We start from the raw sequence: 72,089 nt of genomic DNA on the forward strand, positions 1-72,089 counted from the left end.
TACTTTCGCCCGATACTGTTTACTGATACATGAGCATTCAGTGCACTCTCTGGGGAAATGTCATATCTTTTCCAAGCAGGAGGGATTGCGTGGCCCCTGTATCACAAACATGGCTTTGCGTTTCCTTGCCGCATTCGAGGGGTATGGGGTCACGTGTCCATGGACACAAAATCCTGGTATCTCTCAGGGATTTTATTAAATTGTCCCGCACTCTCAGTGGTGGGCATACTGTGTCTTACTGATACAGTTAAGGCTACAGCCTGGTCTTCTGTTCTTCCAATCAGGACCCCCTTTCCTGCACTGGTCTGGTGTACATTCAATAATCCTACAGCTTTTCATTGTAACTTCCAGTAGTCAGTTCAAAGGTGACCTGACTTATTGCAACGGAAAGACGCGTGATTTTGGGCGTTACTTCCGTTCTCAGAACCGTCTGTTCTGGCTTGAGGGGTGCCCCTTGTGTTTCCATTTATCTCTTTCTGCCCGTGGCTATTCATCCTCCTATCACTCTCCCACCTTCCAGCCTTTTCCAGGTTTTTGGAGGTGACGAGTGAAGGGTTTCCCTGGGGCAAGGGCTTGTGTACTAGCGTACATTCATCAGCGAGGATTGCTGCCTCCCAAGCTTTTAGAAACATTTGTTCCTCCACGTGGGTTTTAAATAAAAGGGAAAGCGAGATTTTGATTTCACCGAGAAGGATCACATCTCTGAGGGTTTCATATGTGGGCTGATATTGAGCGTCCATATCCATTAGCTAGAACCGAGTTGCTTAACCCGTTCAAACCCGAGGTACGTTTGTTCAGGCTGCTATCAGAGAGTTAAGAACTGTTTGCGGTGCACCACCAGCTCGTATGCATTCAGGGTATCATTTTAATCATCTCATAATCTGACGAACTCTCATCAGACAACCGTGAAAATACCTCGTGGTCTTTTCTTGTTAGTTTGCTTTGCAATAGCAAGGTCCAGATCTCTACTGGCCACTTTGGCTGTTTTGGAAGTTTTTCAAAAGAGATGAAAAATGCTTCAACATTCCCCGATTGAATTTTGGTATTAACTTGGAGTACTTTAAGAGATGAGCACTCTGTCCTGAGCTCGGGCTAGTTCCCTCACTGGCAGTATCTTTATTGGTTGCATTGGGTACTCCCCTGGTTAGTTCGAGCTGCCTAAACTCCCTTTTCTACTTCTGCTGGAAAGTTCTTTTTTTTCCCCTTTCTGATGTGCTCTCTATTTCTCCTTCAGGAAAGCTCTGTCTTTTACGCTTTTCTGAAACTCTCTCTGCTCTTTCTCCTTGCGAATTCTAATTCTAGTCTCCTCTGTTCTAGTTGTTCCTCAGCTAATGTTACTTTGTCTGTTTCCGACTTGTTTTTTAGTCTTCAGGTTCAAGTGTAAAATGGTTAGCACATGTTTTTGGATTTCGGGTTTCCAAGCTTTTGGACGGATAGTAATCAATAACTGTCCAGCTGCATTTCTCAACTCTTCAACAGATGGAGCATTTGACCTGTCCCACGTTTTCTTGAGTTTAACAACAAAAAGGTTAGTTTATTGTAGTGAAAATCAGATCCCAATTCAAGTAAAATGATAAATTACGCACCAACATTCACACTCACACAGACACAGGAATCGCACACACACAATAATAGGTGACATAGTGATGAAGAGTAGTTTGGGTTGGATTAGTGTCCAGAACAACTAAAACTAATATACCGTCTGTGAAGTCTGGTAATTCAGGTGACTTCTGTCTGAATTCATAGTTCTAAATTCTCTGGCTAGTAGAAGTGCACGTGCAGCCGGTCTGCCTCGTTTCTTTGAGAAATTAATGGTGTGTGGCTTTCTCCCGGGTCTCTGTCTGTAGCAATGGTGGACTTGGATGCTCCACAATCACAGACAGGTTCCAAAACTTGCAATGTTGCCTGGAGAGAGAGAGCGAGGGAGACAGCCACAAGAGGGTCTTGCCCGGATTAGCTAACAAAACTTGCCTGCTGCGTGCAACAACAAAATAAAACGAACTCCAAGTTTAGACAGACTGGGAGGGGAGAGGGGAGGGGAGGGGAGGGGGACTGTCACATCATTCTCTCAGGACCTTTATTTCTCTAATGGGGTCCAAATTCTAAGAATCCCAACTTTCTCTCAAATTGTATTGTGTCAATATTTACCCCTGCAGGTTCGTCTCAACCAGTGAAAGCTCCAATGTGGCTTCAAGTTTCCTGCTAATGAGGGTGATCACAGATAATCTACTCAACTTTCCAAGTCATTGTCCTAGGTGGGAGCTTTGAAGACAAGCATCTTCACTGTAATGTCTTGGAATGTGAGGCATTTCAATGCGCGTTGTGGTGGCCATCTTGGCTGACAGCTATTTTAAAAGTTAAAAGTAAGATTCCAGCTTTCATTTTTCGAAGTTTAATGTAGGTTTCCAACCGATGAATTAAAAATCCTCATTCAGCAAAGCATGTTCTCTCAACAGGAGGTAGTATAAAGGCTGGCTGTACTTAAAAATGTGAAAGCAAAAAGCATCCGAGTTGCTGAGGGAAATAAGGGTTGACATTGTAAAGGAATTGGACCATAATTTTCATTACAGGCAGATGGTGCCAAAGGACTGGCGAATTGCAAATGCTACAGCATTGTCCAAACAAGGGTGTAAGGACAAGCCTAACCAAGAAACCTCGGTGCTGGGAAAACTTTTAAAAGAATAATCCGGGACAAAATTCACTCACTGCGACAAATGTGGACGAATTAAGGAAATCCAACACGGATTTGTCAAAGTCAAACTGTGTTTAACTAACTTGAGTATATTCCGTGAAGTAACAGAACGTGTTGATGAGGGTCTTGTAGTTGATTAGTTGTACATCGACTTTCAAGCAGCATTTTATTAAATGTTAGTTAACAGGTTTGTCAGCAAAGTTGGAGCCCATGGAATAAAAGGGAAAAAGTTGTCTGCATGACAGGAAGCAGAGGCAGGAAGCAGTGAACGGTTGTTGTTTTTTTAGGTGGAGCAAATTTCACCAGGGATCATTACTAGGATTGCTACTTTTTGTGATTATATATATGCGACTTGGACTTGAGTGTAAATGGAACAATTCCAAAATTTGCATGAACACAAAACTTGGAAGTGTATTGCGCAGTGAGGATGATAGTGATAGGCTTCATGTATAGACAGGTTGGTGGAACGGGCAGAATAACTTCAACAGAGAGAAGCGCAAATTGGTGCATTGTTGCAGGATGGAGCGGAGAGGCAATGGCAATTAAAGCGTGTAATTTTAATGGGTGTGCATCAACAGTGGATAAATGTGCATATTTCCACGGCAGGACATGTTAGGATTGTTAAAAGTAACATGCTATGTGACTGTTACAAAGGCAAACTATTCCTCCTTGTCCTTCACAAACTTACTGCTGCCTGAGACAATGTTGGTGACACCATCTTCCTCCAACACCTCTCCACTGTTATCCAGCTGGAATATATTACTATTACCTATTTTATTATTTCATGAGATGTGGTCGCTGATTGCAAAGCCACCATTTATTGCCCATTCCTAATTGCCTTTGAGCTGCCTTCTTAAACCACTGCAGACATCTGGAGCACCCACAGTGCTGTTAGGAAGAGAGTTCCAGGTTTTTGACCAAGAGACAGTGAAGGAACAGTGATACATTTCCAAGTCCGGCTGGTATGCTACTTGGAGAGGAACTTGCATGTGGTGGTGTTTCCATACATCTGCTGCTTTTGTACTTCTAGGTGATAGAGGTTGCAGGTTTGGAAGCTGCTGTCTAATGAGCGTTGTTGAGTTGCTGCAGTGCATCTTGTAGATGGTATACTCTGCTGCCACTGTGGGTTGGTGGTGGAGGGAGTGAATTTGTATGGATGGGGTACCAGTCAAGCGGGTTGCTTTGTGCTGGATGGTGTAGAGCTTCCTGAGTTTTGTTGGGGCCGCACTCATCCAATCAAGTGGCGAGTATTCCATCACATCCTGACTTGTGTATTGTCGATGGTGGAACACGATGGGGAGTAAGGAACTCAGTTACTCACTGCAGAATTCACAACCGCTGATCTCACCTTGTAGCAATGGTATTATGTGGCTACTGCAGTTCAGTTTCTGGTCAATGGTAAACTCCTGGATCTTGATAGTGGGGGATTCAGCGATGGCAATGCCATTAAATGTCAAGGGGAGATGGTTAGATTTTCTTTTTTTTTTGTAGATGGTCATTGCCTGGCACTTTTGTGTCACGAATGTTACTTGCCACTTATCAACCCAAGCCGGCATGTTGTCCAGATCTTGCTGCATATGCCAGTCTTCAATGTCTGAGGAGTTGCGAAAGGTGCTGAGGATCATATAATCAGGAGCGAACCTCCCCACTCTGACTTAATAATGGAGGGATAGTTATTGATGAAGCAGCTGAAGATGGTTGAGCCTAGGACAATACCCTCAGGAACTCCTGCAGTTGCCCTGGAGCTCAGATGATTGACATCCAACAACCACAACCATCTTCCTTTGCGCTAGGTATGACTCCAGTCAACTGAAGGTTTTACCCATTGACTTCTATTTGGCCAGTTTCGATTCATGTCTAAAATTACAACAGAACGTGCTGTAAATACTCAGCTTGTCGGGTGGTATCTGTGGAGAGAGAAGCAGAGTTAACGTTTCATGTTGATGACCTTTCATCAGAACCGGCCATGGTTCGAAATGTAATACGTTTTGAGCAAGTGAAAGGGCGGGGGTGGGGAGAACAACAAAAGTGAGGCCTGTGATTGGGCCGAAGGCGGAGAGATTAAGTTACAAAGAACAAGGCAAAGCGAGTGGTAACGTTTGCTGCAAGAGACAATGCATTTGTCCAGAGAGAGTGTTAATGGCTGAATAATGAACAGCTCTGTCCGAAAGCAAAAGCATGAAAAACAAGTTTAAGTCCAGTTGACGGTGTGAAATTGTTGAATTCAGTGTTGATCCAAAGGCTCTAAAGTGCCTAAGTGAAAGATGAGGCGCTGTGCCGCAAGCTTGCATTGAGCTTTACTGGAACACACAGCAGGTCGAGGTCAGAAACGTCGGAGTGGGAGCAGCTCAGTGAATTAAAATGGCAAGTGACCAGCTGCTCAGTGTTATGCTTGTGGACTGAGTGGACAGGTTCCTCAAAGTGGTCACCCAATCTGTATAGTGTCGCCCCAGTGATTTTTTTTTATTCGTTCATGGGACGTGGGTGTCACTGGCTAGGACAGCATTTACTGCCCATCCCTAATGTAAAGGAGACTGCATTGTGAGCAGTGAATACAGTATACCACATTGAAAGAAGTGCAAATAAATCGCTGCTTCACCTGAAAGGAGTGTTCGGGGCTTTGGATACTGAGGAGAGAGGAGGTAAAATGACAGATTTACACCTCCTGTGATTGCATTGAAGGGTGCCGTGGGAAGGGAACAATGTGTCAGGGGAGATAGAGAAGTGAACAAGCGCGTCGTGGAGGGACTGATTCCTTCAGAATGCTGACAGGGGAGGGGAAGATGCGTTTGGTGGTGGAATCACACGGGACATGGCGCAAAAAGCGGAGGATGATCCTTTGGATGTGGAGGCTTTTGGGATGGGAAGTGAGGACAAGGGGAACCCTGTCACGGTTTTTGGAGGGAGGAGAAGGGGTTTAGTTTAGAGATACAGCACTGAAACAGGCCCTTCGGCCCACAGAGTCTGTGCCGACCATCAACCACCCATTTTATACTAATTCGACAACATTTCCATATTCCTACCACATCCCCACCTGTCCCTACCACCTACCTATACTAGGGAAAATTTATAAAGGCCAATTTACCTATCAACCTGCAAGTCTTTGGCATGTGGGAGGAAACCGGAGCACCCGGAGGAAACCCACGCAGACACAGGGAGAACTTGCAAACTCCACACAGGCAGGACCCTGAATTGAACCCGGGTCGCTGGAGCTGTGAGGCTGCGGTGCTAACCACTGCGTGTGAGGGCGGAAGTTCTGGAAATGGACCAGACACAGTTGAGGACCCTGTCAACCCACTGTTGGGAGTGTGTGTGGGGGGTGGTTGGGGGGGTGGAGGGGAGGGGGGAGTCTTATGTTGGGGAAGAAAGAAATGCATATCAGAAGCTCTATTGTGGAAGGGTGCATCATCAGAGAAGATGCATATAGAAACCGAGAATGGAATGGAGTCCTTAGAGGAAGCAGACTGTGAGGAAATGTAGTCAAGATAGCCGTGGGAGTCGGTGGGCTTATAATACATAGTATTGTATAGCCTTTCCCCAGAGATGGAGACACGAGAAGTTGAGGAAAGGAAGTGTCCGAGATAGACAACGTAAAGGACAGCAATGGGTGGAAATTGGAAGTAAAGGTGATGAGGTTTTCCAGTTCAGGGCGACAGAAGGAAGCGGAACCAATACAGTTATCAATGTACAGGAAAAAGAAAAGAGCTTGCGGCGGGGGCCTGAGTAGGATTGGAACGAGGAATGTTTGTCATTTGCGATAATATGACAGGCACAATTAGGACCCATGTGAGTACGCATATCAATACCTTTTACTTGAAGGGAGTGAGTGGTGTTGAAGGGGAAGTTGTTCAATGTGAGAACAAGTTCAGTGAGGCGGAGCAGGGTGGTGGTGGATGGGGACTGGTTGAGTGTCTGTTCAAGGAAGATGCAAAGAGCCCGCAGACCGTCATGGCGGTTGATGGAGGTGTCGAGATTGGACGCCCATGGTGAAGAAAGGTGGTTGGTACCAGAAAACTGAAAATTGTCGAAATGGTGTATGGCAACATTAGTTTTTTAAAAAATATTTATTCATCGTATGTGGGCATCGCAGGCCAGACCAGCATTTAGTGCCCATACCAAATTGCCCTTAAGAAGGTGCTGGTGACCTGCCTTTTGAACCGCTGCAGTCCATGTGGGGTAGGTATACCCACAGTGTTGTTAAGAAGGGAGTTCCAGGAATCTGACCCAGCAACAGTGAAGGAATGGCGATATAGTTCCAAGTCAGGATAATGTGTGACTTGGAGGGGAACTTGCAGTTGGTGGTGCTCCCATGCATTTGCTGCCTTTGTCCTTCTAGTTGTTACAGGTCGCGGATTTGGAAGGTGCTGACTAAGGAGCCTTAGTGCATTGCTGAAGTGCATCTTGCAGATGGTACACACTGTGCCACTGTGCGTCAGTGGTGGAGGGACAGAATGTTTGCAGATGGGGTGACAATTAAGCGAGCTGCTACGTCGTGGATGGCGTCGAGCTTCTTGAGTGTTGTTTGAACTGCAACCACCCAAGTAAGTCGAGAGTATTCCATCACACTCCTGACTTGTGCCTTTTGGACCGTGGACAGTCTTTGGGGAGTCAAGAGGTGAGTTATTCGCCGCAGAATTCCTGGCCTCTGACCTGCTCTTGTAGCCACGGTATTTATATGGCGACTCCAGTTCAGTTTCTGGTCAATGGTAGCCCCGAGGATGTTGATAGTGCGGGATTCAGCGATGATAATGCCATTGAATGTGGAGGGGAGATGGTTAGATTCTCTCTTGTTGGAGATGGTCATTGCCTGGCACTTGTGTGGTGCGAATGTTACTTGCCACTTATCAGCCCAAACCTGCATATTGTTCAAATCTTGCTGCATTTCTACACGGTCTGCTTCAGTATCTGAGGAGTTGCGAATGGTGCTGAACGTTCTGCAATCATCAGCAAACAAAACCACTTCGGACCTTATGAGAGTCGCTTCTCGATATCACGTGGAGTGAATCGAATTGGCAGATGTCTGACATCTGTGATGCTGGGAAGTTCAGGAGGAGGCCGAGATCGATCATCAACCTGGCACTTCTGGTTGAAGATTGATGAAAATGCTTCAGCATTATCTTTCACACCGATGTGCTGGGATCCCCCATCATTGAGGGTGGGGATATTTGTGGAGCCACCTCTTCCGGTTAGTTATTTAATTGTGCACCACCATTCACAGCTGGATGTGGCAGCACTGCACAACTTAGATCTGATCCTTTGGGTTATGGGATCGCTTAGCTCTGTCTATCGCATGCTGCTGAGGAGGTTTGTCACGCAAATAGTCCTGGGTTGTACCCTCGCCAGGTTTGAACCTCGTTGAGGTATGCCTGGTGCTGCTTCTGGCATGCCGTCTTGCACTCTTCATTGAACCAGGGTTGGTCTCCTGGCTTGATGATAATGGTAGAGTGGGGGATATGCCAGGCCATGAGTTTACAGATTGCAGTTGAGTATAATTCTGCTGATGATGATGGCCCACAGCGCCTCATGGATGCCAAATTTTGCATTGCTAGATCTGTTTGAAATCTATCCCATTTAGCACGGTGGTAGTGCCACACAACACGATGGATGGTATCCTCAATGCGAAGGCGGGGCTTCGTCTCCACAAGGACTGTGCGATGGTCACTCCTACCAATATACTGTTTTGGGCTGAGGCATCTGCGGCAGGCAGATTGGTGAGGATGAGTTCAAGTAAGTTGTTACCTCTTGTTGGTTCCCTGAGCACCTGCCGCATATCCAGCTTAGCAGCTATGTCCTTTAGCACTCGGCCAGCTCCGTCAGTAGTGGTGCTACCGAGAGTAGTGATGCTGCACCGACGTAGGTGGGGAGAGACGTGACATGGGGAGAAAAGATGGGGTCAAGATAGGAAGAAATAAGTTTAGTGGGAGAGGCACAGGCTGAAACAATGGGCCTACCAGGACAGTCCTGCTTGTGTATTTTAGGAAGGAGGTAGAAGCGGGCTGTTTGCGGTTGTGGGACTATAAGGTTGGACGCCATAGATGGATGATCTCCAGAGGAGATGAGGACAATAACCGTCTGTGGACAATAGCTTGATGTTCGGTGGTGGGGCCACGGTTCAGTGGGGATGTGGGAAGAAGTGTATGAGAATTGGCACTGAACCTTTGCAAGGTAGAGTTCGGTATGCCAGACAACAACAGCACCCGCCCCCCGCCACTCCTTGTCAGCAGGTTTGATCATTATGTCGGGGTTACACCTGAGAACGGAGTGCAGTAAATTCAGAGGGAGAGAGATTAGCCAGAGTGAGGGAAGTAGAGAAATGTAGTCGCTGACTGTTCTCAATGAAAAGATCAAGAGTGGGTAAGAGGCCAGAGGGAGGGATCCAAGTGGAGGGAGAATACTGGAGGTGGCTGAATGGGTCTGCTGGTCGGGGAGGACTTCTGGTCCAAGACGTGAGCGAGAGGTGATGGCGATGGAAGAAAAGCTCAACGTCATGCCGAGCGTGAAATTCATTGAGGTGAGGGCGTAAGGGGATAAAACTGAATCCTTTGCTGAATACAGAACGTTCAGTGTCAGAGAGGCAGAGGTGCTATTAAATTTAAATTGGTATTATTGATGCATTCAGAACAACACTGTGTGCTGCTCCCCAGACTAAAACACAATGGCTCACAACTTCTCTCTTTTTTCTGTGCCTTAGCCAATTGAATGTTCACACAACCACTGTCACTCTGATTTAGTGGTTTCAGTTTTCGTAGAAGTCTATTCAATGACACTTGATAAAACGCCTTTTGAAAGTTTATATACATCACCAACTGTGCCACCCTCATCAATCGCCTCTATTACTTAATCAAATAAATCCTTCAAGTTTGTAAGCTACAAGTTTTCTTTAGCAAGTAAATGATAATTGATAGTTATAAATCCTTGTTTTTCAAAGCAACAGGTACCTTTGTCTTGGTTGATGGTTGAAATGCTTCCATTATCGATGTTAGTCTGACTCGTCTACAATAACAGTATTTATCCATCTCTCCTTTGTTGAACAGGGTGTAACATTTGCAAACCTCCAGTCCTGTGTCATCGCTCCCATATACAAGGAGGATTGGAAGATTATGGACAGTGCCTCTGCTATTTCCACCATTCTTTCTCTGAGTAACCCTCATATAACCCATCCAGATTGGCTAAATGTTCTACCTTATTGTGGTACAAAAGGTGTTGGATTGAAAGGGGTTAACTGAACCTGTTTGTTCATTGACTGTAATTAATGTCAGTCTCCTTGGACACTAATTGTGTCACTGAAGGATTTCCCTCTTCTGTTAATACAGGACTGCTTTCAATGTGTTATCACATCGTGTCAGTCGAAGCATCACCCCCGGTTCTAACAGGGATCAGCAGCTCCAGAGAGAAGGAGAGGATAGGTCAAGATTTGCAAACAATAGATTGGAATGCTACAGCAATGGATTGGAATCTGAGAACAATAGATTTGAATGTTACAACAACGGGCAGAAGTTTATCGTACTGGTTTGACCGTCTTACTGCAGATTATTATAAGAAAACTTTAGCGAATCGAATTTATTATGCACTGAAGATGATGCAACACATTTATTATCCCATCCTCGCGATTGTTGGTGTCCCTGGTAAGTGTCTCTAGCCATCTATTAATTGTGTAAACCGTGATTAACTGTTTTACTGTTCTTACCAACTACAACCTCCGGAATATCGTCCTCCATGTGAACCTATTTGCTAAATAAACCCTGATCTCTGCCTTTGCTAAATCCAGACTGGAATATTCCAATGCTGTCCTGGTCACCCTCCATATCACAAACCGGCATAAATCACAGTCGATCTAAAACTTTGCTCTCCATATTCCAGCTCACACTGAATCTCGTTCACCCAACATCCCTGTGCTCAGTGGCCTGCATTGGCTTCTGTAGGGAAGAGTAGACAGGAAGACGTAAATGGGGTGTGTAAGAATGGTACCACAATAATTATGGGTGACTTTGATCCGCATGTAGATTGGGCAAATCAGATTGGCAAAGGTAGCCTGGAGAATTAGTTCATTGAGTGTATTCTTGATAATTCCTTAGAGCAGTGCATTCTAGAGCCAACCAGGGAACAGGCTATTCTGGAACTAGAAATGTGCAATGAGACAGCATTTATCAAGAACCTCCATAGTAAAGGAAACTCTGGAAGACAATGATTATAGCATGATAGCATTTCACTGTTCTGATTGAAGGGAAAACTGCGGGTCTAAAACTAGTTATTGTTAAACCTAATTAAAGGTATTTATAAGACTATAAAGACAGAGCTAGCTAAGGTTAACTGGGGATCTAGGTTGAAAATTAGGAGAGTAGAGGTAAAATGGCTGACTTTTAAGGAGATATTTAACAACTCTTAGCAAAGATTTATCTCAGTGAGAAAGAAAGTCTTGGAGAATGTTAAATCATACGTGGCTAAATAAGGAAGTTAAGGATAATATTAAATTGAAAGAAACACTGTTTAAATTTGCAAAGATTAGTGGTAGGTCTGAAAATTGGACAGATGTTAAGAACTAGCAACGGATGACGAAACAAAATAAAGACAGAAACGTAGAGTGTGGGAGAAAACCAATTCGTAAAATAAAAACAGAGTAATAGTTTCACGGGTATTTAAATTGGAAAAGAGGAACTAAAGTAAGTGTTAGTCCTCCAGAGAGTGAGTTTCGGGAATTAGTGAGAAACAAGGACATGGCAGAGGCATTGAACAGGTATTTTGTGTCTGTTTTCACCGTAGAAGACTAAGAAAATCTTCCAAAGATACCCAAATCAGGAGTCAAAAGGGAGAGAGGAACATAAAACAATCACTATTGCCAGAGTAAAAGTACTGGGAAAATTATTACACCTAAAGTCTGACAGGACCCACCATCCGTAGTTAACTAAAACAGTTAAAGATAATATTAAGCTTAAAGGAAAAGCATATAATGGTGCAATATTGGGTGGAAGGTCAGAGGATTGAATAGAATATGAAAAAGCATCAAAGAACAACTAAAAGATTAATAAGGATGGAAAAAATATAGTATGAGAGAAAGCTGGTGGCAAATATAAAGACTGATAGTAAAAGTTTCTATGAATATTTAAAGAAGAAAAAAATCTCTGGGCCTTTGATCTTGCTACGTTCTGATTTAAAATTGATGGGTTTAATTAGCTTTGGGTTTGGGACCTGATCATTGGGTTCTTCAGTGGGAGATGCACACTGGCCTTACTTTTAGCTTTCTGGTGGGGTCCACGAGTGTTGTTTACTTTAGGCTGTTTCCCTTCCCTTTTTCCCTTTACTATGGGCAGGATCTTTTTTCTAATCGACCCTATGTCCTTTGGGACATTTCTGCTCGCAGGTGGCTGTCTAGCTTTCACTGCACTCCCATGAGGCACTTCGACTACGTGAGGCATTCTCACCTTGGCGGTCTGTGACTCGTGGAATATCGCAGGGATCAGTGCTTGGGCCCCAGCTGTTACAATATATATCAATGATTAGGATGTGGGGAACAAAGTAATATTTCCAAGTTTGCAGACGACACAAAACTAGGTGGCAATGTGTGTTGTGAGGAAGATGCAAAGCGGCTTCAAGTGGATTTGGGCTGACTTATTGAGTGGGCAAGAACATGGCATATGGAATATAATGTGAAAAAATGTGAGGCTATCCACTCTGGTATGAGAAACAGATGTACAGAGTATTTCTTAAACGGTGAGAGATTTGAAAGTGTAGATGTAGAAAGGGACCTGGTCTCCTCTACATTGGGGAGACCAAACGCAGATTTGGTGACCGCATTGCGGAACACCTCCACTCAGTCCGCAAGCAGGACCCTGAGCTTCCGGTTGCTTGCCATTTCAACACTCCCCCCTGCTCTCATGCTCACATCTCTGTCCTGGGATTGCTGCAGTGTTCCAGTGAACACCAACGCAAGCAAGTGGGACAGCATCTCATTTATCGATTAGGCACACTATAGCCTGCTGGACTGAACATTGAGTTCAATCATTTCAGAGCATGACGAACCCCCATTTTACTTTTATTTTTAGTTATTTTTTCTTTTTTACATTTTTTACAACTTTTTTCATGTTTATTTCATTTCATCTTAGTTTGTTCAGATTGCTTACGCACTGTTTTTTTCATGTTTGGGCTTGCTGCTGTTCAACTTTCAGTCCATTCACACCCTATTTGTACTAATGCTTTGTCTTTCAACACACCATTAACATATTGTTTGCCTTTGCTCCATGACCTTTTGGTCAGCTATGTGGCCTTGTCCAATCTACACCTTCTCCTTTGTTATCTCTTGCCCCACCCCCGCCTCACTTGCATGTAACTTTTGACATTTCTAATACTTGATAGTTCCGAAGAAGGGTCACTGACCCGAAACGTTAACTCGGCTTCTCTTTACACAGATGCGGCCAGACCTGCTGAGTGGTTCCAGCATTTCTTGTTTTTATTACAAAGGGATCTGGATGTTCTTCTCAATAAGTCTTTGAGAGGTACCATGCAGGTGGAGCAAGCAATTAGGAAAGCTAATGGAATGTAAGCCTTTATCGCATGAGATTTTGAGTACAGGAGTAGTGAAGTCTGGCTTCAATTGTATAGAACCTTTGTTAGACCACACCTGGCGTACTGTGTGCATATTTGGTCCCCTTACCTTAGGAAGGATATTATTGCCATGGAGGGAGTGCAACAAAAGTTCATCAGACTTGTTCCCGAGATGGCGGGACTGTCCTATGAAGAGCGATTGGGGAAACTTGGTCTGTATTTTCTAGAGTTTCAAAGAATGTGTCGGAATCTCATTGAAACCTACCAAATATTTGAAGGGATATACATTGTCGATGCAGCTAAGATGTTTGCCGTGGTTCGGGAGTCTAGAACCAGTAAACACAATGTCATAGTTAGAGAAGAGCCATTTAGGACAGAGATGAGGAGAACTTTGTTCACGCTGAGGGTTTTGAATCTTTGGAATTCTCTACTCCAGAGGGCTGTGAAAGCTCAGTCATTGAGAATGTTTAAAGTAGAGATAGACAGATTTCTAAATACCAATGACATCAGGGGATCTAAGGATAGTGTGGAACAGACTCGATGGGCTGAATGGTCTACTCCTGCTCCTATGTTCCTAAGCTGCATAACTCTTCCAAATACGTGGTAATTTTGTTCAGGCTGCTTTTGGAGGGTTCAGCATTTTTGATGGTACGCCTCCAGTACTATCTCAGATGCGTCCAGGATAGCACTTTTAGTCACCTCATTATCTGGTGAACTTTCATCTGGCAACAGTGAATAAACCTGATGGGTTTTTCCTGTTACTTTGCTTCATAAAAACCGCGTCCAGCTCTCTGCCGGCCATTTTAGCTGCTTTGCAAACTTTTCAAAAGTGACGGAAAATTCTGCAGCATTCTCCTCATTGAACTTTGGAATGAATTGGGAGAAGTTTAAGAGCTCAGCATACGGTCCTGAGTTAGGGGTAGTTCCCTCACTAGCTGTGCCTTCACTGGATGTACTGGCTCTTCCTCTAGTTGTTTGAGCCGCCTTAACTCTCTTTCCTACTTCTCCTTCTGGAACACTCTTACTTTTTTTCCTTTCTTAACACTCACTGCTCTTTCTCACTCTCTCTGGAATTCTAATTCTAGTCTCTTCTGTTCTAGTTTTACCTTAGCTAACATTACTCTATCTGTTAGTGATTATAATCCTGTTTGAGTCTTCAGCTTCAAGTGAAAAATTGTTGGCCACACGTTTTAGGATTTCGGGTTTTCTAACTTCTGGACAGAGAGTAATCCCTAACAGTCCAGCTACATTACTCAACTTTTCAACAGACAGGGATTTTAACCTGTTCCAAGTTTCTTCACTCTGTATGTTACTCCTTTACTGCCAATGTAACTCCTTCATTCAAAAAGGGAGGAAAGAGAGAAATTACAGGCCAGTTAGCTTCACATCTGCCTTATGGAAAATGTTAGAAACTATTCTTCAGGTCGTTATAGAAAAATTCAAGGTAATCAGGCAGAGTCAACATGGCTCTATGAAAGGTAAATCATGATAAACAACTTACTGGAGTTCTTTGAAGGAGTAACATGTGCTGTGGATAAAGGGGAACCAGTGGTTGTGCTGTATTTAGATTTCCAGAATGCATTCGATAAGGTGCCACATCAAAGGTTATTGTAGAAAATAAAAGCTCATTGTGTAGGGCGTAACATATTGGCATGGATAGAAGATTGGTTAGCTATCAGGAAACAGAGTGTAGGCATAGATGGATCATTTTCTGTTTGGCAAGATGAAACGAGTAGTGTGCCACAGGGATCTGTATTGGGGCCTCAACCTTTTACAATTTATATGAATGACTTGGATGAAGGGACCTAAAGTATGGTTGCTACAGTTGCTAATGACACAATGATCGGTAGGAAAATAAGTTGTGAAGAGGACTTCAGGAGGTTACTAAAGGATATAGATATCTTATGCGAATGGGGAAATATCTGGCAAATGGAATACAACGTGGAAAAATATGGAATGGCCCATTTTAGCAGGAAGAATTAAAAATAAGCATATTATCTAAATGATGAGGTATTTCAGAGCTCTGAGATGCAGTGGGATCTGAGTGTCCTCATGCATGAAACGCAAAATGTTCGTGTGTAGGTGCAGCATGTCCTTAGGAAAGCTAATGGAATATTATCATTTATTGCGAGGGGAATTGTTTACAAAACAAGGGAGATGATGCTTCAGCTTTACAGGGCATTGGTGAGGCCACATAAGTGTACAGTATTGGACACTTTATTTAAGGAAGAATGTAAATGCGTTGGAAGCAGTTCAGAAAGGTTTCACTAGAAGAATACCTGGAATGAGCGGGTTGAATTATGTGGAAAGATTGAACAGGCTAGGTTTGTATCCTATTAATAATAAAAGCAAAATACTGCGGATGCTGGAAATCTGAAATAAAAACAAGAAATGCTGGAACCACTCAGCAGGTCTGGCAGCATCTGTGAAAAGAGAAGCAGAGTTAACGTTTCGGGTCAGTGAATTTTCTTCGGAACTGACAAATATTAGAAAAGTTACAGGTTATAAGCAAGTGAGGTGGGGGTGGGGCAAGAGATAACAAAGGAGGTCCAGATTGGACCAGGCCACATAGCTGACCAAAAGGTCATGGAGCAAAGGCAAACAATATGTTAATGGTGTGTTGAAAGACAAAGACTAATACACTGAATATTGAACAGCAGCAAGTGCAAGCCTGAAAAAAAAACAGTGGGTAAACAAACTGAACAAACTGAGATGAAATGAAATAAATGCAAAAAAAAATGTAAAAAAAGGTAGAAAAAATAACTAAAAATGAAAGTAAAATGGGGGGCTGTCATGCTCTGAAATTATTGAACTCAATGTTCAGGCTGTAGTGTGCCTAATCGATAGATGAGATGCTGTTCCTCGACCTTGCGTTGATGTTCACTGGAACACTGCAGCAATCCCTGGACTGAGATGTGAGCATGAGAGCAGGGGGGAGTGTTGAAATGGCAAGCAACCGGAAGCTCAGGTTTGTATCCTCTTGAGTTTAGAAGAGTAAGAGGTGACTTGATTGAAACGTATAAGGTTCTGAAGGGTCTTGACAGGGTGGATGTGGAAAGGATGTATCCCCTTGTGGGAAAATCTAGAACTAGGGGTCACTATTTAAAACTAAGGGGTCGCCCATTTAAAACAGCGATGAGGGGAATGTTTTTCTCTCAGATCGTCGTGAATTTTTGGAAATCTCTTCCTCAAAAGGCAATGCTAGCAGAGTCTTTAAATATTTTTAAGGCAGAAGTGGATATATTCTTGATAAGGAAGTGGGTGAAAGTTTATCGGGGGTAGAAGGGAATGTGGAGTAGTGGTTACATCAGATTAGCCATGATAGTATTGAATGGCAGAGCAGGCTGTCGGGGACGAGTGGCCTACTCATGCTCCTAATTGTACGTTCATATTTCTTAGTGTGCCCTGGCAGTGAAAACCACAATAAAACCTTCAATGAAATGTTTATAGTTTTTTCTAAGGATCAATTGTTTTTAACACTTCTTTGGCCACAGGAGAGGTACTAGAGGACTGGAGGACAGCGACTGTCGTATCATTATTCAAGAAGGGTACTAGGGATGAACCAGGTAATTACAGACCAGTGAGTCTAACCTCAGTGGCAGGGAAAATATTGGAAAAATTCTGAGGGGCAGGATTAATCTCCATTTGGAGAGGCAGGGATTAATCAAGGATCGTGAACATGGCTTTGTCGGGGGAGACCATGTCTAACAAACTTGATTTTAATTTTTCGAGGAGGTGATTAGATGTGTAGATGAGGTTAAAGCAGTTGATGTAGTCTCCATGGACCTAAGTAAGGCTTTTGATAAGGTCCCGTATGGGAAATTAGTCAAGAAGGTAAAAGCCCAATTTGGCAAATTGGATTCAAAATTGGCTTAGTGGCAGGAGGCAGAGCGTGATGGACAAGGGTTGTTTTTACAAGTGGAAGCCTGTGACCCGTGGTGTACCGTAGGTATCAGTGCTGGGACTCTTGCTGTTTGTAGTGTACTTTAATGGTTTAGACGTGAATATAGGAGGCATGATCAGTAAGTTCGCAGATGACACAAAGATTGGTAGTGTCGTAAATAGTGAGAAGGAATGCCTTAGATTCCAGGACGATAAAGATGGGCTAATAAGATGGACAGTGCAGTGGCAAATGGAATTTAATCCTTGCAATTCTGAGGTTATGCATTTTGGGAGGAGTGACAGGGCAAGGGAATATACAATGGATAGTGGGACCCTAGGATGTACAGAGGGTCAGAGGGGCATTGATGTACTAGTCTATAGATCACTGAATGCAACAGCACAGGTAGGTAAGCTGGTTCGGAAGTCATATGGGATACTTGCCTTTATTAGCCGAGGCAAAGAATATAAGAGCAGGGAGATTATGTTGGAGCTGTATAAAATGCTAGTTCGGCCACAGCTGGAGCACTGTGTACAGTTCTGGTCGTCGCACTATCGGAAGGATGTGGTTGAGCTGCAGACGGAGCACAGGAGATTCACCTGGATGTTTCCTGGGCTGGAGCATTTCAGTCATGAAGAGTGATTGGATAGGTTCGGATTTTTTTTCTTAGAGCAGAGAAGGTTGAGTCCGGACCTGACTGAGGGATACAAAATTATGAGGGGCATTGATAGGGTGTATAGGAATACACTTTTCCCTCAGTGGAGGTATCCAGTAACCAGGGGCATAGATTGAAACTAAGGGGCAGGAGGTTAATATGGGTGTTGAGGAAAGGAAATCACCCAGCGGGTGGCTGGAATCGGGAACATGCTGCCTGTCGAGGCAGGAACCCTCACAACATTTAAGAAGTATTTAGATAAGCAATTGAAAAGCCATAGCATACAAGGCTACGGGCCAACTGCTGAAAAATGGGATCAGAATAAATAGGCTTGATGGCCGGCATGGACACAGTGGGCTGAAGGGCCTATTTCTGTGCTGTATGACTCTATGACACTTCCAATTTCTCGTTTCTGGCCGGGTTACGATCACCAGAACCTCCGGATTTCTGTCACAGCCAAGTAAGGAGGGGTCCCAGGTTCCCCTCTTGTCCTATCTTTTATTTGATCACAACGTTTTTTTTTTACTTTTTAGCAGTGGACGTGCTGACCACCTCAATAAGTATTTTACACATTTACCTTTGTTGTGATTGTGAAAGGACCAATAGGACAGGCTTTCTTGAGTTTCAGCAAGAAGTGAGTTTATTATACGTAACAATCTAAACTGGATCTAAATAAAACAATAAAAATGTACGTTACAAATTCAAGCACACTCACACGAAAATCACATATGAATAAATTACATTTGTGGTTGGATTAGAATCCAAAATAAATTAAAAATAAACAGGGTCAGTAAGGATGGATAATTCTATGGTTTGCGCCTTTGGCACCCGTATGTATGAGTTTCTGTCATCTGCAAGATTTGAAAGTATTATTTTCTTACATATAATTTTATGTCATTTATCTATCTATCATATGTCAGAAAGAGCACTGACTCTAATACCGACCCCTGAGAAACAGTACTGTAAACCCACCAGACTTAATAATGACATATTAAACACTTCTCTCTGTTTTCTGTCCCTCAGTCACTGTCATACCCACGCTATCAATGTCACATTAATCTATGTGTTCCATTTTTCGTAACAAGTCTATGAAATGTCATTTGATCACAAGCCTTCTGAAAGTCCATGAAATAACATGAAACATGCTAGCCTTACCAACACTCACAGTTATGTCGTCAATAAACTTGATCAAGATTATCAGACATGATTTTGTTTCACCTATCTGTGCTGTTTGTTATTTATTATCCCATGTTTTTCCAAGAGAGAGATGCATTTTTACGGCCTCCAGAAATTTCCAACCACCGACATTAGACTGGTCAGTAGTTGCAGGGTTGATCTAATGTCTTCTTTTGTAAACAGGGTGTAACATTTTCAGTATTCCAGTCATCTGATAGCACTCTCATATCCAAGGAGGATTCAAAGCTTCTGGCCAGTGCCTCTGCTATTTCCACAACTCCTTCTCTCAACAAACCTCATATATCCCATCTGGACAGGATACATCTTCTACTTTATTGTGGAACAAAAAGTGTTGGATTGAAAGGAGTTAGCTGAACTTGTTTGTTCAGTGACTGTAATTAATGTCAGTCACCATAGATCCTAATTGTGCCACTGGAGGAATTCCCTGTTCGATTTAAAAGGGACTCATTTCAATGTGTTATCACATTGTGTCAGTGGGATTGTCACCCCAGCAATAACAGAGATCCAGGGTTGCAGAGAGACGGAGAGGATGCAATGAATAGATTGGAATGTTACAATGGGCAGAAGGAGTTTATCCTATTGGTTAGGCTCAGTTACTGCAAATTATTTTTGGAGGACATTAGTTTATCAGAACTATTTTGCACTGAATATGATTAAAAAAAATTACTATCCCATCCTCGCTATTATTGGTGTCCTTTATAAGTCGCTATTAGATCTATAAACCATATTTCACTGATTTAATGTCCTTGTCATCTACATCTTGGGAAGACATAAGCCTTTGTCTTCATTCTCTGTCACAAACTCTATTCCCTATCCACTATCTGCATTCCCCTCCCTGCCCAATTTGCAGTTGAAACAGAGTGTTTGCAACCTTCGTGTTCTATTCATACCTGAGCTGAGTTCATCTCCATATGCTCTCCATCTCCAAACCTGCCTACTACCACCTCTGTCATAGCACTTGTCTCCAGCTCTGCCTCAGCCCATTTGCTGAATAAACACTCATCTGTGCCTTTCTTAAATCCACATTTGACTATTCCAATTCTGTCCTGGCCATCCGCCCAGTTATAAACCTCCATAAACCACAGCCCATCCAGAACTCTGCTGCCGGTATTCTAGCTCACACCGAATCCCGATCACCCATCACCCCTGTGTTCACTGATCTACATTGACTCCCAGTCTAGCAGCTCCTCAATTTTAATATTCTCATTCTTGTGTTTGAATCTCTCCATGGCCTCACCCCTCCAATTAGTTCCATTCCCCTGTCGATTTCACATAATCATATGCCTTAAAGTATTTTTCCACTTCCATTTTCAAAGTGAGTTTCTTTCACACTATAACTTCCCCTGCTATAATTTTCACGCTCTGCTGCCACTGGTGCCAACATTATGGATACCTGCATCCATAAAATGATGTGAACTGCACAGCCAGCCACTTCTAGTGTGGCCATCACAGTGCCTTATGCTGGACAGGGACCATGTCTGGGTATAACATTAGTGTGAGGAGGGTTTTGAATTGGCGTCAGTTTACCATTCCAGCAGCTTTGATGTACTTCTTTGAAACTTGGTCTGCGTATGTCCACTGACAGTCTGTGTTAGTCACTCTCAGCTGATCCCACATTCAACAGCACGGTAAACACCCTCTAGTGTTATTTAAAAGGACCAGGCATCCAAATTACAGGTGAGTGGCATTTGACTTACTCCTGTTAATGCAAAGTTAGTGGAGGTGCTGTGGATGGTTTTCTGGAGGTTGTGTTGTGAGCTGCTGCAGACATTTAGGCAGAACAGAGGATTTGGTGACACAACTCTGGACGATGTATAAGGACTGCAGTTACAGTGTCTCTGGGTCTGGAACATGACCAACAAATGGAGCAGAGGCTGCAGAGAGGGGGAGCTCTGTAAAGAGGGAGGATGAGGTGGCTTTGCCCTACCCACCCCGACTTTTCCAAGAGAACTTTTCCTACCGACACTCAACCCTGGAGCAGTGTGTGAAGCGACTCTGATTCAATAGGGAGGTGGTTACAAAGCTGTGTCACCTCCTGCAACACGACCTGGAGCCTCACACCATGGCGTGGACGAATCTGTTGGTAGCCGTTAATGTCACAGTTTCATTGAACTTCTATGTATCTGGAACTTTCCAGGCAGGAGTGGGTGATGCATCCTTTATCTCTCTCTATGCTGTCCATTGCTGTATCTGTTGAGTGATGGAAGCCATCTATGTCAAGTGAGGTGAATATATCATTTTCTGAATTAGCTGGGAGAAGCTGGAAGAGAGGTCCCGTGTCTTTGTCAGGATATCGGGACTCCTGATGGTGCAGGAGTTTCTGCGGGGCCCCCATGTCAACGGTGGAACTGAAAGTACTCTCATTCCATTAATGTACAGTTGATGTGTGAGCATGCGCAAGTACCTCATGTTGGTGAATGTCCACTGTCCTGGCAGCAGCCCCGAAAACTTCATTCTGAAGCAGTCAGCCGGTCCCAACACTTTGGGTCTCCATGCAGATCCAGAATGTGGCTCATGTCCTCTCATCTCTAGACAATCCCCTCCCCCACACAACACCACCAGATGAAGCAATGCTTCCGATGTCTGAACCGCTCGGGGGGAGCCCTCCAGTACACACTGGAGCAGATGTCCAAGTTCATGGTGTTCTGCTGCACCCTTCATATCATCACCGTCATGACGACACAGGCATTGGCACCAGGAATCCGGAGGCGACCGCAGGAGGAGGAGGAAGAGGAGGCAGGGAGGATATTCCCTGGATGGCTTTGACCCAGAAACGCTGTCAGAGAGTTCCTGCTAAGATTCTGTTTCCCATCGGACAACATCCCTTTCCCAACATGCATGCCCCATTCTCCACCATTACACCCATCTGAAACGGCCCATCACAGTGCCCCCTTGGTCAACATCCTGCAATAAACATCACCAACAAAAACCTTTTCATTCACATCTGAAGGGCCTGTTTCAGTGCTGCATCTCTCTTTGACTCTATTTTGATCCAACAACACATCCAATTATACAAAGAAAACTGAACTGTTCACCGCCATTTATTCCCATAGTCCTTGTCTTGTGGGTCCCTTCGAAATGCCTAGTGCTCCGACAGTGTTTCCCCAGTGGCTGCAGCATGGCTTGTGGAAGGCTGCTGACTTTCAATGGGGGAGACTGCAGGTGGCCTTGTTGGACGTCCTTGAGCAGCTCTGGGCCTTGAGGACTCGGATTCTGACTGCACCACCTCGACATGGGCAGCAGCTCCAGCAATGGTGACATCTGAGTCCTATGTATTATAACTCGTTTGTGACCCAGCCCTCCGGTGAGCTGACACATGAACTATCCTTTCCCCCTGGCCAGGCTGCAGCTCACTCCTGCTCGGTGACTCACCGCGTGCAGATTCCGTCTCTATACCAGCCTCTAAGGTTATCGCAGTGTAAGTATTTGATCTGGTGAGTATCAGACCAAGTGATGGGGCTTCACCATCAGTGCTGTGCTGCTGCTCTCTCTCGGTCACCTGGAGCTGCTGTGACTGGGCTGTTGGCAGTTTTGCGTTGCCATTGGAAAGTATAAAATCAGAAAGGGAGGTTTGGGGTGAGGGATTGTGGGTGGGATGGAAACCAGTACGTCCATGGTCCCTGGATCTGCAGCTTGTACATCATCCCAGACAGTAGGATGAGGAGGAGGTGGGAGTTAAGAAGGAACATACGGCATGAATACAGTATCATCCTGAATGCCGTCGGTAATGCCGGATGCTACGGGCTCTGCCACAGCCAGTCCCATGATGTGGAGAACCATATCCTCACTCTGGCTCAGCAGATGAAGGTAGCCCTGGCCCCTGCTTCTTCACTGGTGCTCCCTATGATTATGGGCCGCCTTGTCCCGTAGGAGTGGGCAGAATATCAGTGATTGTGTTGCACTGTGTTTAAGTGATGTGCCTGCCATAGCTGAATAGCTGGAGGTACGTGGAGGCAGTGAGAGTTGTGTATGAGGGTGATATCAGGGGAATATGTATGAGGCTGAGATGGAGTAGGTGAATGTTACGTTTGTGTAATGAGTCTTAGGGACTGTTGATAGGTGACTGGTGGGGTTTGGTACATTGAGCAGTGTGAGAGGTTTGTGGTGTTGGGGGTAGGAGATGCTGCCATGTGGAGATAAATTCACTGACATCGACCACCCGTATGAGCTCATTAAACTTCTTCTGGCTCTGCTGCCCGATCTTCGGGGCCAGATTTCTTGCATTGACCTCCCTGGCCACCTGCTCCCATTCCATTCGGATGGCATTCCTTGTGGGTCTGCACCCCACCCCACAGAAACATGGTCTCTCTCCTCCTGTCAACCTCCATGACTAAGGCCTCCAGAGCTTCATATGTGCACCGTAGAGCTCTGTCTCTGTCCTAGTATTCCAATTACCTTGTGTCCAATTACAGCAGTCACAGTCAGCAGCAGCAGCAGCCTCCTGTGATTCAGTGTAGCTTTCCTTTAAGAGGGACAGACTGCCTTTTAGAGCTGAACCGTGGCTGAAACACGAGCCAGCCTCACACACAGTTACGCCCCTGTTAATCGTGCAGACAGACAGTATTGTGGGTCACCCTGGGCGGCACGAAGAATTCACGGAAATGAGGAGGCAGCATGACGTTTGTGTGTCACCTGCCTCAACAGCGAACGAGCACGAGCAGATCATAACCCCCGCTGCCCAAAACGCGATGCAAGCCCGATTTTCTCTCCCTTTCTATTTCCCTCATTCACGTTCTCTCTCTCCCTCTCTCTCTCTTCACTCTCTGGCTTTTGCTCAGAAAATCAGAGATTAATGCAGCACAGGAGGAGGATATTCGGCCCTTTATGTCAGTGCTATCTCTTTGAAAGTGTTCTCTAATTATTTCCTCTCCCCTCCTCTTTCCCCAGACTCCTGCAGTTTTTCCTATTAAAGTATTTGTTCAATTTCCTTTTGAAAGATATTACTGTATCTGCTTCCACCATATTTTCAGGCAGTGAATTCTAGATTCCAACAACTCGCTGTGTAAGAAAATATTCCTTACTTCACCTCTGGTTCTTTTCCAATTATCTTCAATCTGTGTCTTCTTAATATAACACTTTCTGACACAGGAAACAGTTTCACATTAATTACCCCATCACAACACTCCATTATTTTGGATTCTATATTAAATCTCATCTTACCTGTCACTGTTCTAAAGATAACAATCCCAGTTTTTCCAATCTCTCCACGTAACTGAATTCCCAGATCCCTGGTACCATTCTTGTAAATTGTGTCTTTATCTTCACTAAGTCCTTGCCATCCTTACCAAAGTGTGGTGATCAGAATTGGACACAATTCTCCAGTGGGACCTAACCAATGATGTATAAATATCAGCGTTTCCTCCTGAGTTTATTGCCCTGTGCGTCTCTCTCTAACACCAAGGACACTGCATATTACCTTCAAAGATCTGTGTATGTACACCCCAGGTCTCTCTAATCCTGCACCCACTTTATAATTGTACAATTTAGTTTATATTGTTTCTCCTCATACTATAGACTATGTACTGTTGTCGCCCAAATAGCGAGGTGGTACTATTTACCCAGTTAGTGAGACGGAGGTAGAAGAAAAATATGTGGCAAATTTCTGCGTGCAAAAACTGTAGGGCAATAACAGTTGGGGATTTCAGCTACCATAATATCAACTGGGAGACAAACAGTTTGAAAGGCACATAGTGGACAAAATTCTTGTATTACATTCAAAAGAACTTTTTTAGCCAGCACGTAACAAACCCAACGAGAAGGGCGACAATTTGGAGCACTTTGGAGATAGTGATCACAATTCTGTAGCATTCACTGTGGTAATGGAGAGGGATAGGTATGTGCAACAGGGCAAGGTTTACAATTGGGGGAAGGGTAGATATGATGCTGTCAGGCAGGAACTGAGGAGCATAAGTTGGGAGCATATGCTGGCAGGGAAGGGCACGGTCGAAATGTGGAACTTTTTCAAGGAGCAGATAGTAGGGGCCATTGATAAGCATGTCCCTGTCAGACAGGGAAGGGATGGTCATGTGAGGGAACCGTGGTTGACAAGAGAGGTTGAGAGTCTTGTTAGGAAGAAGAAGGATGCGTATATAAAGTTGAGGAAAAAGGGCACAGGCATAGCTCTGGAGGGATACAAGATGGCCAGGAAGGATCTGAAGAAAGGGATTAGGAGAGCTAAGAGAGGGCATGAAAAATGCTTGGCGGGTAGGATAAAAGAAAACCCCAAGGCCTTTTACGCGTATGTCAGAAATATGAGGATGACCAGGGGGACCATAGGTCCGGTCAAGGACAATAGCGGGAGACTGTGTGTTGAGCCGGAAGAGATAAGTGAGGTTTTGAATGAGTACTTCTCTTCGGTATTTACGAATGAGAAGGGGTGTATTACTGAAGAGGACGGTGTGAAACAGACTGGTAAGCTCGAGGAAGTGCTCGTTAGGAGGGAAGATGTGTTGGGGTTTTTGAATAACTTGAAGATAGACAAGTCTCCCGGGCCTGACGGGGTATATCCAAGGATGTTATGGGAAGCAAGGGATGAAATTGCAGAGCCGCTGGCAATGATCTTTTCATCTTCTCTGCTGACGGGGGTGGTACCAGGTGATTGGAGGGTGGCAAATGTTGTGCCCCTGTTCAAGAAAGGGAATAGGAACAACCCTGGGAATTACAGGCCAGTTAGTCTTACTTCGGTGGTAGGCAAGTTGATGGAAAAGGTGCTGAGGGATAGGATTTCTGAGCATCTGGAAAGACACTGCTTGATTCGGGACAGTCAGCACGGTTTTGTGAGGGGTAGGTCTTGCCTCACAAGCCTGATTGAATTCTTTGAGCAGGTGACCAAGCAAGTGGATGAGGGTAAACCAGTGGATGTGGTGTACATGGATTTTAGTAAGGCATTTGATAAGGTCCCCCATGGTAGACTTATGGAGAAAGTCAGGAGGCATGGGATAGTGGGGAATGTGGCCAGTTGGATTAAGAATTGGCTAACTGATAGAAGGCAGAGAGTGGTCTTAGATGGTAAATACTCAGCCTGGAGCCCAGTTACCAGTGGCGTGCCGCAGGGATCAGTTCTGGGTCCTCTCCTGTTTGTGATTTTTATTAACGACTTGAATGAGGAAGTCGAAGGGTGGGTCAGTAAATTTGCAGATGATACAAAGGTTGGTGGAGTTGTGGATACCGAGGAGGGCTATTGTCATCTGCAAAGGGACTTGGATAGGTTGCAGTGCTGGGCTGAAAAGTGGCAGATGGAGTTTAACCCTGAAAAGTGTGAGGTCGTCCATTTTGGAAGGACAAACATGAATGCAAAATACTGGGTTAACGGTAGGGTTCTTGGGCATGTGGAGGAGCAGAGAGACCTTGGGGTCTATGTGCATAGATCATTGAAAGTTGCAACTCAAGTGGATAGGGCTGTGAAGAAGGCATATGGGGTGTTAGCGTTCATTAGCAGAGGGATTGAATTTAAGAGCCGTGAGGTGATGATGCAGCTGTACAGGACCTTGGTAAGGCCTCATTTGGAGTACTGTGTGCAGTTCTGGTCGCCTCATTTTAGGAAGGATGTGGAAGCCTTGGAGAGGGTGCAGAGGAGATTTACCAGGATGTTGCCTGGAATGGAGAATAAGTCTTACGAGGAAAGGCTGAACATTCTAGGCCTCTTCTCATTAGAAAGGAGAAGGATGAGGGGTGACATGATAGAGGTTTATAAGATGATCAGGGGAATAGATAGGGTAGACAGTCAGAAACTTTTTCCCCGGGTGGAGCAAAGCGTTACAAGGGGTCATAAATTTAAGGTGAAGGGTGGGAGATATAAGGGGGATGTCAGGGGAAGGTTCTTTACCCAGAGAGTGGTCGAGGCATGGAATGCCTTGCCCGGGGAAGTTGTTGAGTCAGAAACTTTAGGGACTTTCAAAAGGCTTTTGGATAGGTATATGGATAAAGGAGAATGATGGGGTATAGATTAAATTGTCCTTGACAGAGGACAAAGGATCGGCACAACATTGTGGGCCGAAGGGCCTGTTCTGTGCTGTATGTTCTATGTTCTATGTTCTATAATTCTAGATTTAGTTTTCAGTAAGGAAGCTGGGCAAGTGGAGGAGGTAACAGTGCACTACCATTTTGGAGATAGTGACCATATTACAGTACGTTTTAGCATAATCCTGGAAAAGGACAGAGGTAAAATAGGAGTAGAAGTTCTAAATTGTGGGAAGGCAAATTTTATAAAACTGAGTGGTAATCTGTCGAAATTGTACCGGATGCAGCTACTTGAAGGAAAATCAGTGGCAAAACAGTGGGAGGCATTCAAAAGCGAGACACCACAGGCACAGTGTAGATATGTCCCACAATGATAAAGGGTGGTGCTGCCACATCTACAGCCCCCGGTTATCTCGCAGCATACAACGTAGGTTAAAGCAGAAAAAAAGAAAGCTTATGACGATCACAGAAATCTTAATACTTTCGAAAGCCCAGAGGAGTATTGAAAGTGCAAGCGGAAGTAAAAACGGAAATTAGAAAATCAAAGAGAGGACATGAAAATTATTTTTAGAAGTAGAACATTACAGCGCAGTACAGGCTCTTCGGCCCTCGATGTTGCGGCGACCTGTGAAACCATCTGACCCACACTATTCCATTTTCATCCATATGTCTAGCCAATGACCACTTAAATGCCCTTAAAGTTGGCGAATCTACTACTGTTGCAGGCAGGGCGTTCCACGCCCCTACTACTCTCTGTGTAAAGAAACTACCTCTGACATCTGCCCTATATCTATCACCCCTCAACTTAAAGCTATGTCCCCTCGTGTTTTCCATCACCATCCGAGGAAAAAGGCTCTCACTATCCACCCTGTCCAACCCTCTGATTATCTTCTATGTCTCTATTAAGTCACCTCTCCTCCTCCTTCTCTCCAACCTCAAGTCCCTCAGCCTTTCCTCATAAGACCTTCCCTCCATACCAGGCAACATCCTAGTAAATCTCCTCTGCACCCTTTCCAAAGCTTCCACATCCTTCCAATAATGCGGTGACCAGAACTGCACGCAATACTCTAGGTGCGGCCTCACCAGAGTTTTGTACAGCTGCAGCATGACCTCGTGGCTCCGAAACTCGATCCCCCTACTAATAAAAGCTAACACATAATATGCCTTCTTAACAGCCCTATTAACCTGGGTAGCAACTTTCAGGGATTTATGTACCTGGACACCAAGATCTCTCTGTTCATCTACACTACCAAGAATCTTCACATCAGCCCAGTACTCTGCATTCCTGTTACTCCTTGCAAAGTGAATTACCTCACAGTTTTCCGCATTAAACTCCATTTGCCATCTCTCAGCCCAGCTCTGCAGCCTATCTATGTCCCTCTGTACCCTGCAACATCCTTCGGCACTATCCACAACTCCGCCGACCTTCGTGTCATCCGCAAATTTACTAACCCACCCTTCTACACCCTCTTCCAGGTCATTTTTAAAAGTGACAAACGGCAGTGGCCCCAAAACAGATCCTTGCGGTACACCACTAGTAACTAAACTCCAGGATGAACATTTGCCATCAACCACCACCCTCTGTCTTCTTTCAGCTAGCCAATTTCTGATCCAAAGCTCTAAATCACCTTCAACCCCATACTTCCGTATTTTCTGCAATAGCCTACCGTGGGGAACCTTATCAAACGCCTTACTGAAATCCATATACACCACATCAACTGCTTTACCCTCATCCACCTGTTTGGTCACCTTCTCGAAAAACTCAATAAGGTTTGTGAGGCACGACCTACCCTTCACAAAACCGTGCTGACTATCGCTAATGAACTTATTCTTTTCAAGATGATTATAAATCCTGTCTCTCATAACCTTTTCCAACATTTTACCCACAACCGAAGTAAGGCTCACAGGTCTATAATTACCAGAGCTGTCTCTACTCCCCTTCTTGAACAAGGGGACAACATTTGCTATCCTCCAGTCTTCCGGCACTATTCCTGTCGACAATGATGACATAAAGATCAAGGACAAAGGCTCCGCAATCTCCTCCCTGGCTTCCCAGTGAATCCTAGGATAAATCCCATCTGGCCCAGGGGACTTATCTATTTTCACACTTTACAAAATTGATAACACCTCCTCCTTGTGAACCTCAATCCCATCTAGCCTAGTAGTCTGAATCTCAGTATTCTCCTTGACAACATTTTCTTTCTCTACTGTAAATACTCACGAAAAATATTCATTTAACGCTTCCCCTATCTCCTCTTATTCCACACACAACTTCCCGCTACTATCCTTGATTGGCCCTAATCTAACTCTAGTCATTCTTTTATTCCTGATATACCTATAGAAAGCCTTAGGGTTTTCCTTGATCCTATCCGCCAATGACTTCTCGTGTCCTCTCCTTGCTCTTCTTAGCTCTCCCTTTAGATCCTTCCTGGCTAGCTTGCAACTCTCAAGCGCCCTAACTGAGCCTTCATGTCTCATCCTAACATAAGCCTTCTTTTTCCTCTTGACAAGCGCTTCAACTTCTTTAGTAAACCACGGCTCCCTCGCTCGGCGGGTGAAATCAAGGTACACCCTCAGATGATTTATCATTAAGAGCAAGAGGATAACTAAGAAAAGTCCCAAATCAGAGATGTACAAAGGAACTTATGCGTGGATGCAAAATATGTGGGCATGTTTCTTAATAAGTCTCTGTCTTAACAAATAAGCGGGATGATACAGACATTGTAGTTAAAGAGGAGGAGTGTGAAATATTAGACACAATCAGCATAATGAGAGAGGAAGCACGAGAGTGTCTGACATTCTGGAAGGTGAATGAATCGCAAGGGCCGGATGGATTGTATCCCAGGTTGTTAAAGGAAGCCATGAAGGAAAGGAAAAAAACGGATGCGCTGTGGATCATCTTCAAATCCTCACTAGTTACAGGCAATGTACCAGACGATTGGAGGTCAGCAAACGTTGTACCATTGTTTAGAAAGGATGCGAGGTATAGGCCAAATAATTATAGGCTGGTCCATCTGACCTCGGTGGTGGTTAAGTTATTGCAATCAATTCTGAGAGATAGGATAAACTACTACTTAGAAGGGCACGGATTAATCAGAGATCGTCAACATGGATTTGTTAAGGGAAGCTTAAGTCTTACTAACGTAATTAATTTTTTTGAGGAAGTAACAAGAAGGATTTATGAGGTTAGTGCAGCGGATGTGGTCTGCATGGATTTTAGCAAAGCATTTGACAACGTCCCACATGGCAGACTGGTCAGAAAAATGAAAGCCCATGTGATGCAGGGGAATGTGGCAGGTGGATCCAACATTGTCTCAGTGACAGGAAAAAAAGTGTAATAGTCGACAGATATTTTTTGTGAATGCAAATATGTTTCCAGTGCTTTCCACAGGGTTCAGTGTTGGGTCCCTTGCAGTTTCTGGTATATATTAATGACGTGTACTTAAATGTGGGAGGCATGATTGGGAAATTTGCTGATGGCACATAATTGGCTGTATAGTTGATAGTGATGAGGATAGCCGTAGACTCCAGAATTATATTAATGGTTTGGTTGAGTGGGCATAAAAGTGGCAAATGAAATTCAATCCAGATAATTGTGAGGTAATAGATTTGGGGAGGGGAAATAAATCGAGGGAATACACAATAATGGGTGGATATTAAAAGGTGCAGAAGAAGTGAGAGGCGTTGGAGTGCATGTCCACAGATCCCTGAAAGTGGCAGGATAGGAAGATAGTGTGGTGAAGAAGGCATAAGAAATGCTTTCCTTTGTTGGCCAAGGTATAGATTAAAAAGCAGGGATGTAAGGCTGGAACTGTATAAAACACTGGTTGGGCCACAGTTGGAGTATTGCATACAGTTCTGGTCACCACATTATAGAAAGGACATAATTGCTCTGGAGAGTACAAAGGAGATTTCCAAGAATGCTGACAGGGCTTGAAATGCAGCTATGAGGAAAGATTGGATAGGCTAGGGTTTTCTTTTCCTTGGTACAGAGGAGGCTGAGGGACGACTTAATTGAGGGGAACAAAATTATGAGAGACCTAGATAGAGTAGGAGGAAGGACCTGTTCCCCCTAGCGGAAGGTCAATGACCAGGGGGCACAGATGTAAGGTGATTGCTAGAATAATTAGAGGGGACATGAGGAAACACTTTTGTACCCGGAGAGTGATGGGTGGCTGGAATTCACTGCCAGGAACGGCTGTGGAGGCAGAAACCCTCAACTCATTCAAAGGTCCCTGGATATGTACAGAAGTGCTGCAACCTGCAATGCTATGGAGCACGTACTAGAAGGTGGGAGTAGATTGTGCGGCAATTCATTTCGGCCGGCACGGACACGATGGGCTGAATGGTCTCCTTCTATGCCGTAATTGTTCTATGGTTTTATGGCGCATACTTCCGACTCAAATGTATTACTTCACTGTGTTAAGTTACATCTGCCAGGTGCCTGCCCATTTCACCAGTCAGTCTCTCTGCTCCTGAAGTCTGTTACTTTCCTTTTCACTGGTTCTTAACATTTCTGAGTTTCCTCAATTAAGTCGTCCCTCAGCCTCCCCTGTTCCAAAGAAAAGAAAACCCTAGCCTATCCAATCTTTCCTCATAGCTGCATTTCAATCCCTGTCAACATTCTTGGAAATCTGCCATCTGAAAACTTTGACATTATCCCCTCTGTGCTCAAGCCCATTGCATTAACATACAGCAACAGTGATCCGAACAGTGACCCTGGGGAACACCACGGTGTACTTCCCTCCAGCCTGAACAACAACCATTCTCCACTACTCTCTGCTTTCTGGCACTGAGCTAATTCTGAGTCATGTTGGCACTGAAAATAAAAAGAGCTGTATTTATACGGTGCTTTTCTCGACCACCGAAGGTCACAAAGCACCCTATATGCAATGAGTACGTTTTAAAGTGTAGTCACTCTTGTAATTTATGAAGCACAGCAAGTTCCCACAAGCAGTAATGTGATAATGATCAGATCTGTTTTGTGATATTGACTGAATGATAAATATTGACCAGGACACCTGGAACAATTCCCATGCTCTGCTTCTACATAGTACGATGGGATTTGTAACATCCACCTGAGAGGGCAGAAGGGGTCTGGGTTTAAGATTTCATTCGATAGATGGCATCTCTGACAGTGCAACACTCCCTCGGTACTGTCACTGCAGTGTCAGTCTTGATTCTTATGATCAAGTCCTGCAGTGACGCTTGATCCTCGAAGCTGGTGACTGAAAGGGAGAGAGCGACAAACTGAGCCACCGCTGACGTTGGCCATTTAATCCCAAGTGTATCTAGTTTGGTAATACAGCTGTTATGTGGTACGTCATCAAACACCTGTGAAATATTCCAGGCAGGAAAAAATCATAAAATCAGGGAATATCATTGCACTGAAAGAGGCCATTTGGTCCATCAAGTCAGTGCTGGCCCTTTTGAAGAGTTTCCAGATAGTCCTACACCATGGCTCTTACCCAGATTCTTCCATTTTTTGTCCTAAGATATTTATCTTCTGGAATCTACTATTGAATATTTATCCTTTAGCCTATCAGGTAATACATTGCAAATCTGAAATATCCAACAAAAAATTCTCGTGTCACCTCTGCTTCGTTTTTCTAATCACCGTAAATCTGTGTCCTCTGGTTAACGGCCCCTTACACATTGGAAACAGTTTCACTTTATTTAATTTACATAAACCCTTCACAATGTTAACCATCTCTATCAGCTCTCCATTGAAAATTCCGTGCCAGAGTCCCTTCTAGAGTCATCGATGCAGAGAGTCGTACAGAATAGAAACAGGCCCTTCGGCCCACCGCGTCCATGCAGACCATAATGCCTATCTATACTAATCCCACTTGCCTGCATTAATTCCGTATTCCTCTATGCCTTGCTCATTCAAGTACCTGTCCAGATTCCTCTCAAATATTGCTACTATTCCTGCCTCCACCACGTCCTCTGGCAGCTCATTCCAGATACACACTATTCTTCGAGTGAAAAATTTACTCCTTTGATCCCCTTTAAAGCTCCTTCCTCTCACCTTAAATCTATGCCCTCGAGTTTTAGTCACCCCTATCATGGGTAGGAGATTCTTGCTATCTACCCCATCTATGCCTCTCATAATTTTATATACATCTATCATGTCCCCTCTCAGCTTCCTTCGCTCCAGGGGAAGCAGACCCAGCCTATCCAATCTCTCTTTATACCTCAGGCCCTCCAGAATCTTTTCTGGGTGCAGAATCCTTTCTGCACCCTCTCTAGCTTAATATCATCTTTCCTGTAGTGCGGCGACCAGAACTGCACACAGTACTCCAAATGCGGCCTAATCAACATTACGTACAAATGCAACATGACGCCCCAACTCTTGTACTCAATGCCGCGGCCGATGAAGGCAAGCATACCATACGCCTTCATCACCACCCTGTCTACCTGTGTTGCCACTTTCAGGGAACTATGCGCCTGCACGCCAAGGTCTCTCTGCTTAACAACACTCCACAGGGCCCTGGCATTCACTGTATATGTCCTGCCCCAGTTTAACTTCCCAAAATGCATCACTTCTAACTTGTCTACGTTAAATTCATTTTACCAATCCCTTGCCCACTTTCCCAGTTTATCTATATCCTGTAGTAACCTTGTACAACCTTCTTTACTGTACACTATACCGCCCATTTTGGTGTCATCTGAAACTTACTAATCATACCCCCTACATTCACATCCAAGTCATTAATATATATGACGAACAAGAGAGGGCCCATCGCCGATCCCTGTGGCACACCACTTGTCATCGAACTCCAATCTACCACCCTCTTTCATATTCAATTTGCTAGCTCACCCTGGATCCCATATGTTCGAACCTTCTGGACCAGCCTACCATGCAGAACCTTGTCAAAGGCCTTGCTAAAGTCTATGTAGACAATTTCCATCGGCCTGTCCTCGTCAATCCTCTTGGTCACCTCCTCGAAAAACGCAATCAAATTCGTGAGACATGATTTCCCATGCACAAAGCCATGCTGGCTATCCCTAATCAGAGGATGCCTTTCCAAATGCATTTCGATCCTGTCTCTCAGAATTCCTTTCAATACCTTTCCCTCCACTGCTGCCAGGCTCTCTGGCCTGCAGTTTCCTAGCTTGTCCCTGCTGCCATTCTTAAATAAAGGGACAACATTATCTGTCCTCCAGTCTTCCAGTACTTCAGCCGATGATACAGAAATATCTACCAAGGCGCCAGCAATCTCCTCCCTTGCTTCCCATAGCATCCTGGGATACACCTGGTCAGGCCCTGGGGATTTATCTACCTTAATGCACTTCAAAACTTCCAGCACGTCCCCATTTGTAACAAAAGCAAGAAATGCTGGAATCACTCAGCTGGTCTGGCAGCATCTGTGGAAAGAGAAATGTTGTTGATATGTTCCAGGATATCGGTGTTCCCTCCCTTGAACTCACCAGCTTCCATGACCTTCTCCATGGTAAATATGGGCGAGAAATACTCATTTAAGACCGCGCCCATTTCCCGTGGCTCCACACATGGATTGTCACCCTGATCGTTAAGTGGACATACTCTCTCTCTAGCTACACTTTTACTCTTAATATACCAATAGAATCTTTTAGGACTCTCCATTGTCTTATATGTCAGGGAAATCTCATGGCCCCTTTTCGACTGGGGGATTCGGTGGCGCAGTAGTATTATCAGTGGACTAATAACCCAGCGATCCAGGGTATTGCTCTGGGGGCATGGGTTCAAATCTTATCACAGCAGAAGGAGTAATTTGAATTCAATGAATAAATCTTTAATTAAAAAGCTAGTCTAATGATGGCTATGAAACCATTTTCGATTGTTGTAAAAACCCATCTATATAACTAATGTCGTTTAGGAAAGGAAATCGGCTGTCCTACATGTGACACCAGGCCCACAGCAATGTGGTTGACTCTTACATGCCTTCTGAAATGGTCCAGCAAGCCACTCAATTAGGGATGGGCAGTAAATGCTGGCCTGGCCAGCAACGCCCACATCCCATGAATGAATAAAATAAAGTCCGTCTTAAGTGTGCTCCTACATCCCCTGTACTCCTCGAGGGACTCGCTTGATCCCAGCTGCCTTTTCCTGACATATGCCTCCTTCTTTGTCCTGACCAGACACTCAATATCCCTCGTCAACCAAGGTTCCCTAAACTTATCAGCCTTTTCCTTTAATCTAACAGGAACATCCCGGCCCTGAACTCTTCCTAGCTCACTGGTAAAAGCCTCCCACTTGCCAGACGTCCCGTTACCTTTAAAGAGCCTCTCCCATTCAACTTTTGAGTTTTCCTGTCTGATGCCATCGAAATTCTCCTTCTCCCAATTTAGGACGTCAACCTGAGACCAGTCCTATCCTTTTCCATAACTAATTTGAAGCTTACAGAGCTATAGTCACGGATCGCAAAAGGATCCTGGCACATCAACCTCCTGACCAGCCTCATTTACTAAGTGGAGGTCGAGTGTAGCCCCTTCTCGAGTAGGGCCATCAACATACTGCTTCAGACGGTATGACGGTGACTCTAATCCCAGCTACATAACTGCAATCCCTCATCCCTGGAAAAGTTACAGTAAAACTCTTCTGTCTCCTCTCCAAAGGATTCATGTCCTTCCTAAAGTGTGGTTCCCAGTATTGGGCACAATACTCCAGGTGGAGCCGAAGTAGTCTTTTCTATAATAAAATCAAAATACTGCAGCTGCTGGAAATCTGAAGTAAAAACATGAAATGCTGGGAATACTCAGCAGGTCTGGCAGCATTTGTGGAGAGAAAAGCAGAATTCACGTTTCAGGTCAGTGACCCTTCTTCAGAATTGGCAGATATAAAAAATGTAAAACGTTTTAACCAAGTAAAGCGGGGTGCAGCAAGAGATAACAAAAGAGATTTTGATAGGACAACGTCACAGAATAACTGACCCGAAGGACATGGAGCAAAGGCTAACAATATGTTAATAGTGTGCTGAAAGACAATGCATTGGTACAGATAGGGTCTTAATGGATTGTAAACGGAACAGCCGCAAGCACAAACATGAAAAAAAACATTGGCTAGGCACAGTAGAAACAAACTGAACAAAAATAAAATAAAATATACACACAAAAATAAAAAAGAACAAAGAAAAAATAACTAAAAATATAAGTCAAATAGGGGCCCGTCATGCTCTGAAATTATTGAACACAATGTTCAGTCCAGCAGGCTGTGGTGTGCCGAATCGATAAATGAGGTGTTGTTCCTAGAGCTTGCGTTGATGTCCACTGGAACACTGCAACAATCGCAGGACGGTGATATGAGCACGCGGGCAGGGGGTGTGTTGAAATGGCAAGCAACCGGAAGCTCGGGGTCATGCTTTCGGACTGAGCGGAAGTTTTCCACAAAGCGGTCACCCAGTCTGTGTTTGCTCTCCCCAATGGAAAGGAGACCACATTGTGAACAGCGAATGCAGTATAATACATTGAAAGAAGTGCAAGTAAATCGTTGCTTCATCTGAAAGGAGTGTTTGGGACCTGGGATAGTGAGGAATATTATAAAAGTCTTTTCTATAGCTTTAGCATATCATCCTGACTATTCTACCCTGTTTCTCTATTAATAAAAGCCTAGGAATCTATTTTCTTTCCTAACTGTTTGTTAAGCTGCCCAGCTAACGTCAAAGATTGCACACAAACACAGCAGATTATTCTCACCACCTTGAAGGTTGTGCCATTTAGATTGTATTATCTCTCCTCATTCATCCACATGCAGCTCACCATCACCTTCTCAAGGGCAATTAGGGACGGGCAATGAATGCTGGTCCAGCCTGCGACACCCACATCCCATGAATCAATCATATAAATAACATTTCCTTCACATCCGCCATGCCAATTAAATATTAGGAAGACTGAAGCCAGCGTTTTCAAACCCCACTTCAAACATTTCCTAGCTACAGACTCCATCCCTCTCCTTGGCAAATGTCTGATACTATACCAAACTGTTCAAAACCGGGTGCCATAGTTGACCCTGCGATGAGCTTCCTACCAAATATTCACGCTATCACTAAAACTGCCTATTTCCATCTCCGTATCATCATCCAACTTTGCCCCTCTCTCAGCTCTTCTGCTGATGAAACATTCCCCCTTGCTTGTTTTACCTGCAAACATGACTTTTCCAACAAACTCCTCGCTGGTCTCCCTCCATAAACTTGAGGTTATCCAAAACACTGCTGCCCCTGTCCTAACTCACACCAAGTCATGTTCACCCATCACCCCCTGTACTCACTGACCTACATTGGATCCTGGTCAGCAACACCTCAATATTAAACTCTCAGCCTTCTTTTCAAATCTCTCATTGCCTCATCCCTCGATATCTCTGTAATCCCCTCCAGACCTTCAACCCTCCAAGATATCTGTATTCATCTAATTCTGGCCTTTTGAGCAGCCCCGAGTTTAATTACTCCATCCTTGGTGGCCGTGCCTTCAGCTGCTGAGGCCCTAAGCTCTGGAAGAGAAGAACAGAATTTCTTCAAGGTAGGCCTTCCTGGAAGACAAGCACACACGTCCACGTGCACATGCAGAGACGCACCCAAACACGGATACAAACACACACAAACACATCCACACATGCACACACACAGCACAACCCAGGCGCTGAGGCACGCACACACAGGCATAGCACAACAGAATCACTGAGGCACACAAGCACACACCGGTACATTCAAACACACACACAGGAAGACAAAGCACAACCTCGGGCCTGACACACACACACAAACACAGGCACACGCCATTGCTCAGGTCCTGAGATATACATGCACACACAGCACAAGATAATCACAGAGACACAAACACTGGCACAAAGCACATCCCAGGCCCTGAGACAAACCCACACATAGACACACACACAAGCGTGTGCACTCACACACACTCAGGTACATGAAGACACAAAGCACAACTCACACCTGAGACACATACACACAAGCACACACTCACATGCACAAATACACACAGACTACAACACAGACATCCAGGCACACACACACACATACACACACACAAACACACCATAGCCCAGGCCCTGAGGCACACACACGCACGCAGAGAACAACAGAAACATTGGGACACACACACACACTGCCCACGCCCTGAAGCAAATGCACACGCATGCACACACATACACACATAGACATAGACACACACGCACACACATGCATACATACACACAAACACAAGGACACACGCACACACACACACACACACATCACAGCCCTGGCCCTGACGCAAACACACACACGTACAGCACAGCAGAAACACTGAGATACACAAAGGCACACATGTACACACAAACGACAAATACACACAGACATGTAGCACAACACAGGCCCTGCGACAGCCACACACGTACACCTGCACACACACTACACACACACACACACACACACACGCAAACACAGAGTGCAATCCATGGCCTGAGACACACACACTCACACATCAACACAGACACTGATGCAAACACACATTTGCACATGCACACACACTCACCCCCCACACTCACGCAACCCCTTTCCACCCCAAACACACACAAACATGGCAACCCAGGCCATAAGACACACTCACACACACACACGCACACACACACACACACACACACACGCACACACACAAACATACACAAAACAATGTAGGCCCTGAGACTCAAGAACAGGCATACAGACGCGTGCACGCCCCTGCCCCCATAAACATACACAAACACAAACACGCACACATAAACATCCAGACACAGAACGAAACACACAGGCAAAGATTAAAAGCAGGCACTGAGGAACACTCTCTCACACACACACACACACACACACACACACACACAAACACACAACACGCATAGATGCACATCACAATCGAGGACCTGATACACAAACACACAGCACAGCAAAACCCAGGCCCTGAAGCAAACACTTGCACACATAAACACACACACACAACACGCATAGAAGCACAGCACAATCGAGGTCCTGATACACAAACACATAAAGCAGCAAAACCCAGGCCCTGAGACAAAAACACACACAGCCACACCCACACACCACACACACACACAGATACAAACATGCCACAGCAAAATACAGGTCTGAGACACATCAATCCACATACTCACTCTGACACACACAGCACGCCCAGACCCTGAAGCAAATATGTACATGTGCACATGTGCGCACACACGCATACTCACAGAGCACAACACACGCCCTGATACATAAAACACACATGCACACACACATGCAGACGCACTGCACAACCCAAACTGTGGCAAACCCATACGCATGCACACAGGCATGCGCACACATGCACACACACGGACTTGCAAACACAGCGACACAGGCACATACACAACAAATCCCAGGCACTTTGGCACACACATGCACGCACAGTACAAAAGAAACACTGAGACAACAAACACACAAATGTACAGACACACGAAGCCACACAGCAAAACCCAGGACCTGAAAAATACACACTGACACAGACACAGACACAGAAACACACAATGGTGCAGTGGTATTGTCACTGGACTAAAAACCCAGAGATCCAGGGTATTGCTCTGGGGGCATGGGTTCGAATCCCTCCACAGCAGACGGTGGAATTCGAATTCAATTAGTTAATCTGGAATTAAAGGCTAGTCGAATGTCCTTTCGGGAAGGAAATCTGCTGTCATTATCTAGTCTGGCCGACATGTGACTCTGGACCCACAGCAATGTAGTTGACGCATAAATTCCCTCTGAAATGGCCGAGCAAGTCATTCAATTGTATCTCACGCTGTGAAGTCAATAAAACAGGAATAAAACTGGACGGACCACCTGGCATCGACCTCGGCACCGACAACGGCAAACCCAGCCCGTCCACCCTGAAAATTGCTCCTTGCTAACATCTGGAGGCTTGTGCCAAAGTGGGGAGAGCTGTCCCACAGGCTAGTCAAGCAACAGCCAGACATAGGCGTACTTACGGAATCATACAGACAATGACCCAGATACTGCCATCACTATCCTCAGGCATATACTGTCTCACGGGCAAGGTAGACCCAGAAGAGGGGTCGGTGCAGTACTTTACAGTCAGGAGGGTGTTGCCCTGGGACTTCTCAACATCGACTCCTGACCCCATGATGTCTCATGGTATCAGGTAAAACGTGGGCAAGGAAAACTTCCGTGGATTACCACCTACCGCCCTCCCTCAACTGATGAATCAGTGATTCTCCATGTTGGGAACCACTGAGGGTGGCAAGGGAGCAAAATGTAGTCTGGGTGGGGGAACTTCAATGTCCATCACCAAGAGTGGCTCGCTGGCTCCACTGCTGATCGAGCTGGCCAAGTGCTCAAGGACATTGCTCCTGGACTGGATATGCAGCAGGTGGTGATGGAAACAACAAGAGGGAAAAACATACTTGGCCTGGTCCTCACCAATCTACCTGCCATCTGTCCATGACATTAGTGGTAGGAGTGACCACCGCACAGTCCTTGTGGAGAGGAAGTCCCGCCTTCACATTGAGGATAACATCCATCATGTTGAGTGGCACTATCACCGTGCTAAATGGGATAGATTTCGAACAGGTCAAGCAGTGCGAAACAGGGCATCCATGAGGCGCTGTGGGCCATCAACAGCAGCAGAATTGTACTGAACCACAATCTGTAACCTCATGGCCTGGCCGATGCCCCAACGTACCGTTACCATCAAGCCAGGGGACCAACCCTGGTTCAATGAAGAGTGCAGGAGGGCATGCCAGGAGCAGCACCAAGCATACCTCAAAATGAGGTATCAACCTGGTGAAGCTACAACACAGGGCTACTTGTGTGTCACACTGCATAAGCAGCATGAAATAGACAGAGCTAAGTGATCAATAACCAACGGATCAGATCTAATCTCTGCAGTCCTGCCACATCCAACGGTGAATGTTGGTGGACAATTAAACTACTAACTGGAGGAGGTGACTCCACAAAAATCCCCACCCTCAATGATGGAGGAGCCCAGCACTTCAGTGGGAAAGATAAGGCTGAAGCATTTGCAACAATCTTCAGCCAGAAGTGTCCAGTTGATGATTTATCTCGGCCTCCGCCTGAAGTCCCCAGCATGACAGATGCTTCGCCAATTTGATTCATTTCGCGTGATATCAAGAAACGGCTGAAGACACTGTTTACTGCAAAGGCTATGGACCCTGAAAATATTCCAGCAATAGTACTGAGGACTGCGCTCTAGAACGTGATGCGCCCCTAGCCAAGCTGTTCCAGTACAGCTGCAACACTGGCATTGGGATTGGGGGTGGTGTATTGGTTGGTGGACAGGAAAAAAAGACTAGGAATAAATGGGTATTTTTCTGAATGGCAGGCAGTGACTAGTGGGGTACCACAGGAATTGGTGCTAGGACCCCAGCTATTCACAATATACATTAATGATTTAGATGAGGGAAATAAATGTAATATCTCCGAATTTGATGATGACACAAAACTGGGTGGGAGGGTGAGTTGTGAGGAGGATGCAGAGAGGCTTCAGGCTGATTTGAACAAGTTGAATGAGTGGGTTAATGCATGGCAGCTGCAGTAAAAACAGGAAAGTAGTTTATTATCTGAATGGCTGTAAACTGAGAGAGGGGAATATGCAGCGAGACCTGGGTGTTCTCGTACACCAGTCGCTGAAGGTAAGCATGCATGTGAAGCAAGCAGTAACGAAGGCAAATGGCATGCTGGCCTTCATAGCGAGAGGATTCGAGTACAGAAGCAGGGATGTCTTACTGCAATTAGACAGGACCTTTGTGAGGCCACACCTGGAATGTTATGTGCAATTTTGGTCTCCAGGGAGTGCAGCACATGTTTACCGGACTCATTCCTGGGATGACAGGAATGATATATGAGGAGAGATTGAATCGGTTAGGATTATATTCGCTGGAGTTCAGAAGAGTGAGGGGGGAAATCTCATAGAAACCGATAAAATTCTAACATCAGTGGCGCAGTGGTTAGCACCACAGTTCCAGCGACCCAAGTTCGGTTCTGGGTACTGTCTGTGTGGAGTTTGCAAATTCTCCCTGGGACCACATGGGTTTCCTCCGGGTGCTCTGGTTTCCTCCCACATACCAAAGCCTTGCAGGTTGATAGTTACATTGGCCATTATAAATTGTCCCTAGTGTAGTTAAGAGAATTGAGAGAAGGTGTGGATATGAGAGGGAAGTAGGATTAATATAAATGGGTGGTTGATGATCGGGACAGACTCGGTGGGCCGAGGTGCCTGCTTTGGTACTGTTTCTCTCTATGGCTTGATAAGGTAGATGCAGGAAAGATGTTCCCGATGGTGAGGAGGTCCAGAACCTGGGGTCATAGTCTAAGGATACAGCATAAAGTTTTCAGGATTGAGTTAAGGAGAAATTTTCTTCACCCAGAGAGTGGTGAGCCTGTGGAATTCGCTACCACAGAAAGAAGTTGAGGCCAAAACATTGAATGTTTTCAAAAAGGAGTTAGATATAGCTCTTGGGTCGAAAGGGATCAATGGTATGTGACGAAAGCCGAAACAAGCTACTGAGTTGGATGATCAGCCATGATGATAATGAATGGTGGAACAGGCTCAAAGGGCGAGTAACTCACCTTCTAACTCCCCAAAGCCTGTCCACCATCTAAAAGGCAAAAGTCTGGAGTGTGATGGAATACCGTCCACTTGCCTGGGTGTGCGCAGCTCCAACAACACTCAAGAAGCTCGACACCATCCAGAACAAAGCACCCCGCTTGATTAGCACCCCTATTTACAAACATGCACTCCCTCCACCGCCAACACACAGTGGCAGCAGTGCGTAACGTATACTAGATGCACTGCAGCAATGCACCAAGGCTCCTTAGACAGCACCTTCCAAACCCGCGACCTCTACCACATAAAAGAACAAGGGCTGAAAATGCATGGGAAACACCGCCACCTGCAAGTTCCCCTCCAAGTCACACACCATCCTGACATGGAACTATATCACCGTTCCTTCACTGTCACTGGGTCAAAATCCTGGAACTCCCTTCCAAACAGCACTGTGGGTTTTCGTTCCTCACATGGACTGCAGCGGTTCAAAAGGCAGCTCACCGCCACCTTCTCAAGGGCAATAAGAGACGGGCAATAAATGCTGGCCTGGCCAGCGACGCCCACATCCCATGAAATAATAAAAAATGCACAAATAGATAGACACAACAAGCCAGGCCTTGACATCTAGACATGCACACAAAGATAGAAAGGGAGACACACACACACACACGGAGCACAACCCAGTCTTTCAGAAACCCCCGCACAGGAACACACACACAGAGCACAGTCTAGGCCACGAGACACAAAATGCACATACACGTGTGTGCACACACACTCACACCCATAACAGAAAGAAAAACACACATGCACACAGAAACATCCACACAGACACAAACACACAAACACAGTTTAACCCCAGTTAATGAGCCTGATACACGGACACACACATGAGTTCACACCACAGGCGCTGAGCCAGACTCAGAAACAGACACACAAAGATTACAAAGCAGGCACTGAGGAACACAAACACATACACACACACACACACCAACACAGGTCATATCCCAGGCACACACAAATCACAACCCAATCCCTGGGAAACACAAAAATGCAGAAACATACAGACGCACACACACTCACATAGAGCACAACCCCGGTCCTCAGACAAATCCACACACAGGCACACACGCAAACACACATATGAATCACACTCCAGGCAGTGTTCCAGTCACACTAACAGACACACATATACTCAAACACATACAGTTAAGACACATTTACGGAGCCACAGTTACACAACGACATGCATGAGATCGCACCACAGACACTGAGGCAGTCACAGAAATACACACACACACAGATATATTACAAATCAGGCACTGATGAGCACACACACACACATGCACAAACGTACTGACAGAGGTCATATCCCAGGCACTGAGCCAGACTCACACAAACAAACGTACATACTCACACACACACACACACACACACACACATGCGCACACACACACACAGACACATGCACTCACTCACACCCAGACACTGACACACACATGCACACAGAGGCACCCACTCAGAGACACAAACACATCATTTCGACACATACACACACTCACGCACGTGCACACACACGGATCACAACCCAGGCATGGAGACAGACAGACAGACACACACACACACACACGCACACGCACACACAATCGCACACACAATCGCACACACAGGGATTGCAACCCAGGCAGACAGACACACAGGAATGCAGACTAACTCGTGCACATACACAGGCATATCACACGCATAGACGCACAGGAGCATATACATTTTAGCCCAGGCGCAGAGCCTGACAAATGCAAACACGCACATGCACACACACACACACAAACGCAGGCACAAACACACCACAACATAACGTAGGTCTGAGGCAAAGAAATGCACACACACACACACACACCCGCACACCCACACACCCACAAACTCACACAAACACACATAGCACAACCCAGGAAGTGAGGCAAACAGACACACACACAAACACATACACAGAGCCACACAGCACTGTCAAAGTCCAGATACACAAACACAGCGCAGCAGAACCCAGGCATTGAGTGAGAGATGCACACACATAGACACATGTAGACACGTACACAGCACACGCCTGAGGTAAACACACACACACAAACACGCACACACACATAGCACAACCCTGGCCCTGAGGAAAACACACAACCACATAGACACACAGAAGAATCGAGGACCTGATACACAAACACGCACCACAGCAGAACGCAGACCCTGAGCCAATCACACAAACACACAAGAACACATAGAACGGCACTGCCCTGAGGGAAGCACATACACACACACACAAAGCACAACACTTGACTAAGACACAGAAAAACACAAAGACACACCGACACACTGACAGATAGACACACACACACACACACACACACACAAGAACACAGATCACACCACAGCAGTGAACCAGTCAAACACATAGACATATATACACAGAAACATAGATACACAGCGCAAGCTAGGCCCTGAGATGCAAAACACACAAAAACAAACACACCACAGTGCAAAGCAAGTCTGGGACATAGAATTGCACAAACACACATATACACACTCACAGACACACACAGCACAATCCAAGTCCTGAGGCAAACACACACACGCATACACACACAGACAGAGATACACAGGGCACAACGCATGTCTGAGACACACACACAGACAGACAGACAGACAGACACACACACAATCACACACACACACACACACACACATACACACACACACAGCATAACCCAGGCTGTGAGACAAATCCATACGCAGGCACAAACACACACGGACATGAACGTGCACACTTACACACATACACACACAGATAAAAGAACACACAGGACTGAGGTGCGCGCACACAGACACACATGCACACAAACGGACAGAAACACACGCAAGGACACCCCCACAGATACTCACACACGCACACGCAGACACACAGACACACATACAAAGACAGATACGCAAGCACACACAGCCACATACAAATACACACAGACAATGACAAACAGCACAGTCCAGGCCCTGTGAGACACACACACAGACAAAACACAAGCACGGAGGCACCCAGACATACAGACACTCTGACATACAGCCCAAAACAGGCCCTGAGACATAAAACTCAAACACGCACATGCAGGCACAGAGAACAACGCAAATCCTGAGAGAAACTCACAGACGGACACACACACGCGCACACAGACACACACACACAGACAGCCCAGGCCCTGAGGCACTCACACACACAGATACAGGCACACACTCTCTTTACATGCCAATCACTTTGTCTGATACAAACAGATATACATGCACACCCTCTTACATACCTGGCACTGAGTCAGATACAAACAGACGTACACACACACAAACATGCACACACACACACAGACACAGAGCACAGCCCAGTCTCTGACTCTCTGAGACACACATGCACACAGCACAGCACAAGCACTGAGACACACACACAACAGCACATAATTCCCAAGGCACTAAGTCAGACATACACGCACACAATAACACACACGAAGACACAAAGCATAGCCAGGCCCTGAGCCAGATAAACACACTTTAGCAAACACATTCCCTCTTCAAACACCAGGCTCTGAACCAGATGCAAACATGCACACAAGCCACACAGACTCACACACCCATTATACGAACGGCACTGAGCCAGATATAAACAGACTCACAGACAGACACACAGACGCCCACACATGCGCGTGTGCACACACACGCACACACACACACAAACATACACACGCACACACACAAACATACACACTCTATTCACGCACCAGTCACTGAGTCAGATATAAACAGACCCACGCACACAAAGACACGCAAACAAACACGCACACAAACACACGCACAATCTCACAAAGACACACAGTACAACCCATGCCTGAAACAAACAAACAGACTGATACACAGACACACACACACCCACACAAACACAGGTACACACACGCAAACACACACATGCACACTCACATCGCACCCCAGGCACAGAGCCAGACAAACACATACACACACCACACCCGAGGCACTGAGTCAGACACACAGACACACACACACGCACACATCACGTCACACCCCAGGCAGTGAACCAGATGCGTAGACCCACACATATTCACACACACACACTCAGCCACACACACTCACATACATGTGGCGCTCACACACACACACTCACACGCACACATTGGCGTACACATATCACAACCCAGGTTCTGAGCCAAACGCGCACACACAAGAACGCTCTCTCTCTCACACATACACAGACGCATGACACACACACACATACACACTCGCGCACACACACACACAAATCACAGCCCAGCCACTGAGCCAGACACACACACACACACGCACACATACGCGCACACACACACACACACACACACACACACACTCACTTTACACGCCAAGCCCTGAGCCAGATACAAACAGAGATACACAGACGCACACATGTACACACACAAATGGGTTCCGATTCATCGGACACTGGCACCAGTACTGGGGAAAGAGGCAGCTGTTCCGTTGGGTTGGGCTTCATTTGAACCATGCTGGGAACAGTGTCCTGTCGAATCGTATAACCAGGGTTGTAGATAAGGTTTTAAAATAAATAGTGGGGAGGGGGGGTGGGGGAGCTGAGGCGTTGGTGGGGGGATGGTTCAATTAAAGGGAAGTTTAAAAAGTCGAAAAGTAACGAGAGAGCAGAGGTGCAGGGTAGTGCAGAATCATGCATTAATCAGAGAGTGGCAGGAAGGGACACAGAATACAAGCATAAGAGTACAGCAGAAATTAGAACAAGAGTAGGTAAAAAATGGTAAAAGCTCAAAGCTTAAGGCTGTTTATCTGAATGCACGTAGCATTTATAAAAAGATAGATGAACTGACGTCACAGATAGAAATAAATGAATATGATTGGATAGCTATCACAGAGACATGGTTACAGGATGACCAGGACTAGACTTAATGTTCAAGGATATTCAACGCTCTGGAAGAATAGACAAAAAGGAAAAGGAGGTGTGCTAGCTTTGTTATTAAAGGAAGGGATCAATGTAGTTGTGAGTAATGATATAGGTGAAATACATCGTGGTATAGAATTAGTTTGGGTGGAAATAAGGATTAGCAAGGGAAAGAAATCATGGGTGGGAGTAGTCCATCGGCCCCTGAAGAGTTGCCTCTCTGTAGGGGAAGATATTAATCAGGAAATAATGTAGGTGTGTAAGAAGGGCACAGCAATTATCATGGGTGATTTTAGTCTGCATATAGATTGGACAAATCAAATTAGCAAGGGTAGCATGGGGACAAATTTGTAGAGTGCCTCAGGGGTTGTTACTTAGAGCAATACGTTTCAGAACCTACCAGGTAACAGGCTATTTTAGATTTGGTATTGTGTAATGAGCTAGGATTAATAAGCGATCTCGTAGTTAAGGATCCTTTTGGGGGAAGTGATTATAACATGGTAGAATTTAAAATTGTGTTTGAGGGTCATCAACTCGCGTCTCAAACTAGTTTCTTCAACTTATACAAGGGTAATTACAGAGGTATGATGAAAGACTTGCCTAAAGCAGGCTGGGAAGATAGGCTACAGGGAAAGTCAGTAGATCAGCAGTGGCAGACTTTGAAGCAGATATTTCATACCACTCAGCAAACATTTATTCCAGTCAGAAGGAAGGAAACGCAGAGAACGATGAACCACCCATGTATAGCAAAGGAAGTTAAGGATGGGATCCAAACAAAAGCAAAAGCATGCAATGCGGAGAAAACGAGTGGTAGGCCAGAGCATTGGGATTTTTTTTGGAAACCAGCAGTGGATGACTAAAAAACTAATAAAGAGGGAGAAAATTGATTATGAGAATAAAATGACAAGAAATACAAAAGCAAACAGTAAGAGCTTCTCCGGGTATATAAAAACTGAAGAAAGTAGCTAAATTAAGTGTGGGAGCCTTAAAGGATGATACTGCCGAATTAATAACAGGGATCAGGAAAATGGCAGATAATTTAAACCAATATTTTGCATCAGTTTTCACGGTGGAGGACATTACAAACATCCCAACAATAGCAGATGAGCAAGGTGTAAATGGGAGGAAGGAACTTGTAACAATCTCTATCACCCCGGAAAAGGTGCTGGACAATCTGATGGGACTAAAGGCATACAAGTCGCCAGGACATTATGGTCTGCATCCAAGGGTTTTAAAAGTAGTGGCTGCAGAGATAGTGGAGGCATTGGTCATAATATACCAGAACTCACTGGATTCCGGTAGCGTACCAGCGGATTGGAAAACCATTAATGTGACATGCCTATTCAAGAAAGGAGGGAAACAGAAAGCAGGAAACTATTGACCAGTTAGCTTAACATCAGTCATTGGGAAAATGCTGGAGTCCATTATTAAGTAAGAAATAGCAGGACATTTAGAAAAACATAATGTAATCAAACAGAGTCAACATGGTTTTATTAAAGGGAAATCACGATTGACAAATTTGTTAGGGTTCGTTGAGGATATAACAAGCAGAGTGGATAAAGGGGAATCAGTAAAGGTAGTGTTTTTGGATTTTCAGAAGGCGTTTGATAACTTGTGACATAAAAGGTTATTGCACAAAATAAGAGCTCAGGATATTGGGGATAATGTGCTGGAATGGATTGAGGACAGGCTAACATACAGAAGACAGGGAGTCGGGATCATGGGTCTTTTTCAGGTTGTAAAGCCGTAACTAGTGGGATGCCACAAGGATCCGTCCTCGGGCGTCAACTATTTACTATCTATATTCATGACTTGGAGGAAGGGACAGAGTGAAGTTCATCCAAATTTGCTGACAATACAAAAATAGGCGGGAAGGCATGTTGTGATGAGGACACAAAGAATCTGCAAAGGGATATAGATAGTTTAAGTGAGTGGGCAAAAACTTGGCAGATAGTGATCAATATGGGAAAGTGGGAGGTTATCCACTTCGGTACAAATACTAAAAAGGCAGATTATTATTTAGATGGAGAAAGACTATAAAATACTGCAGTGTAAAGGGATATGGATGTTCATGTGTATGGAACACAAAAGGTTAGTATGCAGTTGCATCAAATAATTAGGGAGACAAATGGAATGTGGGCCTTTGTTGCTAGGGAGTTAGAGTTTAAAAATAGGGAAGTCTTGTTACAACTGTATGGGGTGTTTGTGAGGCCACACCTAGAGTACGGTGTACAGTTTTGGTCCCCGTATTTAAGGAAGGATATACTATCATTGGAGGCAGTTCAGAAAAGGTTCATTAGGCTGATTCCTGGGATGAAGGGCCTGTCCTATCAAGAACGGCTAAACAGGTTAATCCTTTATTCAATGGAGTTTAGAAAAATGAGAGGTGATCTTATCGAAACATATAAGATTTTAAGGGGGCTTGATAGGGTAGATGTTGAGAAGATGTTTCCAGTAGTGGGGGTATCTCGAACTAGGGGACATAGTTACAGAATAAGGCGGCACACATTTAAATCTGAGATGCGAAGGCACTTCTTCTCTCAGAGGGTGGAGAATCACTGGAATTCTCTGCCTCAGAAAGTTGTGGAGTCTAGGTCAGTAAATATATTTAAGGAGGATGTAGATTGATTTTTGAAATTACGGGGAGTTGAGGATTAGGCGGAGCAGGCCCGAAAGAGGAGTTGAGGCCTGGGACAGATGAGCCATGATCTTATTGAACGGTGGGGCAAGCTTGAGGGGCTGAATGGCCTACTCCTGCTCCTATTTCTTATGTTCGAATGTTGATGTATGCAAACACACAGAGCCACACAGAGATCACACCGCAGCACTGACACACACACACACACACACACACACACACAAACACACATTACACCACAAACACTGAGTCTGATAGACGCACACACACAAACACCGATCACACCACTAACATTGAGACAGAATTTGTCAGTCAGTCCAACATTTAACTTTCTATAGAATAACAAAGTTCTGATGATGCTGGAAATCTGAAATAAAAACAGAGAAAGCTGGAAATATTCAGCAGTTCTGACAGCATCTGTGGAGAGAGAAACAGAGTTAATGTTTCAGGTCTGTAGCCCTTCATCAGAACTGGGAGAGAATGGAGATGGAACAGTTTTTAAATCAGACAGGGAAAGGAGGGAGGGGGAGGATTATGCTCAACATTGAGTTTAACAATTTCAATATCATCCTTTTGGTATTTAATCTCTCCTGTATTCCATGGTATCACAGAACTTCCCATTTGTTTCTTCAAGCACAAACATTTCAATACATCACTGGATACAGGAACACATTTATAAATCTCAATATGTCCTCAAACAAACTGGTAGCTTTGCTCCCAGCCTGATGTATAAATTCTCTGTTTTTTCCCTTCCTCACAGTTAACTTGCTGACGATTGGGATCCTGTCTCGGGGAAAGTGCGGTCTCTCCAAATGTGTCACTCGCTACCTGGTGGCCATGTCAGCGGCGGATCTACTGGTCATTATCCTGGACCTGATATTGAGGCAGATTCCCATTGTTTATCGGGAACAGTTTCGGTTCCTGCGGTACATCCCCATGTGTAATATCCACGCCGTCCTGCTTCATTCAGCCACAGACTGTTCTGTCTGGTTCACCGTCACGTTCACCTTTGATCGATTTGTGGCCATTTGTTGCCAGAAGCTGAAAAGTAAATATTGCAGTGCGCAAACAGCGGCTGTGGCTCTTGGGACAGTGACTATGCTGAGTTGTTTAAAAAACATCACCTGGTATTTTATGTTAACTGGTCGATATCGGCTGTGGAACAAACCCTGGTTTTGTTCTGTGACATTGGATATTCGGGAATCTCATGTCTGGGGAACAATCGAGCTCCTCCACAACATTCTAACCCCGGGGCTCCCATTTGTGCTGATTCTGCTGCTTAACGTTCTCACCGTCAGACACATTTTAGTGAGCAGCAGAGGACGCATGAGACTGCGAGCTCACAGCAGTGGGGAGAGTCGCAGAGACCCAGAGATGGAGAGTCGGAGGAAATCCATAATTTTGCTGTTAGTTATCTCGGGGAATTTCATAATGTTATGGGCAGTGTTTATGATATTTTCAATATGGTTCCGGATGGGGTGGTTGGTGTCTGTGTCGGTCCGGTTACCTCTGTTTCTGCGAGAGTCGGGATTCATGCTGCAGCTCCTGAGTTGCTGCACAAACATTGCAATTTATGCCGTGACCCAGACTCAGTTCAGAGAGCAGTTGAAGAATGTGCTGAAATATCCCTTCACTACAATTGTTAAATTCATTCAATAATGAGATGAACTGAATCACTGACTATTACTAGCAGCCAGGTGGTAGAGTCTGTCACAATGGAGACAGTGCGTGGGCAGGGCCTATCACTACAGATACAGAGCGGCTGCGGGACCAGTCACGATGGAGGCAGAGCAGGGGCGGGACCTGCCACTATGCAGCAAGAGCAGGGGCGCGGCTTGTCAGTATGAACGCAGAGCGGGGACAGGGCCTGTCACTGAGGAGGCAGAGCGGGGTCGGAGCATGTGGCTGCAGTGCATATCACTTAAAATGGTCATAGTGCATGTCAGTTCAACTGGCCACACCACATATCACTTGTACTGGTCTCAGTACAGGTCATTTAAGATGGCCACACTGTCAGTGAATTAAAATGGCCATAGTGCCTATAATCAAAGTGGACGCAGTGCATGACACTTAAAATGGTGGCAGCGCATATCACTTAAATGATCTACCTTCAATCATAAGGTCAGAAGTCGGGATGTTCGCTGATGATTGTTAAATGTTCAGCACCATTCGTAGCTCCTCAGATACGAAAGCAGTCCGTGTAGAAATGCAGCAAGACCTGGACAATATCCAGGCTTGGGCTCATAAGTGCCAAGTAACATTCGCGTCACACAAGTGCCAGACAATGGCTATCTCAAACAAGAGATAATCTAACCATCTCCCGTTGACATTCAACAGCATTACCATCGCTGAACCCCCAATATCAACATCCTAGGGGCTACCATTGACCAGTAACTTAACTGGAGTAGCCATATAAATACCATGGCTACAAGAGCATGTCAGAGGCGAGGAATCCTGAGGCGAATAACTCACCTCCTGACTCCCCAAAGCCTATCCACCATCTACAAGGCACAAGTCAGGAATGTGATGGTATACTGTCCACTTGCCTGGATGGGTGCAGCTCCAACACTCAAGAAGCTCGACACCATCCAGGACAAAGCAGCCCGCTTGATTGGCAATTCATCTACAAACATCCACTCCCTCAACCACCGACGCACAGTGGCAGCAGTGTGTACCATCTACAAGATGCACTGCAGCAATGCACCAAGGCTCCTTAGACAGCATTTTCCAAACTCGCGAGCTCTACCAACAAGATGGACAAGGGCAGAAAATGCATGGGAACACCACCACCTGCAAGTTCTCCTCCAAGTCACGCACTATCCTGACTTGGAACTGTATCGCCGTTCCTTCATTGCCGCTGGGTCAAAATCCTGGAACTCCCTTCCTAACAGCACTGTGGGTATACCTACCCCAAATGGACTGCAGCGGTTCAAGAAGTCAGCTTACCACCACCTTCTCAAGGGCAATTAGGAATGGGCAATAAATGCTGGTTTAGCGAGCGACGCCCACATCCCTGAATGAATAATAAAAATGACCAAAAGAGCATGCAATTTAAAATGGTCACACCGCAGATCACTTAAAATGGCCGCAGTGCATATTACTTAACATCGCTGCAGTTCAAATGGCCACACGGCGTGTCAACTAAAATGGGTGCAATGCGTGTCTCATAAAATGGTCGCATAGCATATCATTAAATAGGCACAAAGCATGCCATTTATAATGGTTGCAAAGCAGATCACTTAACACGGTTGCAGTGAATGTCACTTAAAATGGCTGCACTGCATACTGCTTCAAATGCCGTAGTGCTTATCAAGTAAAATGGTGGTATTGCATAGCACTTAAAATGACAGCAATACATGTCACTTTGTAGGGGCACAGTGTATGTCACCTAAAATGGTTACAGTGCACATCACTTAAAATGCCTGCTCTGCATGTCACTAAAAATAGTCGCACGGTATATCACATAAAATGGACACACTGCCTGTCACTAAAAATAGTCGTACGCATATCACACAAAAGGGCTAGAGTTCACGTCATTTAAAATGGCAATTCCAAATTGCACGTCAAATGATCCGACTGCCGATCAGACACAAACCAAGAAAGGACCAATTCAAATCAGGCCTCTGTCAGGCAAGCTGGAATGGAACAGATTTCCACACATGCACCAGGAAATAACCAGTTCAAACCAGGCTTCTTTTAGATCCAGATGCAGTGCTACTGAGTCCAAATCACTCACCAGGAAATAGTCAATTGACATCAGGTCTGTGTTGATCCCAGTTGGAGTAGTTATGAGTTCCCCCCCCCACCCCCCGCCCACACACACACACTCCAGGAACGGGACAATTCAAATCAGGCCTTTGCTAATGCCAGCCGGAATGGTAATGAGACACGCTCACACACCCAGAAAGGGCTACTTGAAATTAGGCCTGTGTTAATTCCAGTTGGAGTGGTACTGTGTCCCACTCACAAAGCAGGAACTAACCAACTGTTTCCCACTCACAAAGCAGGAACTAACCAATTTAAACCATGCCTCTGATATTCCAAACTCGAGTGGTACTGAGCTCACATCAGGCAACAAGTAAGCGAAAGTTCGAACCAGGCCTGTGATTATCCCAGCTGGAGCGGTAATGATTCCCACTCACACACTAGTGTCGGGCAAATTGAAAACTGGACTGTGTTAATCGCAGCTGGAATAGTAATCAGCCACACTGACACAAACCAGGAAAGGGCCATATCCCGGAGGGAACGTCCAGCGAGGCCATATGGGTAGAATTTAGAAATAAGAAAGGGGTGATGACATTGATGGGATTATACAAAAGGCCCCCCAATAATCAGAGGGAAGGGGTGGAGCATATATGCAGGGAAATCACAGATAAGTGTAGGTGATTTTAACTTCCCCAATATTGACTGGGACTGCATTAGTGTTGAGGGATCAGGTTGGGAAGAATTTGTTAAGTGTGTCCAGGATAGTTTTCTGAAGCAGTATGTGGATGGCCCTACTAGAAACGGGGCTACACTCGGCCTCCTCTTGGGAAATGAGGATGGGCAGGTGGTGTATATGTCAGGGGGGAGCACTTTGGGACCAGTGATCATAACTCTATTAGCTTCAAGATAGTTATGGTAAAGGATAGGACTGGTTCTCAGGTTGAATTTCTAAATTGGGGGAAGACTACTTTCGATGGCATCAGACAGTAACTCTCAAAAGTTGAATGGGAGAGGCTGTTTGTAGGAAAAGGAACGTCTGGCAAGTGGGAGGCTTTTAAAAGTGAGATAGGAAGAGTTCAAGGCCGGCATGTTCCTGTTCGAGTGAAGGGCAGGGCTGGCAGGTTTAGGGAATCTTAGTTTACGAGGGATATTGAGGGTCTTCTCAGGACAAAGAAGGAGGCATATGTCAGGTATAGGGAGCTAGGATCGAGCGAGTCCCCCGAGGAGTATAGGGGATGCAGGACTACACTTAAGAAGAAATTAGGAGGGTGAAAAGGAACATGAGCTTTCCCTGGCAGATAAGATAAAGGAGAGTCCGAAAAGATTCTATATGTATATTAAGAGTAAAAGGGTAGCTAGGGAGAGAGTAGGTCCCCTTAAGGATCAGTGTGGTAATCTATGTGTGGAGCCAAGGGAAATGGGCGATGTCTTAAATGAATACTTCCCATCTGTATTTGCCGTGAAGAAGGTCATGAAAGCTAAAGAGTTCAAGGGTTGGAACAGCGATATCCTGGAGCATAACAACATTACAAAGAAGGTGTTGGAGGTTCTGAAGCGCACTGAGGTGGATAAATCCCCAGGGCCTTACCATGTGTATCCTAGGATGCTCTGGGAAGCAAGGTAGGAGATTGCTGGGGCCCTGGCAGAAATTTTTGTATCATTGTTAGCTGCGGGTGAGGTACAAGAAGACTGGAGGATAGCTAATATTGCACCTTTATTTAAGAAGGAAAGCAGGGATAAGGCAGGGAGCTACAGACCGGTGAGCCTTACATCAGTGGCGGGAAAGTTATTGGAAGGGATTCTGAGAGACAGGATTTATATGCATCTGGAAGGGCATGGTCTGATTAGAGATAGTCAGCATGGCTTTGTGCGTCGGAAATCATCTCTCAAAAATGTGATTGAGTTTTTCGAGGAGGTGACCTGGAGTATTGACGAGGGAAAGGCGATGGACGTTCTCTACATGGACTTTAGCAAGTCCTTTGACAAGGTCTCGCATGGTAGGCAGAACCAGAAGGTTCGAACACATGGGATCCAGGGTGAGCTAGCAAATTGGATACAAAATTGGCTTGGTGATAGGAGGCAAAGGGTGGTAGTGGAGGGTTGTTTTTCCGATTGAAAGCCGGTGACCAGTAGTGTGCCGCAGGGATCGGTGCTGGGCCCTCTGTTGTTTGTCATATATATTAGTGACGTGGATGTGAATGTAGGGGGCATGATTAGTAAGTTTGCAGGTGAAGCCAAAATTGGTGATCTAGGGGACAGTGAAGAAGGTTGTCTAAGGTTACAACAGGATATAGATAAATTATCAACCAGTGACATGTGTTCACCCTTCGTCAGCTGCAGGAGAAATGCCGCGAACAATAGATGCCCCTCCACCTTGCTTTCATTGATCTAACCATAACCTTTGCCCTCGTCAGCAGACGTGGACTCTTCAGATTGCTAGAAAAGATTGGATGTCCACCAAAGCTGCTAAGTATCATCGCCTCATTCCACGAGAATATGAAAGGCCTAATTCAGCATAGTGGCGCCTCATCAGACCTTTTCTTATCCTGAGTGGCGTGAAACAGGGCTGTGTGCTCGCACCTACACTGTTTGGGATCGTCTTCTCCCTGCTGCTTTCACATGCGTTCAAGTCTTCAGAAGAAGGAATTTTCCTCCACACAAGATCAGGTGGCAGGTTGTTCAACCTTGCCCGTCTAAGAGGGAAGAACAAAGTACGGAAATTCCTCATCAGGGAACTCCACTTTGCTGACGATGCTGCTTTAACACCTCACACTGAGAGTTTCTGCAGAGAGTCATCGACAGGACTGCAGCTGCCTGCAATGAATTTGGCCTAACCATCAGCGTCAAGAAAACGAACATCATGGGACAGGACGTCAGGCATTCTCCATCCATCAATATCGGCGACCACGCTCTGGAAGTGTTTCAAGAGTTCACCTACCTAGGCTCAACTATCACCAGTAACCTGTCTCTCGTTACAGAAATCAACAAGCACATGGGAAAGGCTTCCACTGCTATGTCCAGACTGGCGAAGGGAGTATGGCAACATGGTGCACTGACACGTAACACAAAAGTCCTAGTGCCTCAACCCTGTGTCCTCAGTGCCTTGTTCTACGGAAGCGAGGCCTGGGCAACAAATGTCAGCCAAGAGCGACGTCGCAATTCATGCCATCTTCGCTGCCTCCGGAGAATACTTGGCATCAGGTGCCAGGGCCGTATCTCCAACACAGAAGTACTCAGCTTATACACCCTACTGAGCCAGCGGCACTTGAGATAGCGTGGCCATGTGAGCCGCATGGAAGAGGGCAGGATACCTGAAGACACATTGTACAGCGAGCTCGTCACTGGTATCAGACCCCCTGGCCGTCCATGTCTCCGCTTTAAAGACGTCTGCAAATGCGCATGAAGTCCTGTTGATCACAAGTCATGGGAGTCAGTCGCCAGTGATCGCCTGAGCTGGCGGTCAGCCATAAAGGCAGGGATGAAGTGTGCCGAGTTGAAGAGACTTAGCAGTTGGCAGGAAAAAAAGATAGAAGTGCAAGGGGAAAGCCAACTGCGAAACAGCCCTGACAACCAATTCTATCTGCAGCACCTGTGGAAAACTCTGTCACTCGAGAATTGGCCATTATAGCCACTCCAGGCGCTGCTTCACAAACCACTGACCACCTCCAGGCGCTTACCATTGTCTCTTGAGACAAGTAGGCCAAAGAAGAAGAAGAAGATGGATAAACTGGGAAAGTGGGCAAGGGATTGGCACATGGAATTTAACGCAGACAAGTATGAAGTGATGCATTTTGGGAAGTTAAACCAGGGCAGGACATATACAGGGAATGGCAGGGCCCTGGGAAGTGTTGTTGAGCAGAGAGACCTTGGCAAGCAAATACATATTTCCCTAAAGTGGCAACACAGGTAGACAGTGTGGTGAAGAAGGCGTGTGGTATGCTTGCCTTCATCGGCCGAGGCACAGAGTACAAGAGTTGGGACGTCATGTTACAGTTGTACATAACGTTGGTTCGGCTGCATTTGGAGTACTGTGTGCAATTCTGGTCGCCGTACGGCAGGAAAGATGTGATTAAGCTAGAGCGGGTGCAGAAAAGATTCACAAGGATATTGCCTGGTTTGGAGGGCTTAAGTTATAAAGAGAGATTAGATAGGCTGGGTCTGTTTCCCCTGGAGCGAAGGAGGCTGAGAGGGGACATGATAGAGGTATATAAAATTATGAGAGGCATAGATAGGGCAGATAGCCTGATTCCGTTTCCCATGGTCGGGGTGACTAAAAGTAGAGCGCAAAAATTTAAGGTGAGGGGGAGGAGGTTTAAAGGGGATCAAAGGGGTAAATTTCACATGCAATGAATAGTGGGTATCTGGAATGAGCTGCCTGAGGAGGTGGTGGAGGCAGGAACAGTAGCAACATTTAAGAGGCATCTGGACAGGTACTTGAATGAGCAAGGCATAGTGGGGTATGGAATTAATGCAGGCAGGTGGGATTAGTATGGATAGGGATTATGGTCGGCATGGACGTGGTGAGCCAAAGGGCCTGTTTTTATGCTGTACGGCTTTATGACTGTATGACCAGTTAAAACCAGGCCTGTGTTAATCCCAGCTGGGGTGGTACTGAGAACCACTCACACACCAGGAAAGGGACAATTCAAATCAGGCTTGTTTTATCCTCGCTGAAGTGGTACTGATCCGACTAATACACCTGGAAAGGGCAAATTCAAAGCAGGCCAACATTAATCCCAGGTGGATTGGTACTGAGTCTAACACACAAACCAGGAGATGGCAAATTAAATCAAGGCCTGTGTTAATCTCAGCTGGAGTTATACTGAGACGCACTCTCACACCAGGGAAGGGACAATTCAAACTAGGCCTTTGCTAATCCCAGTTGCAGTGGCACTGAGTCCAACTCACACACCAGCAAAGACCCAATCAAACCAGACCTGTGTTAATCCCAGTTGGAGTGGTACTGCGTCCTACTCTCACACCAGGAAAGTGCAAATTCAAACAACGCCTGTGCTAATCCCACCTGGAGTCGTCCTGAGTCCCATTCGCACACCAGCAAAGGGTCAATTCAAATGATGCCTGTTTTAATCCCAGTTGAAGTCCTACTGGATGCCCCTCACACACCAGGAAATGGTCAAATCAAATGATGCCTGTGTTGATTCCAGCTGGAGTGGTACTGAATAGCACTCACACGTCAGGAAAGGGCCATTTAAAACCAGCCCTCTGTTAACACCAGTTGTAGCGATAATGAGGGCCACACACAGACTTGGATAGGGCAAATTCAAACCAAGCCTGTGTTAATCCCTGCTGGAGCGGGATGAGCTGCACTCACACACTAGGAAAGTGCAAAATGTAAACATGACTATGTTAATCCCATCTAAAGTAGCACTGAGTCCATCTCACAAACCAGGAAAGGGACAATTCAAACCAGGCCTGTGTTAATCTCAGCTGGAGTGGCACTGCGTCGATCTCAAACACCAGGAAAGGGCAAACTGAAAGCAAACCTGTGTTAATCTCAGCTGTAGTGGTACTGAGTCCCACTCACAAAGTAGCAAAGGGCAAATTCAAACCAGGCCTGTGTTAATCCCATCTGGAGTGGTGGTGAATCCCACTCACACGCCAGTAAACAGCCAATTCAAACCAGAATTGTGTTAATCCCAGTTGGACTATTGCTGAGCCATGCTCACGCACACAGTTTAATCCAAGCATTTTTAATTCAATCTGGAGTGGTACTGAGACCCACTCACCCATCCGGAAAGGGCCAATTCAAACCAGGCCTGTGCTAATCCTGGTTGGAATTGGACTGAGTACCAGTCATACACAAGAATAGGGCTAATTCAAACTAGGCCTGTATTAATCCCAACTGGAGTGCTACTGAGTCCAAATCGGACAGAAAGCAAGGGAAAGTTCGAACCAGACCGTGATAATCACAGTTGGAGTACAAATGAGTCCAGCACGCATACCAGGAAAGGGCAAATTCAGACCAGGCCTGTGTTAATCCGATAATAAAAGCAAAATACTGCGGATGCTGGAAATAAGCAGGACCCTGAGCATCCGGTTGCTTGCTATTTCAACACTCCCCCCTGCTCTCATGCTCACATCTCTATGCAGGGCTTGCTGCAGTGTTCCACTGAACATCAACGCAAGCTCGAGGAACAGCGTCTAATTTTCCGATTAGGCACACTACAGCCTGCCGGACTGAACACTGAGTTCAATATTTCAGAGCATGACGGCCCGCCCCCTCCCCCCCATTTTACTTTTATTTTTAGTTACTTTTTCCTTTCTCTTTTTTGCATTTTTTACAATTTTTTTTCTTTGATTTATTTCATTTAATTGTAGTTTGTTCAGTTTGCTTACTCACTTCTTTTTTTCATATACTTGCTCGTGCTCAATCTTCAGTTCGTTAACACCATATCTGTACTAATGCTTTGTCTTACAACACACCATATTATTTGCCTTTACTCCATGAGTTCTTGGTCAGCTATGTGGCCTTGTTCAATCTACACCTTCTCATTTGTTACCTCTTGCCCCACCCCAGGCTCACTTGCTTATAACCTTTGACATTTCTAATATTTGCTAGTTCTGAAGAAGGGTCACTGACCCGAAACGTTAACTCTGCTTCTATTTTCCACAGATGCTGCCAGACCTGCTGAGTGGTTCCAGGATTTCTTCTTGTTATTTCTGTGTTAATCCGAGCTGGAGTGTTACTGAGTCCCACTCGCAGACAAGAAAATGGCCATTCAAAATGCAAACAGGAAATGCTGGAAATACTAAGCAGGTCGGAAAGCATCGGTGGAGAGAGAATCAGAGTTAAGGTTTCAGGTCAGTGACCATCAGAACTGGCAAATATTAGAAATGATCAAGGTTTTAAGCAAGTAAAGCAGGGGTGGGGCAAGAGATAACAAAAGAGAAGGTGTTGGTAGGTCAAGGTCAAAGAGAATAACTGACCAGAAGGTCATGGAACAAAGGCAAACGGTATGTCAATGGTGTGCTGAAAGACAAAGCATTAGTGCGGAGAGGCAATTAGTGGACAAAAAAACAGAACAGCCTGGCCCAAAGCACAAACATGAAAATGAAAGGGCCAATTCAAACATGTGGCAATCCCAACTGGAGTGGTACTGAGTCTCACTCTCAAACAGGGAAGGGCCAGTCAAACCAGGCCTGTGTTAATACCAGCTGGAGGAGTACTGAGTCCCACTCACACACTCGGAAAGGGCAAAGTGAAAACAGGACTGCTTTAATCCCATCTGAATAGTAATGAGTCCAATGCACAAATCAGGAAAAGGACAATTGAAACCAGGTCTGTGCTAATCCCATCTGGAGTGTCGCTGAGCCCCGGTCACACACCAGGAAAGGGCCAGTTTATTCCAGGCGCTTTTAATTCTTTATGGACTGATGCTGAGTCCCACTCACACATCAGCAAATGGTCAATTCAAATCAGGTCTGAGCTCATCAGTACACACAAGGAATGGGTTTATTCAAACCAGGGCTCTGTTAATCCTAGCTGGAATGATACTCAGTCCAAATCAGACAGCAAGCAAGGGAAAGCTCGAACCAGGCTGTGATTAACCTTGTCGGGGTGGTACTGAGTCCAACACAGACACCAAGAAGGGAAAAATTCAAACCAGGGTTGTGTTAATTCCACCTGAGTGATAACGAGTCCAACACAGGCACAAGTGAAGGGCTAATTCAAAGCAGGCCTGTGCTAATCCCAGATGGAGCGGTACTGAGTCCCAGGCATTCTCCAGGAAAGGGCAAATTGAAAGCAGGACTCTGTTAATCAAAACTGAAGTGGAACTGAGACCCACTCACTCATCAGGAAAGGGCCAATAAAACAGGCTTGTTTTAATCACAGCTGGAGTGGTACTGAGTCATACTAACGGGCCAAGAAAGGTCAAATTCAAGACAGACCAAAGATATTCCCAGGGGGAGTGGTACTGAGTCCAACACACACCTGGAAAGGGCAATTCAAACCAGGCCTGCGTTTCTCGGAGCTGGAGTGGTACTGAGTCCCACTAAAATACCAGGACAGGGCAAACTGAAAATATCCCTGTGTGAATACCAGCTGAAGTGGTTTTGAGTCCCGCTCACACATCAGGAAAGAGCAATGTCAAACCAGGCCCGTGTCACTCCCAATGGCTTAGTACTGAGACCCACTCAGACACCAGGAAAAGGCCAATTAACCAGGTCAATGTAAAGCCCATTTGGAGTGGTACTGAGTCCCATTCACACAGCTAGAAAGGGCCAATTCATACCAGGTCTCTGCCACTCCCAGCTGGAGTGGTACTGAGTTCAAGATGCACACCAGGAAAGGGCCAAAGCAAACCAGGGGTGTGTTAATCCCGGTTGGAATGGTACTGAGTCCAACTCACACACCAGGAAATGGCCAATTAAAACCAGGCCTGTGTTAATCGCAGTTAGAGTGGTACTGAAGGCCACTCACAAATCAGTAAAGTGTCAATTCAAACCAGGCCTGCGTTAATCCCAGTTGAAGTGGTACTGAGGACCACTCACGCAACAGGAAAGTGCCAATACAAACCAAGCCTGTGTTAATCCTAGCTGGAGAGGTGCACAGAGTCCGACTGAAACACCATGAAAGAGCCAATTCAAACCAGGCCTGTGTTAATCACAGCTGGAGTTGTACTTAGTCCCAATAACACACCAGTAAAGGGCAAAGTAGAAACAGCCCAGCGTTAATACCAGCTGAAGCGGGACTGAGTCCAACTCACATGCCAGTAAAGAGCCAATTCAAACCAGGCCTGTGTTAATCACAGTTGGAGTGGTGCTGCGTCCAACTCGCAGAAAAGGAAAGGGCCAATTCACATCTATCTTGTGTTAATCCCAGCTGTAGTGGCACAGACTCCCTCGCACACATCAGGAACGCGTCAATTCAAACCAGTCCTCGGGTGAGCTCAGCTGAAGTTGTACTGAGTCCCACTCACACACCAGAAAAGGGCCAATTCAAAGCAGGCCTGGGTTAATGCCAGTTGGTGTGGTACTGAGTGCCACTCACACACCAGGAAAGGGCCATTTCAAATCAGGCCTGTGTTTATTGCAGCTGGAGCAGGACTGAAGCCCACTGGCAAACACCTGGAAAGGGCCAATTGAAATCAGGTCTCCGTTAACACCAACTGGAGTGTTACTGAATCCCACACGCCAGGAAAGGGTCAATTCAAACCAGTCCTATGTTCATTTGAGCTGGGGTTGTACTGAGTCCCACTCACACACCAGGAGAGAGCCAAATAATACCCAGCCTGTGACAGTCCCAGCTGGGGTAGGACAGAGACCCACCCATTTTCCAGGAAAGAGGCAATTCAAACCATGCCTGCATTCCAGTTGGGATGGGACTCTGTCCCCTTCACACACCAGGAAAGAACTAGTTTAAACAAGGCCTGTGTTATTTCCAGATGAAGTGATACTGAAACCCTTCCCATGGCAGGAAGGGCCGATTGATCCAGGCCTTAGTTATCCAAGTTCAGATGGTGCTCAATCCCATTCACACAACAGGAAAGCTTCTATTCAATCCAGACCAGTGTCAATCCCAGCTGGAGTGGTGCAGAGTCCCACACACACCAGGAAGGTGTCAATTCAAACCAAGCCTGGGTTCATCCCAGCTGGAGAGTTACTGAGTCCACCTCACACACGAGGAAAGGCCAATTCATACCAGGTCTTTGTTAATCCCAACAGAAGCCGTACTGATTGCCACTCACACACCACGAAAGATCCAATTCAAACCAGGCCTGTGTTAATCCCAGATGGAGTGGTCCTGATTGCAACTCAAAACCAGGAAAGGTACAAAACAAACCAGGTCTCTGTTAATCCAATCTCAAGTGGCACTGAGTTCCACACACCAGGACAGGGCCAATTCAAATAAGACCTGTACTAATTTCAGCTGGGGTTCTATTGAGTCCCACTCACACACCATGAACGAGGCAACCTAATCCCAGCCTGTGATAATCCCATCTGGAGAGGCACGAGTCCCACTCACACAGCAGGAAATGGCAAATTCCAACCAGGTCTGTGTTAATCCCAGTTGGAGTGGTACTGAGTCCACCTCACACAGCAGGAAAATCCATTTCATACCAGGCCTTCGTCAATCCCAGCGCGAGCGGTCCTGATTCCCATTCACACACCACGAAATGTCCAATTCAAACCAGGCCTGTGTTAGTCCCAGTTGGAGAGGTCATGAATGCAACTCACACACCAGGAAAGGGACAAGTTAACCCAGGTCTCTGTTAGTCCCATCTGGAGTGGCACTGAGTTCCATACACCAGGGAAGGGCCAATTCAAACCAGGTCTGTGTTAATTTCAGCTGGAGTTCTATTCAGTCCCTCTCACACACCAGCATGGAGCCACACAAATCGCAAATTGAGATAATCCCATCTGGAGAGGTACTGAGTACCACTCACACATCAGGTAAGGGTCAATTCAAAGATGCCTGTGTGACTGCGAGCTGGATTGGTACTGAGTCTCGCTCAGATACCATGAAAAAGCCATGGCAAAACAGGCCAGTGTTACTCCCAGCTGGAATGGTGCTGAGTTCCACTCATAAACCAGGAAAGGGCCAAATAAATCCCGGTCTGTGATAATCCCAGCTGGATTGGTACTGAGACCCACTCACACGTCAGGAGATGGGCAATGCAAACCATGCCTGTGTTACGCTCAGTTGCATTAGTACTGAGACCCTCCCGCACACTAAGAGAGAGCCAAATAAAGCCCGGTCTCTGATAATCCTATCTGGAGTGGTACTGACTCCCTCTCACATCTCAGGAAAGCGTCAGTTCCAACCAGGTCTGTGTGAAGATCATCTGGAGTTGTAGTGAGACCAACGCACACACCAGGAAAGTGCCAGTTCAATCCAGGCCTGGGTTATTCTCAGCAGGAATGGTGCTGAGTCCCCCTTACACATCAGGAAAGGTCCAATTTAAATCATACAGATTTTAATCGCAGCTGGAGTGGTACTGAGTCGAACTCTCACGCCAGGAATGGTCCAATTCAAACCAGGCAGGTTTTAATCCCAGCCGGATTGGTACTGAGCCCCACTTACGCAACAGGAAAGAGCCAATGGAAAGGAGGCCTTTGTTACTCCCAGTTGGAGTGGTGTGGAGTCCCACTCACACACCAGGTAAGGGCCAATTCAAACGATGCCTGTGTTAATCCCGTCTGGAGTGGTACAAAATCGCTCTCACACATCAGGAAAGGGTCAATTCAAATAAGGTCTGCGTTAAGCTCAGCTGGAGTGGTATTGAGTCCCACGCACATAACAGGAAAGGGCCCATTCAAACCAGGACTGAGTTAATCCCAACTACAGTGGTACTGAGTCCCACTCAAACACGAGGAACGGGCAAACTGAAAACAGCCATATGTGAATACCTGTTGAAGTGCTACTGAGTCCAACTCACAGACCAGTAATGCGCCAATTTAAACCAGGCCAGTGTTAATCCCACCTAGGGTAGTATTGAGTCCCACTGACACCCACCAGGAAAGGGCAAATTAAACCCAGGCCTCTGTTAATCCGAACTCGGGTAGGACTGAGTCCCACGGACACACACCAGGATAGAGACAAATGAATCCCGGCCAGTTATGATCCCAGCTGGAGTGGTACTGAGACCCACTCATACTCCAGGAAAGGTGCAATTCACAACAAGCCTGTATTAATCCCAGCTGGAGTGGTACTGAGTCCCCCTCACACACCAGGAAGGGTCCCATTCAAACCAGGCAGGTTTAATCCCATCTGGAGTGGAACTGAGCCCCAGTCACACAACAGGAAAGGGCCAATTCAAACCAGGCCTGTGCCACTCCCAGTCGGAGTAGTACTGAGTCGTGCTCGCACTCGCACACTAAGGTAGAGCCAAATAAAGCCCGGACTGTGATAACCCCAGCCAGATTGGTACTGAGCCCCACTCACACAACAGGAAAGATCCAATTCAAATCAGGCTTTGTTACTCCCAGTTGGAGAGGTACTGAATCCCACTCACAAGTCAGGAAAGAGCCAAATAAAGTCGGGCTTGTGATTATCCCATCTGGAGTGGTACTGAGAACCGCTCATGCTCCAGGAAAGCGCCAATTCAAACCAGGCCTGTCTTAATCCCATCTGGAGTAGTACGGAATGCCAAAGACATACACTAAGTAAGGACCAGATAAAGTCAGGCTCCTGTTAATCCTAGCTAAAATGGACGTGAGTCTCTACCACAAACCAGGAAAGGGTCAATTCAAACCAGGCCTCTGTTAATCCCAGTTGGAGTGATACTGAGCCCCTCTCACACTCCATGACAGGGCCAATTCAAACCAAACTTGCATCAATTCCATCTGGAGTGGTACTGAGACCACTCACATACCAGGATAAGGCCAGTTAAAAGCATGCCAGTGTTAATCTCAGCTGGATTGGTACTGATTCCCAGTCATACAACAGGAACGGGCAAATTCTCATCAGGCCTCTGTTAATCCCAGCTGGAATGGTGCAGAATCCCACTCACAGATCAGGAAAGGGTCTATTCTAACCCAGTCTTGGTTAATCGCAGCTGGAGTTCTACTGAGGCCCACTTACACACCAGGGAAGGGCCAGTTCATACCAAATGTGTTAATCCCATTTGAAGTTGTACTGAATCCCATTTACGCACCAGGAAAATTCCAATTCTATGCAGTCCTGTTTCAATCCCTGATGGATTGGCACTGATCCCACCCATCCACCAGGAATTAGCCAATTGGTTTCACAGGTCGGCGCAACATCGAGGACCGAAGGGCCTGTACTGCGCTGTAATATTCTAAAAAAAAATTCAAACCAGGTCTGTGTTGATCCCAGCTGGAATGGTACAGAATCCTACTCACACATCAGTAAAGGGTCAATTTTAAATCTGCCTTGGGTAATCTCAGCTGGAATTGTTCTGAGTCCCGGTTAAACACCAGAAAAGGGCCAAAACGTACCAGACCTGTGTTAATCCCAGCTGGAGTGGTACTCAGTTCCAGAAAAACACCAGGAAAGGGCAAATTGAATACAGCCATGTGACAATACCAGTTGAACTGGTACTGCAACCAACTCACACATCAGGAAAGCGCCAATTCACACGAGGCCCGTGTTAAACCCAGATTGAATAGTCCAACATTGTTCTCACACATCAGGAAAGGCTCAATTCAAACCAGACATGTTTTAATCTCAGCTGGAATTGTATTGAGTCCCACGCACATTCTAGGAAATGGCCAATTCAAACCAGACCTGTGTTGATCCCAGCTGAGGTGGTACAGAATCCTACTCACACATCAGGAAATGTTCAATTTTAACCCTGCCTTGGGTAATCTCAGCTGGAATTGTTCTGAGTCCCGGTTAAACACCAGAAAAGGGCCAAAACGTACCAGACCTGTTTTAATCTCACCTGGAATTGTATTGTGCCCCATGCACATTCCAGAAAATGGCCAATTCAAACCAGACATGTTTTAATCTCAGCTGGAGTGACAGTAGTTCCACTAACAAAGCAGGAAAGGGACAATTCATACCAGGCCTGTATTAACCCAGTTGGAGTGGCACTGTGTCCCATTTCCATGGCAGGAAAGGCCGATTGAAACCAAACCTTTGCTAACCCCAGCAGGAGTGGTACTGAGTACCAAACAGACACCACCCAAGATCCAATTCAAACTAGGCCTGTGTTAACCCCAGATGGAGTGACACTGAGCCCCACTCACATGCAAGGAAAGCTCCAATTGAAACCAGGCGTGTTTTATTCCCAGCTGCAGTGGGACTGAGTACCACTAACGCACCAGGGTAGAGCTATATAAAACCCAACTTTTGATAGTCCCAGCTGGAGCCGTACTAAGACTCAATCATACTCCAGGAAAGTGCCAATTCAAAACATGCCTGTCTTAATCCCAGTTGGAGTGGTACTGAGCCCTACTCACACTGCAGAAAAGTGCCAATTTAAATAAGGCCTGTGTTACTTCCAGGTGGAGGGATACTGAAACCCATTCACATGCTAGGAAGAGCCGATTGATCCAGGACTTTGTTAACCCAGTCGAAATCGTACTGCATCCAACTGACACAACAGCAAGGTCCAATTAAATTCATGCCTTTGTTAATTCCAGCTGTATTGATACCGAGTCCCACTCACACACCAGGATAGAGCCAAATATAACCCAGCCTGCGATAATCCCAGCTAGATTGGTACCAACTTCCACACACACACCAGGAAGGGGTCAATTCAAGCCATGCCTGTGTTAATTCCAGTTGGGATGGTACTGCGTCTCACTCACACACCAGAAACGTGCCAATTTAAACAAGGCCTGTGTTAATAGCAGGTGAAGTGATACTGAAATCCTCTCACACGCTGGGAAGCACAGATTGATACAGGACATTGTTAATCCCAGTTGAAAGGGTACTGAGTCCCACTGACACAACAGGAAGGGGACAAATCAAAGCAAGCCTGTGTCAATCGCAGCTGGAGTGGTCCTGAGTCCAACTCACACTGAAACATGAAAGCGCCTATTGAAATCTGACCTCTGTTAATCCCAGCTGGATTGGCACTAAATGCCATATGAACACCAGGAAGGGGTCAATTCAAGTCATGCCTGTGTTAATCCCAGCAGGAGTCGTACTGAATCCCACTCACACACCAGAAATTTTCCAATTCAAACCAGGACGGTTTTGATGCCAGCTGAAGTAGTACTGAGTCTCACTCACACACTTGGAAGTGTTCGGTTCAAACCAAGCCTCTGTTAATTTCGATTGGAGGGTTTGATTCCCACTCACTGTCCAGAAAATAGCCAATTTTTGTCAGGCCTGTGTCACTCACAGCCACCAGGAAGGAGCCTATTTTAACAAGACCTGTGTTATTCCCAGTTGGAGCGATATTGAAACCGACTCCCACGCCAGGAATCGCAGATACATCTAGGCCTTTGTTAAATCCAGTTGCAATGGTACAGAGTCGCACTAACATACCAGGAAAACACCAATTCAATCCAGGCCTTTGTTAATCCCACCCAGAGTGGTACTAAAACTCACTCCCACGCCAGGAAGAGCCGATTGATCCAGGCTTTTGTTAATCCCAGTTGCAATGGTACTGAATCACACTCACACAAGAGGGAGGGGCCAATTCATAGCACGTCTGTGTAAATCACAGCTGGATTGTGTCTAAGTCCCAGACGTGCATCAGGAAGGGGTCAATTCATACCAGGCCTACGTATATCCCAGCTGGAGTCCCACTCCCACGGAAGAATGGTCCGATTGAAACCAGGCCGGAGTTAACCCCAGCTGGAGTGATACTGACACCCACTCACATATCAGAAAATATCCAATTAAAACCAGACCGGTCGTGATCCCAGCTGGAGTGGTATTGGTCCCACTCACAAAGCAGGAAAGGGATAATTCGTACCAGGTCTACGTATATCCCAGCTGGAGTGGCACTGAGTCCCATTCCCACGGCAAGAAATGCCGACTGAAACCAGGCCTTTGTTAACCCCATCAGGAATGGTACTGAGTACCACTTGTTCACCACGAAAGATCCAATTAAAGACAGGCCTGTGCGAATCGCAGCTGGAGTGCCATTGAGTCCCATTCACATACTAGGAGAGGCCCATTTGAAACCAGGCCTTTTTTGCTCGCAGCTGGAGTTTCACTGAGTCCTACCAGCGAACCAGGATAGAGCCAAATGAAACCCAGCTTGTGATAATCCCAGCTCGAGTGGTACTAAGACTCACCCATACTCTAAGAAAGTGCCAATTCAAAACATGCCTCTGTTAATCCCAGTTGTGATGGTACTGAATCCCACTCACACTCCCGAAAACTGCCAATTTAAACAAGGTCCGTGTTACCCGCAGGTGGAGTGATACTGAAACCCACTCACGCGCTAGGAAGCGCCGATTCAATCCAGACCTTTGTTAACCTCAGCTGGATTGGTACTGAGTCCCAGTGACACACCAGGAAAATGCCTATACAATCCAGGCCTGTGTTAATCCAAGGTGGAGTGGCACTACGTCCCACACAGACACCAGGAAGTGAGCAATTCAAACCAGGCTGTTGTTAACCCCATCTGGAGTGGTACAGAATTCCACTCACACACCAGGATAGTTTCATTTCAAACCAGGCCCATTTTGATCCAGCTGGAATAGTACTGAGCCCCAATCGCACAATGGGAAAGGTCGACTTCAAACCAGGCCTGTATTAATCCCAACTGGATTGACACTGAGTACCCCTCACACACCAGGAAAGGACCAATTCAAACCAGGTCTGTGCTAATCCCAGTTCGGATGATACTGAGTACCTCTCACACAAAAGTAAAGGTCCAATTAAATCCAGGCCTTAGTTAATCGCAGCTAGAATGGTCAAGAGTCCCACTCACCACTAGGATAGAGCCAAATAAAACATGGCTTGTGATAATCCCTGCTGGAGTGGTACTAAGCCTCACTCAAACACCAGGAAACTGCCAATTAAAAACATGCCTGTGTTAATCCCAGTTGGAATGGCACTGAATCCCACTCATTCACCAGAAAAGTGCCAATTTAAACAAGGTCTGTGTTACTCGCAGGTGGAGTGATACTGAAAGCCACTCACATGCTAGGAATCGCCGATTGATACAGGACATTGTTATTACCAGTTGAAATGGTACTGAGTCCCACTGACACAACAGGAAGGGGCAAATTCATAGCAGGCCTGTGTTAATCCCATCTGGCGTGGTACTGAGTCCAACTCACACACAGCCATGAACGCGCCTATTCAAATCAGGCCTCTGTTACTCCCAGCTGGATTGACACTAAATGCCAGACTCACACCAGGAAGGTGTCAATTCAAACCAAGCCTGTGTTACTCCCAGCTGGAGTGGTACTGAGTCCCACTCTCACTCCAAGATAGAGCCAAATAAAAGCCGGCTGTTTCAGTCCCAGCAGGTGTGGTACTGAGTCCCACTCACAACCCAGAAAATAGCCAATTCATACCAAACGTATGGTAAACCCCGCTGAAGTGGTACCGAGTCCCACTCACACATTTGGAAAGAGTCATTTTAAACCAAGCCATTGTTAATCCCAGCTGGAGTGGCACTGAGCTCCGCTCACGCAATAGGAAGGGGCCAATTCATATCAGTCCTATGGTAATCAGGGAAAGAGTAGGTCCCATTAGGGACCAAGGGGGAAATTTGTGGGTGGAGCCAGAGGACATTGGTAGGGTGTTGAACGAATAATTCACATCTGTCTTCACCCAACAGAATTCCGATGTAGATATGGAACGTAGAGATAGAGACAGTGAGGTTCTTGAGCAAATTGTCATAGGGAGTGACAAGGTATTGGAGTAAAAGCAAAATACTGCGGATGCTGGAAATCTGAAACAAAAACAAGAAATGCTGGATTCACTCAGCAGGTCTGGCAGAATCTGTGGAAAGAGAAGCAGAGTTAACGTTTCGGGTCAGTGACCCTTCTTCGGAACTGACAAATATTAGAAAAGTCACAGATTATAAACAAGTGAGGTGGGGGTTGGGCAAGAGATAACAAAGGAGAAGGTGCAGATTGGACCAGGCCACATAGCTGACCAAAAGGTCACGGAGCAAAGGCAAACAATATGTTAATGGTGTGTTGAAAGACAAAGCATTAGTACAGATTAGGTGTGAATATACTGAATATTGAACATCAGCAAGTGCAAACCTGAAGAAAAACAACCTGAAAAAAGCAGTGGGTAAGCAAACTGTACAAACTAAGATGAAATGAAATAAATGCAAAAAAAATTGTCAAAAATGTAAAAAGGAATGCAAAAAAAAGGAAGAAAAAATAACTAAAAATGACTGAAAAAGATAGTAAAGTGGGGGGCTCCAAGGTATTGGAGGTTTTGCAAGGCTTAAAAGTGGACAAATCTCCAGGTGTGGACGATTTGTGTCCCAGGATGCTGTGGGAGGCGAGGGTGGAGATTGCAGGGGCTCTGACCCTAATTTTTAATTCCTCTCTGGCCACGGGGGATGTGCCAGCGGACTGGAGAACAGATAATGTTGTCCCACTATTCAAGAAAGGTTGTAGTGATAAGCCAGGGAAATATTGACCAGTGAGTCTCACGTCAGTGGTGGGGAAACTATTGGAGAAAATTCAGAAGGGGAGAACCTATCACCACTTGGAGAGGCAAAATTTGATTAGGAATAGTCAGCATGGCTTTGTCAGAGGGAGTTCATACCTAACAAATTTGATTGAATGTTCTGAGCATGTGACCAGGTGTGTAAATGAGGGTAATGCAGTTGATGTAGTTTACATGGATTTCAGAAAGGCATTTGACAAGGTCCCACATGGGAGACTTATCAAGAAAGCAAATGCACATGGCATACA

General features: G+C 45.6%; 1 protein-coding gene across 1 annotated transcript; it reads left to right on the top strand.

Moving 5' to 3' along the window:
• The first annotated feature begins 9,152 nt into the window (after positions 1-9,152).
• On the top strand, positions 9,153-51,761 carry LOC137359291 (probable G-protein coupled receptor 139). Its single transcript, XM_068025329.1, has 4 exons — positions 9,153-9,203; positions 9,727-9,883; positions 10,006-10,317; positions 50,863-51,761. The coding sequence occupies exons 1-4, from the start codon at positions 9,153-9,155 to the stop codon at positions 51,759-51,761; spliced, it is 1,419 nt and encodes a 472-aa protein (XP_067881430.1).
• Positions 51,762-72,089: the final 20,328 nt, after the last annotated feature.

This window comes from Heterodontus francisci, unplaced genomic scaffold, assembly GCF_036365525.1.
Source record: "Heterodontus francisci isolate sHetFra1 unplaced genomic scaffold, sHetFra1.hap1 HAP1_SCAFFOLD_146, whole genome shotgun sequence".
NCBI classification, from domain to species: domain Eukaryota; kingdom Metazoa; phylum Chordata; class Chondrichthyes; order Heterodontiformes; family Heterodontidae; genus Heterodontus; species Heterodontus francisci.

Excerpts from the sequence above, each read along its gene's own strand:
- LOC137359291 (XM_068025329.1), top strand. The coding sequence starts at position 9,153 with ATGGCGATGGAAGAAAAGCTCAACGTCATGCCGAGCGTGAAATTCATT. Across the intron at positions 9,204-9,726 it reads CGAGCGTGAAATTCATTGAG|GGTGTAACATTTGCAAACCT; the intron begins GTGAGGGCGTAA and ends TTTGTTGAACAG. Across the intron at positions 9,884-10,005 it reads AAATGTTCTACCTTATTGTG|GACTGCTTTCAATGTGTTAT; the intron begins GTACAAAAGGTG and ends CTGTTAATACAG.